The following is a 72,089-nucleotide window of genomic DNA, read 5'->3' on the forward strand; positions in this document are numbered from 1 at the left end:
TAGGAAATCCAGAATTTTTCTCTTAACTGTGTTAAGATCGTTAATACCCCAGCATGCATTAAGGATCTATGAATATGCAAAACCCAGTCTTTCTAGAAGAGGATGGTCTGGTAGAACTGTAGGACGCGTAGAGTTCTCTGGATCTTGACTTAGTCTTGTTTGAACTTTCAGGATGCCATTTTCTACGAAAACTATATCATATCTTTATACTTCTCACGTACTTCAGACATTCTGACTGCATGATTTTTATTAGTCTCCTCTGCCTTTTCAGTCTCTTCATATGAAAGTAAATTAACTAGGAGAGTTTTTCTTAATATTGTTGTGGAATCGAAGAACATAAGCCGTCATTCGCAGAATTTTCGTATAGCTTGAAAAGTATAAGAATCTATCTCCAAATCTCTCTTTCTTTCCCCCTGTAACTAAATTTGTCCCAACTATCTTATGCCGCTCTAGAAATGCTTCATCTGGAATCTCCGATACCTCAGAACATGGCCAAGATTTTTCGTCTTTATACAGCCAACTTGGACCCTAGATGGTTTGCCAACAGACTTGTGTTTAGAGATGAAGCCACTGCCATAATTTATGATTTTGGGGCATGGGAAATCCACTGGAACATGAGCATGATCCCCCAACATGCTAAAAGGATGGTTGTTTCTTCAGCTGGAAGAAGCATTCCCGGCTTCATTCTGCAGCAAGACATGCTCCACCACATTGGCATAAAACGCACGCCATTATCTGAACAATAGTCGATCCCATGGCTGCACTGGCCGTGCTAGATCAAATGATTTGCCCTCGCTTTGTTGGCCACCGACATCCCTAGATCAACCTCTCCTTAATCTTTCCCATGGGGTTTTAAAGACAAAGAATGCATGCCTCCATTTCCACACGACTTACAGCAATTGAAGCAGTGGATAACTGAAGTGCTCGAATCATTAATAAAGGAGTGCTTAAATTTTATTAAAATCTCTTCATTTATTTTTTTTTTAGAAATTTGACGTAACGTGCTGAAAATTCTCTTAATTTTAATTTAAGTCGCACTTTCGAGACATGAAAAATGCAATAGGAATTTCGTGAATCGGCCCAGTAGAACGGGAGATTATCCTCACTCTTATTATCTATTTGCTTAGGAGAAATGCCTTCATGGAGAACTTTCTGAGGGAAACTGGCTCATCACGCTGCACATGGGAATTATGCCTAAATATTAAATTTTGAAAATTTGGTATGAAATTTATGGAGAAATTCAAAAATTTATCTTGCCGTATTTTTTTCAGTTTGCACCATGAATAATTCACTTAGTGAACTTAATTTATGGCAACCTATTTTCTTTTCCCTTTTTATATTGTGCATGAGCAGAAAAAGGCATATCGTTCCTACTCTCAAATAATTTTAACAAAGTGCCTAAACCAGATTTGATGTTGTTATCATTTTCAACAAATATGCCAAATTTCAAAATGCACCATTAGGCAAATTCAGGTTTATCTTAGAAAATTTTGAATATTCTAATTTGTGGCGGGTATGCCTAGAAATACAGCTACTTTAAGATGATGTTAAAAACTTTGTGGATTAGAATACAAAAATGTTTTTGAAAAATTTGTAAAAAATATTTAAATACAAATTTTAAAAGTAAAACATAAAAAATGTACAAATTATATTTGAATTCATCTTAAATTTCTAATTCTAGAAGAAGGAATCAAATAAGTTTAATAAAAAGATATTAATAAACAGACATCAAATTCAAATCACAGAGGGGCTTTGAGTTGTAGAATTGAAATATGGAAAAAAATTGGCATGTCATTTAAAAAAAAAGTCCGATTTTGTGTCAAAGTACCTATATTAGAACAGTGCTCTACATAAATCTAATATGTATCCTAAGTCACGCTTTCAAAACATGAAAAATGCAATTTGAATTTTGTCAATCGGTCAAGTAGAACCGGAGATATAGTTTTTTTTTTTTTTTTTCACAGTTTACATGTCATCATAGGTTATTTGAATTTGAACTGCGAGGTCTGCTTGCTTAGGGAAAATGCCTTCATGGAGAGCTTTCTGATGGAACCTGGCTCGTCATGTTACACATGGGAATTATGCCTAAATATTAAATTTTGAAAATTTGGTGCGAAATTTATGGAGAATTTCAAAAATTTATCTTGCCATATTTTTTTTCAGTTTGCATTATGAATAATTAATTCACTTGGCGAACTTCTTAATTTATGGCATCCTATTTCCCTTTTTACATTGTGCATGAGAGGGAAATAAGTCACATCGTTCCTACTTTCAAATAATTTTAGTAAACCACATTACATGTATGGCACATTTCAAAACATGCCAATATATAAATTCACGCATATCTTCGGAAATTTTGAATAAAAAGCTCCAATTTTTTGCAGGTATTCTTAGAAATACATCTATTTCTACTTTAAAATGATGGTACAAATTTATAAAAATTATTTTAAAATAAATCATAAAAAATGGGTTAATTTTATTTGGAATGAACCTAAGTTGTGCTTACGAGACATGAAAAATGCAATTTGAATTTTGTCAATTGGCCCAGTAAAACAGGAGATTTAGAATTGTTATTATATGGGTATTAACATTCCATGCATCTGCCTATTTGTAATATAAGAATTATCAATAAAATTTCATTATATATTATAAAGACAGTACAATCGAATTTTAGTTAATGAACATTCCAGAAGACAATTCCTGAATCCCCCAGGCTTTTCTAGGTAAAAGACCAAATCACTCTCATTCATATATTGTCAGATAAAATCTTAGTTCCATGTATCTGTTAACAGAAAGTTTAATTGCATATCATTATCAAACTGATGACCGTTTTGGACTTTGTGAAGCAGATTCTATCTCAATCTTTGCATACTCTTAATGTTTCTAAATCAAAAGTTATCAAAAAGTAGAAATCTATGCCCCTATATATAAACCAAAAAAAAAAAAAGTTTTGTGACAATAAAGCCATAAGTATCATATTTCTGCTGATGAAAATATATTAATTAAAAGCATGAAAATTTTATTGGCTCTTATTTTACATATTAGCACACAAATGTTCATTTACAAAGTAAGACTGCTCTTATATCGTTATAATTGTAAAAAATCTATGTTCTACTACATTACATGCTCATTAGGCACAGGTGTCAAAACAAGTGCATCTGAATGTATCAGCACTGTCCAAGCAACATGCAGATATAAGTGATGGGTTTATCATTTAAAAATCTACACAGAAAAAATGAATCATTTATGAAAGAACATATTTACAACAAAATGCTGCATTTTTAAAATACATAATGTGTGATTTTAAATGATATAAACCCAACACTCATTGGCTCTAACTGACCCACAGAAGATATCAATAATTACATCTTTTTGCTTTAAAATAAGGACATATAAAAGCTTGGTTATAAGCACCAACTATTTAAGGACACTTGATCTTACAATTAATCACTAATTGGTATTCCATTTTTTTATTACGAGATTTTTAAAGAATTATAATGGACAAATAAGAGCATAAACTTGTAAATAACAATAAAAAAGATGACAAAAGTTGTCACAATTACTCATGCAAGAAGTATAACATTTGAATTTTTTATCACAATTAAACACTGAATCATTTAAATTTTGTGCTTCCTTTCATAGGAAAAATAAATACAACCTAAGCATTTGAAATAACATTTTTCCCCAGAAATACACGCATATGTATAAAAAGAAAGACAATGGGGAAATGGCTGGAAATGTCAGATGCATATTTCTGAAGCTTAACATGCAAAAAATATAAGGGAGACTTAAAGCAAGGTTCCTATATAAATAGCAATAATAATTTGAAATAAAATAATAAACAAAATAAAACTGAATAAATGTAACATTATCTGTAGAGCGTATAATAAATATGAAATTTAGCTTGTTTTAAACATATTTATGTAGCAATACAATTTGAGTGGCAAATTATGATTAAATAATACTGAGAGATCTTTCTATAGATGATACTTCCAGAGTGTTTTTAGAAATTCATATTTTTATATGGGTTTTTAATCACCGAACAAATGGCCAAAGGAGCTTCTTAAAATGTACTTTTAAGACTCCTGATTATATACAGAAAAACATATAGTAAACTTTTCAAGGCTATGAAAATTAATTTAATGTTTCTAACAATAAATAACAAGAAAATGATCTGTTGATTCAGACAGACAGAATGCAAATGCCAAATTATACCCCTGTTCTTTAACTAACTGATTCATAACAGGAAAAAAATCTTTATTTTATCTAACAGAAAATGAAAAAGCATCCACATTTAGACCACTTATCATACAATTGAATTAAACCAATAAGACACTGTTAAATCTGCTACAAAATTCACCCCTCTCAAAAATAATTTAATTACATGGATAGGAACATATTTAACTGCTGTTAAAATACATGATAAATTTTATAAAAAATATTCAATTTAAAGTAAAAATAAATTGCATTCCAGCACATGATGTAGGTCTGCTTCATTTTTTACCATCATATATCACAACAAAAGCACTATTTCAAGCACAACTAATTTTATGCGAATATTACGATATGCTTCTTGTTAGATGGGAAAATAGAGTAATAACAACAATAAAATTAACGGGCAGGATTACTATCTTTGTCTTTATCTTTTGAGGCTAATTTTTCTATTAATTCCTGCAGAGGTGCAAGCTCTCGTTTATCAATAAGACTGAATTCCTGGACGAAAAATATAAAATGTTTAAAACTTGTGTTTAGATGTGCTTCTTCTCCAAGTTGTACAATCTCTGAGAAGTGCTGGTGATAGATGTGGGCGTATACTCTAAATAATCGTTTCAAGATAGTCTTTGCAATGGATAGGAAATTCTTGGGAAAAGGTACACCTGAACCAAAAATAAAAGAAAATTGTTTAACAATAATCAAATATATATGCTCTATATACTATATAAAAACGTGGAAACATATATACCTAAATAAAATTTCAGATAATTTTATATAAGGATCTGCACTAATTTTCAGACTGAACTACACATAGCATTTAAAAGTGACAGAACTTCCTGAGCAACAGGTCACAGACATGTCAAGATATTAATCAAATGGTTCATTTTCAGATTGTGATAATTGTGGTCAAAAAACGAATTTTTATATAAATTAACAAAAAAAATCTGTGAATGAGAGAAATACAAACTAATAAGAAAAAAAAAAAAAAAAAACCTGTGTCCTAGTTGGTCAAAAATAAAAATAATTATTTAATTTTATAATAAAACAAAATTTTCAGCTTTATAAAATTAAATTATTAAAAACACTGTTATTGAACATTTTTTGTAGAAAATATATTACTATTGTTAAAAACACCTAATCCTTTTAAGTTTTCATATGAAAGTTTCTCTAAGGATCTTGAACTTCAGATTATCTGTGCTAATTATAACCGCATGGGTAATTATTCTTAACCTTGGAAGATTGTGATTATTGTAATGAACATTAATTAATGAGTTTTTCAGAGGTTTTAAATGAAAGACAAAAGCACACTGCTGGCCATTAAATTTGCAACACCATATGAAGGAAAGCAAATACAAGAAAGATATTTATCATACGTAAACAGTATGGCATGAAGACAAAATTATTAAATTTATAAGCAATTTGGAGGTTTACAGAGGTGAGAAGGGCTTGGATGACAGAAAAGGGCAACTCATTTCATGCTGTTTCTATTCTATGCCACACTTCATCAACCGTATTAGCTTTAGAGGGGTGGCAGGCGAGTCTCTCAGCAACCCATGACCAGATGTTTGCAATGGGTGACAAATCTAGAGATCCTGCAGGCCAGGAAAACAATTGAATACCCTGTGTATCAAGGAAGGTCAGAACACGATGTGCAACATGTGGTCTCGCATTATAGTGTTGGAAGATGGCAATTTGGCAGGCCTTGATGATAAGGCACAACCACTGGACGTAAGATGTCAGAAATGTACCGATCTGCATTCAAATTACCATCAGTCCAAACTAGATATTCATGTCCTGTATCCAGTGGCTGCCCAAACATTCATATCAGGTGCAGGGCCCCTTTGCCAATACTGAATACAAGCAGGCGATGTGCGGTTTGCTTGGTGCTCCAGACACGTATACGACCATCAGATTACTGCACACAGAACCGGGATTCAACAGAAAAGACGACGTTGTCCCACTCCCGCACACAGTTTTGCCATTCTGTGCACCAGAGTTGCCGTCTCTCTCAATGCTGCATTGTCAAAGGAAGCCAAAGTAATGGTCGGCATACTGATAGTCCACGCTGCTGCAAACCTCGATGTACCGTACAAGCCGGTACTAGGCGTGTTGCAAACATGCTCATTTCCTGACTAATGATCTGTCATGTGGTTGAATGGTTTTGCAAGTTTGACCTCACAATATGTCTGCCCTCTCGGGCGCATTAGTTGAGATCCTGCATGCCGTTCAGTATGACCCTCAACAACCCATTGTTTCCATATTCACATGAACATGACAGTGGTTGGATGTTGACCAGTGTGACGGATGATATCACGGAATGATAATCCACATTCTAGATAAGGAAAGATCCTGCTTCTATCGAATTCTGACATTTGCTGGTAAGCATTTCTTCTTCTTTTTTTTTTTCCGAGGCATAACAATAAATTTCCGAGGCCAACCAAGGTTAAGCTTGTGACGGTCGAACTATAATCATTCGCATATCACAACCTCTTCTTCCTTTTATGTGATTATGACATTCGTCAGATCATCCCTTCCTAGTGTTTTTCAATTTTAATATCCAGCAGTGTATAGTGTTTAAAATGGAGTTTCATTAAATTAATAGTCTTTCTTCTGGAAAATGACAGTGTTCTATAAATTTTGGACCCTTTTTTAAACTTCTGAAAGTCATGTTAACATTCTTACAGATAGATGTCAACATTGAAACTACTACATAAAATTATGATGCCAATAAATTCAAATTCTATTTAAGCCACCCACATAGTTTAATAATTTGTTTACAAACATCACGCTCCAGCTCCACTATGGCCATTTTACTCACTATTTTTTTTTATTCTTCTACCAGCTCCTCTTAAGATACTTCAAGAATATCTTTGATAAATACTGACTGTCCATCATTCTTACAAAAAGTCTTCCACCAACACTTCAAAGTTTCTCTTCTTATATTTTTTAAAACTTCGAACACCACAAATACTTTCAATGAGGCTTGATGCTGCTATCTTACTACCGAGAAAACTTCCCTACTTTATGTTTTAGTTAGGTAACTATAATTTTTTTTTTTTTTTTTTTTTTTTTTTTTTTTTTTTTTTTCAGTTATGGATTAGCTTCTGACTTCCAAGTGTCAGCATTGAGATTTGTGAAAAACTTCTAATCAAATATAGGCTCAGACCTCTTTTGGAGCATGCACTCACTTAGTGTAATTATTAGGAATTCAATATAGCTTTCATGTTGGAGAAATAACAAAATGGAAGCATAATTTTCTACTTCCAATTCATAAAAATGCTAACTAAAATAAAACATTTTGTATCTTAACAGCTAACAACTCCTAAAGTTAGTATTTTTATCATTCTTTTCTTCCGGTGAAAATGGTTCAAGTTCATGCAATTCTAACAATTTTCTCCCTGGGCAAATTTGCATTTTGCAAAATAATTTAATGTCTTTACATAAGGTATGTATAAAAATTTACATTTCATGTAATTAATGAATAATGCCATGGAATAAAAACTGCTATATCTGAAAGCTTAATCTATTTCATTATTTTTTAATGCCCAATTGAGTTATTTAGCCATGCAGTCTTTTTTTTTTTTAATCCTGCAAAATGCTGAGATGCAAATATTAATTGTTTGAAACGCATCCCATGGCTTATTTTTAGCATAAACATATGTGTATAGAAAAACACAGAACACAAATTACAAAAAATGACCGACTTTTAAATATGCAAAAAGCTGTAGTAACAAAGTTGTTAATATACTGGGTAATATAAAATGAATGCCTCATCAGACGGCAGTATATGTACAATAAAATTGATGGAATTGTGAAGACATTCACAACTTTCATTTCAGATACTACCCAAGATACTTTTCAAAACTTATGGCAATTTTATTTCAGCTACCCAATACATACATTCTTTCTTATATCACTGCCATATCTGAGTTTAGCTGAGTGCTACTACTATCTATTTAGTGCCATTATAAACAACTGCACTAAAAATGTACATACATTTATTTAAATTTAGTTTATATTTTAATGAATCCTTCAAATTAAACAAGAAAATGTACAGAAAATGTTGATAAATACCAAAACTTAAACTAGTTGTTTTTTCTGCTCATAAAATGAAAGGCTGGCTTCATTCTCCCCCCCCCTAAAACTATGACATTTATCCCTGGTTAAGAACCCCTGGTCTACACCAATATGGGATTCCCCTCCTGTAACATTTGCACCCAATAAAAGCAATACAGAAATAGTCACTGCTGATAGAACTTCCACCAGGGTGGTTTAGGAAAATCATGGCAGGTGCTTAATAAAGTGTGATGAACACAGACCCTTCGGCACATTTATAATTCTAAAGTTTATGAAAATTTTTTTTTATATGAAATGAGTTATTTGTTTTATGGAAATGAGTTGTTTTATTTTTGAAATTGTTTATATTACTGGTTTGTTGTATCATGGCCAATACAAAAAATCTGATGTTAGTGAAATTTGAGTCTGGCTTACAGAAAAGTATAAACATATACCCTAGAAATAATAATACACTAGTTATCATTAATCAAGGAAAAATCACAAAAATGATGAATACTCAAAAAGTTACAGATATAATTTAATGAAATTGAGCCACAGTATATATCACATTGTCAGGTATTAAAAAAAGCATGAAAAGAAATTACCAGACAATTATTGAGTTATAGAAATTAGCATATGTACAAAATGAATAAAAAGAGATGTGTCAGTTTGGTACAGAAAAATTACCTTCATTATGGTACACACATATCGTGATGCTGTCAATACAACACATACCGTCATGCTGTCAATTATGCAGTTTATCAGTTCCATAAGAAGTAAGAACCATAGCTTTTGCAAAGTAGTTGCAATTGCAGCAAGGGTATGAAGACGAGGATTGCGAGCAGCTTAGATGTCTTCTTAAAGCGTCCCAAACATGTTCAATAGGATTCAAGTCCAGTGAGTAAGCTGGCCACTCTATGCGCTTAATTGCTTGCTGCTAAAGATAATCCCCCACGATGCGAACCCTGTGTGCCTAGCATTGTCGACTTGTAACAGGAAATTAGCACCTATTGTCCTGACAAAAAGGAGCACATAAGCATCAAGAATGTCATTTCTGTATGCCTGAGCATTAATGGTTCCATGTGGAAAGACATGGACGACTGTGGATCCACCCAAAGAAATACCACTCCAAACACAAAAACTAGCGCCACTAATTTGCATACTGCAGTTTTATTCAGCAATTCTTATTTAACAACATATTCAAATTTTATATGGACTGGCTTATTTTTGAACGAGTTGTTGTTTTCCATTATACAGAATTTTTTCGCCATCATGAAATCTCAGAGTTTCTACAGATTTTTGCAATATGGTATATTAACCATAGCTGTGATGCATGTTTTATGTATTTCTGTGTACCATGAGCACATGCCACCCAGTACCATTCTGTAAAAAATATATCAGATTGCTTGATTTCCACATTCTCAAGATGACCTAGTCAGGCAAGTTAACTCATAATGATCTTTTATATATTATCTAATTACAGATTATTTTTTCCTCTCATCTGAAACAGATATAACCTACATATTGTTGAATACATGCAAATATGCTGAAGAGGATTTTTTACAGATATTAACATGTGCTTTTACATTATAAAATGTATTTTAACTGCTCAAAGATTTACATAATATCAAAAAGAAATTTCAGCCACCTAATGAAGTTAATAAAAAAATAGGGATTATAAACACTTCTATTTATAATTCTTTAATTTCTAATGAAGTTAATAAAAAAATTAAGCATTATGAAGAATTTAATAAATGGAAGACTTAAATACCGGTATAAAATGAGCATGAAAATATTAAGTTTTTAAATATGAAATATCATACCTAAGATTAGAAACATGCAATTTGAAATACTGTTTTAATAAATTTTCAATATATATCAACAATTAAAACCAATTAGATGCCACTCAAAATAATAAAAAAAACCTGAAAGGTTTCATATTCTAATGGTTGCCCAGAAGGGTTTGTTAAGGCTTTTTATGTTCTCGCTGTGCTCTCAGTCTACCAGTCGTCTGTTACACTCACTTCTCCTACGAGTAACCTTTTTTTGTGAGTGTTTGTGTGTTTTCAGCTTTATTATTATTAAGCATCATTTTCTTCGCACTTACAGTGTACAGAATTCAACAGCAAAATTACAAAAATTTTAACAACAGCACAGCAGTATACATTTAGAATTCCTGATGCAGCATTACGTGTTATTGTAACACTTAATGTTGGAGATAAAAAAACTTAGACACACTTTCCTGTTTTTTACAGTCTTTTCTCAGTTTACAATATCAACATTTAGTTTGATTACTAAGATGGATTTACAAAACTTTTTTTTTTTTTTTTTGTTAAATATCACACTTTTGGTGCTTACACCACATAAAGTTAGTTTCAGTAGCAAAATCACGAAATATTTAAAAACTCCTATCTTCAAAATTTGATGGCTCTAGGTAAAACTGTTTTTCCACAGTGCGAGAAATATGCGGACATTCATGCAGATTCTTCATTATTTAATTTCTTTAAACATAACACAGAGCAATAATATTTGTTGGTAATAATTTGAAAAGAGATATGTCATTTATAATGATTCAATGTAAAATTTGATGAATGTCATTATTACAGTAGGGGAAAAAGGGGGGATGGAACACAATAGCACCACAATTTCACATAATTGATAAAAACTAAAAACTTCCCAGACATTAATGGTATCTTATATTCTTTATTAGAAAAAAAATATATATATATATATATAAGCCTGTAGATATTCGTTAATCAAATACAGCAAAAACTTGCATAATCCAGTTTGAAAATTTCAAATTGTTGCTACTGCAAAAGACTGTATATCAAGAGAAGCAAATTTCTTGGAGATGGCAAAGGGAATAAATGCTATACGAACTAGCTACATTAAAGATACTTGTACACATTTATCCTCACTCCTCACTTTCTTGTTACATACTAGGTTTTACATGGAACTGACAGCTACTTTTTTTCTTCTATTAAATTCCATCTTAAATGGGCTAAAAACATGCAGTTTCATGTATGATAAAATGCAGAAAAATAACAATATATATTTTAAATATATAGGCTTTTCAATGCTGTTTTACATACAACAATCATAGCTAGCAAATTTAGTGGAAGAAAAGGAGAAAACTAATTCTTGTGCTTCATATTTATATTATTGTACTTACGGACGAATTTAGTATTATAGTGCTATTTAGTATTATAGTGCTATAGTATCATAGTGCTATGTTTTTTTAAACATAGCACTAAAATACTAATAATTTAAACATTTTCATTTTTTGCAGAATGCTACTAGCCTCTTTTGAATGATTCCAATAAGCTTTTTTAGTAATATGCAAATAAGCCCGTCATACAGGGTAATTCTTTATCGTGTATACAAATTCCCAGAAGGGGTAGATTACCCACGGACAAATTGGGATCAGATAGTAATGAATGGTCAGAAACACGACGGTAACACAATTGCAAGAGTTGTTCGGAATTGGTAAAATGCTCATGCAGAAAGCTGTCATTCATCAATTGCCTACAGAGATAGTAGGAAAGAATTCAGCAGATATTTGGAGTTAGCAATTATGTATTTAGCATATGAATCTGCTGAATGTAGTGAACGAGCTGCTGTACCCTCTGTACCACGAGCATTACCAATGAAAAGTATTCTGAAAAACCAGATGTTTGCATGACTACATCAAACATAATATGAAATGGGTTCCTTTGAAACATTCAACGTGAATCCAAAATGAATAAAAATCGAAGAGATGGTGCCTCTCTACACAGAAGGCATTGCATGTGCCAGTACATGAGCAATCACTATTCACTTCATTCTTCTTCAAACCACTGTCTGAAGAATTCTAAACTCTAACCAATTGCAGCCATGTCATAAACAGTATGTACACTTACAGCAGCCTCATTATTATCTGTTGATGATTGCTTCCTGGCTTCTATCTTATTCACAGAGAAAGTATAAATTGCAATGCACATAACTCATTCGTATGGCCAATGGGTAACTCCCATGTAACATAAAAGTGTAGCACAACACGGATTTGATATCCATGTCTGGTTTGGCATTGTGGGGGACCACTTAGAAAATCTATATTTTTCATTTGTTCGTTTGGACAATTGGTGTTACATCTTTCAAGCTATTTATTTTCAAATAAATTGTTTTTACTAAGTGCATCTCCTTTAGCAACTCCACAGGTATATAATTGTTAATTCTTTCCAATTTCTTCCCATCCTGGAAGAAAGACAACCCCAACAGTAATTTCTGAGTTAAGTAAGCATCAACTTCTGTAAAACTTTACACAATTTGAATTTGTGCAAGTCAACTTTGTAAAGTGATTAAATATAAATCCACGAGAAACTGCAATATTTATTATTATTTATAAGTATATATAACTACAGAACAAAAACAGATTGAAATAGCTACCCTGATCTATATGCTGGCTGCTGAATAATTGGGTCCGGTTTTGAATTCTGAAAGACTGGAATGTTTGTTAAAGTCCTTTGCATGAAGGCACTTAAAATATACATTGAGTCGAATCCTCTTGATGATCTGATGATAGGGGAGAGGGATGGGAGGCCCTTGGATCTGTCTCCCAGAGTTATTCTCCATCAAAATTGGGAGGAACTTTTCTGTTCTTGCAGGTGTACTTTTATAAAATTCTCAGTAATGAGAATGCTAAATAACTGATGGATATTCCATTCCCACTGCAAGCATTAAGTTGCAAGTGTCTGGTCATATAAAACAACAAAAACTAGAATAACACTTTTCAAATTAAAAAAAGTAGTGAAAGAACTGGAGGTGGATACTGCAAAGAAAATGCTTTTCTCTGGCAGCGTTAAGTTGCAAGTGTCTGGTTATAAGACACAACAAAAACTGAAATAACACTTTTCAAATAAAAAAAGTAGTGGAAGAATCATCAGCACTGGAGGTAAATACTGCTAAGAGAGATGCTATTTATTCTCTGGCAGCTTCTACCTCTTTTATTGTTGAAAATTAACCCGGCGGAAGTCGCAAGAAGAAAAGTTACTAGAGTGGGCGCGTGGGGTATCACATACCCCAATATTTAAAATACAATAAAAATAGTATTATTTAGTTTTAAAACTTTTTTTTTTTTGTGTGTGTGTGTGTGTGTGTTCTTGTGTATTATAAATAAGTGAATAATATTTGGGTTTCAAAAAATTAATTTCCGAAATAATCTTAGAGTTAAAATTAAGATAAATGAAAATAATAAACATAATGCCTCTAAGTTTCATTGCATCTCTAATACACCATGCTTATTTTATTTCTTCACACTTTGAGCGAAATACATTCATGTGTTCTTGGCATAGAATGTTTTCACATTTTAAACATTGCATTCACGTTCTTCTGTCCTTGGCGCAAGGACAAAAAATTTAACACATCTTTCATACTGAGTTGTTTCGAATTTCATGTATTCGTTTTAATTCTTCATCGAAACTTCTGCTTTTGTTTTGCATGCAGTACAATTTCTTGGAAAAGTATTAATCTCTGATCTTTGTTCAATACTTTTTTTCATTAATTGTAATGCTAAGTCCTTCAAAAACAGACTTCTATTTCATGTTGGTGGATTAGCAGTTGAATGTAACATAATCCAAGCATTTATTACAGCAACATTCAGTGCAGAAAAGAAAATTACCATTGGCCACCTTCTTGTTATTCTGGCAATTGAATAATTGGCTGACATTTCATCCCCCATATCCACTGCTCCTTTAGTCATATTATTAAAACATATAATTCCTGACGTTTTATTTTCTCCAATAGTATCATCTATAGTATGATCGTTATATAATGTTGAAAGCATATGAACAGTTTTTCCTTTTTTAGGAACATCAGGAATTAATGTTTTATCCTTTTCGAAATCAAAACATTGTAGAAAATATTCTTAGTTTCATCTTCAGTTTCCGAAATGCAATCTTCATTGCTTTCAAATATTTCTAATAAATCTCACATGCGTTGCATCTCCAGTTCATAGGGACTAATTCTTTTTACCATAATGCAGTTAGAAATTTTTAAGAATTTAATGTCAAGTACTTTAAAATCACTTACGAGTAGAAATATTTACTGTTACACTCTAGAAATAAATTTTTGAACTAAATATTCAGTCAGAAAAACACTTACACGAACAGGCGCGTGGGGTGTGTCATACCCCAGTTCCAACAAAATACCGATAAATCTTTTTCTGAAACACACAGGCAAAGAAAAAGCGGCTCTGAAAGTCAATTACAACTAGAAACTCAGCTACTGAAAGCAGCACAGAATTTCAGTTTCACAAGTTAGGAATATTCACTTTTATGTAGGGTTGGGGTATGATACACCCCAAGCGCCTTCCCGCGGGTTAAAGGGAATCAGGATTGTCCGAAATATTATTTTGACAATATTGTGATTGTCAACATATATATATAATAGGTTTTATGGTTACATGTGTATAATAGGTTTTATGGTTACATGTGTTTTACTTACAGCATCTGTATTTGCACTTGTTGCCTCACTTGTGATGTTGTTCTGCAGATATATATGCTTCTTGAATTGTTTAAAACATCCAGCACCAGCTCTAAATGCCTCCACCTTGCCCATGAAAGCTAGCCTTTATATAAAACTCTTTATGTGCAAGCTTTCTCCTGGATACCCAGAAAACTTAACAGTATCCACTTTCATAACAGATGCTCAATCTAAAGAGAGAGCAATTTCTCTACCTCTGAAATCAAGCTCAGTATCTTTTGTTGGTAATGTTTGAGCACTCCATTATTCCTGCACTTTTCATGCTTTCAAAAATGTGACATAACTACCATATTCATTATTTATATCTTAAATTAATGCTGATATAGTTTTCTCATCTACATACATATGGATTAATCCTAGCTTTTCTTCAAGTAACTGCAAGCTTTTGTTTTTAGATTTATTATCAGTGCATTCAATTTCATGTTTAAAATCCATTTGGATAAATACAACATTAATGGTAGTAAATAAGTTAATTACCTGCATGAATATTATTTGAATGTGTTGCTGAAAGAAAAAATTGTTTTTGAAGTTCTCATTTCTAACTAATATTTTAGTTTGAATGTTATGGCTTATATTTACTTAAGTAGGTGTGAATTTACTTGAGTTGAAAAGTGTAGGGATTACTATAGAAAGTAAATCAACACAGTCTAAGATTTATACCACATGCCAATAATGAGGGAAGAAGAATATAAAAAAGATTCAAAAGGTTGCTTTAAAAATAGAAGAGCATAATTCTTCCTGAAACAAATTTTCAAGTATTGTTGAGCGACAGACTATTACATTTATGTTAATACACATATACAGGGTTTGTACACATTTCTGCACACAGAAATTAAGTACTTTTAAGGACCATTAATGAAAAAAATTAAGGACCTATGAGCAAATGAGAACTGAATAAATTCAATTAAAAATATTATCTATGCCTGAATTTCACATTTGTAATACCATCCTAAATATAAAATAGATCACTAAGTAATATGCATTACTACTAAACATGAACTAAAATAATTATTAATAAGTTTGAGAAGAAATTTATCAAGCAGCATTAAATATTTTACACTTATAATAGTTTGAAATATTTGAAAGAAGATAAGTGACATTTACATTTTACTAACAGTTAGCTTTATAAGATACAATAACACACTGAACAAATATTAATTTAGAAGTCAAACAACAAAATCAGAGTTATATTTTCAAATTTTCACCGGACTACTTTCGATGGTTTTATCGAACCATCATCCTCAGCTGCAAAAACGCAAATGCTTTATGTTGATTTTTTTTTTTTTTAAATGTCTCATTTTGTCACATACTTGGTCAGTCTAGGGGTTTAATAAATAGAAGGTAGGTTTTTTGTCAAACAGCACAGGTTAAAATGAGAAGCAAGATCCTAATCAGCATGATTCATAACAAAAGACTGAATGTTGTCACCACTGCTGCTTGTCTAGAGAGAACTGCTGATTAGAACAAACCGGAAAGGTCTGATGTAGGCACGGTTGGCAAGAGTTAACAGTTAATCACTCTGTTTGATGCAGTTAGTGTCGTAGCTTCGTGCAGAGATCCAAGGCTTGTAACCCAATTAATATACTTTAAGGTTCCAACTAGCCATTAAAGCACCAGAGATGATAAGTTATTTTGTATTATTTTCATTAGATGCAAAGAATAAGTTTTACTTAAATTTTTACATTTTTGTGTTTTATCTTGCAACCACAGTGAGTATTAATGAAAGGCAGTAACTCGCTTTAATAGGTGAAGATAATTTAGGCAGTTAGTGATAAATAATTAAATTAGGTAGTTAGATAACCTTAGTCATTATGGATTTACATGGCCACTATTAAATTTTATTTTTTAAACCCCTATTAAAATCGAAAACTAATAAAATTTCACAGTTTAAAATACATGTTATTTATGACATCGATTCTTAAGCGATATAAGGATAATTACACATTAAAAGCTACAAAACATTTATGTTTTGTAACAACAACACTCAAACAAAATATTTATCTGTCATTTTAATTTGAAGCCTTCCCAAACATTTCAGCTAGTTTATATCGATTATTATTTCCTTCTCTTTAAGCATCTTTTCTAACAATTAGAGATTTGTCTCAATATGAAAACCAATGCTGTTGCTAGTTTTTGTGTGTTTTATCTCCTAACTCGTCAACCTCTCCACAATGTACCTATGGTGGTTTACTTGATCTGGTAAAAGTTAAACGGACCAAACCCCCCCAAAAGATGTGAAACAAATTATCGCTATGGCTGAAAGTAACTACAATATCAGACAAAAGGTTAAATAACCCTCTTATTTAAAAAGAACTTAGAACATAAGCATACTTGCCAACGTATGACACTCAAAAATCAGGAGATTTTTTTAAGAAATCGGGAGATTTTTCACAATGTTAAAAAGACTTTAAATGATGAAAATATAGTTTTTAATAATGAATTAATTTTAAATAGTAACTAATTCTTAAATGCAAGCAACACAAAAATACCTTACACATAAAAAACATTTTTATTACTTGCATCGTTTAAGAAAATGGAAAAAAAAAAACTTTAATCAGTTTTCGTACAAATATTATAAACAGTGGCAGATTTTGCTTTCTTTAAGAAAGAAACATCATAATTTTGTTCATAGCAATTGCCACGTAGGTCTGCTTTTGCTAATAAAAGTTTTTCTAATGTGTCATCACGAATATTAGATCTAAATTTAGTCCTCGTTTTTGCAACAACACTGAAAATCCTCTCGCACTCTGCATTACTATGGGGAACTGTCAAGATGGCCAACATAATTCTAGACAGTTCACTATATTTCAAAATTCCATCAGCATCTTTCAGTTTTCTAATTAAACTCCACTGGGTGTCAATCTTAGCTGATTTTATGACTTCATCCAAGTTCTCTAATTGTAAACTGCTGTTATGCAGCTGTTGGAACTGTTTCAATTTTTCCTTCTTTTTAGAACTCCTTTCAAGACAATAATAAATATCAACAATGTGTTCATCCACATTTATTGGTAAAGAAGCTGCCCTTTTTTCAGCTGCTAAATTTAAGGGGTGACAGGTGCACCTCATAATCTGCAAATCGGAATTTTCCTAAGATGCCTGCAACACCAGTATTCAAGCCTACCAATACTGGTGTATTATCAGCACCAAGTGCTAAGCAATTATCCAGAGGGACTACATTTTCTTTTAAAGTTCTAATAATTAGCTGTGGTATATTAAAGCCTGTCAAATGTCCTTCTAAAGTGGGGACAGAAAGTAAACTGAACTCAATTTCTGAAGACTCTGGATTATAAAAAGAAACAACAATTGGATACAGTTTTGAATTGGTATTATTGCTTCCATCCATAGAGAGGCAGAACGGAGCTGTTCTATTGCAATCAATAACTGATGATTTATTTTTCAAACCCATTTCTTTAACAATTGCACTTGTTTTGGTTCTTGCACTTGAATATTTCTTAGCGATCTCACTATCATCGGGAAACATTTTTCTAAATAAAGCTGCAGCGTGATCCGATGCATTCAGTGGCAGGTTGTACTCCTGCAAAAAGGCTGAGAACAGACATTCTGCATTAATAACTTTTTGGTCCTCTGTTTCTAAAGAAAAATTTAATTTGCCGTTTTTTTTTCTTCAAAACAACTCATGTTGTCCTTGTGTTTTTGTGTACGCAGATGTTTGAGAACATCTGCCCTTCCACCATGCGAAATAAAAAAAATCGCAAGGACAGGCAGTACACATCACAAATTTATTACATTTCCTTGAGGAAATAATGGAAGGAAAGTCAACTGTGTAGGATTTTTGAAACGTACACGAGTATTTCACCTTTCTCACAGACATAACAAAAGATGATAATTTCTAAAACTATTTCTCGAAGGCATGTGTACTCACACAACTCAGGACAAAATGACCGAAATAACTAAAGAACATCCAAATAACAGTTTGCGTTGTCCTCATTGGCTAACATATGCCAGATGACACGCAGTGGAGCACGATGCCCATTGGAGAACTGGAGAATGACCTTTCTGGATACATATATGCTCTCACTCACAAAGCAGAAGTTATCTAATTCGCAAGGTTTTGTTTTAGACATAAGCTAGAGAAAATTCAATTGCTTTCAGATGTTCAAAATCACTTTTTTTGTTTTGTTCATATAACAGCATTAAGCCAAGTTCCATAAAAATCGTGAGAAATTTTAAGAATAAGAAAAAGTCGGGAGAAATATATTGTAAATCGGGTTGGCGGGAGAGCGGTCGAAAATCGGGAGAATTGGCAACTCTGCATAAGGAACAAAGGGAAGATATACATATTAAGAAAAAGATTCTAGTATCAGAAGTAAAACATTCAAATATTATGTTTTCATTGTTCTTCCAGACGTTCTCCAAAAAATGAGAAATTCATCTCAAACTTTCTGTAAAATACATCCATTACGTGTTGATACCATGGAGACATTTTTCATTTTCAAATATATTTTGTCATATATTTCTTAAATCTTCTAGAATTGCATGTCTAATAATCTTGCCTTCAAATCCTACTAAACTTTCCAAACTGCCATGTATAAAATCATAAAGAAAAATTATCCCTACCAATTCTGTAGCAACAAAAAGCCAGAAATATTTTGAAAAAAAAAAAAAAAAAAAAGGTGGGGGGGGGAGAGAAAAGTGTAAAATTAATTTTATAGAGAAAACTGATGCATATTCTGAGAATTTTGAATATTCTGAGACAATTACATGGGAAAAACTCTTACTATGAAAAAATTAAAAAGACATTTTGATTAATTACTTAATTACATAGCTAATTTTGCTTTTGAATTTCATAAAGTGTGCTATATAGCATCATACCTTGTTTATTTTTCAGATTCAAAATATTGTATAATAAGTTGCAAAAATGAAACTTTAATAATAGAACAGCAAAAAATAAAAATGCTTCATTTTAATGTTATTTTTTAAATATAATTTCAATATATTACCATTATTTTAATGAAATTTATCAATGTTATGATGTTTCAAAAAATTCTCAGACCTCAGAATTAACAGTTTAATAAAAGAATTCACATCCCCAAAAGTGAAAAGTCATTTAAGAGCTTTTTATTAGAAAAAATGAATTCCAAAATGCTTATGTTTCACTTCTTGCTTAGAAACTCAAGTATCCCATAGAAACAAACTCTAACCCATGAACCCATTCAAAAGATAACCATATACATCAGTGAATTGCCAAAAATATTCCTCCAAAATGCTAACTCACACTTAAAATGGCAGTCGTAAAAACAGACAGAAATTTCAGATGATTAAAATTAAGGACCTTCTGCCGATTTTGCCCAAAATTAAGGACTTTTAAAGGACCAAAAATCGATTCCAAAAAATCTAAGGACTTTTAAGGACTCTTAAGGAACGTACGAACCCTGATTTAGTTTCTTTAGGAAAAGTAGAAATTGCTGATATAATGGCAGAAAACATAAAATTTAGAAAATAAATTATTCTCACCTATTTTTGAAGGAAATAAGGTTTCATCATCTAACTGATCTTGAACCCATGTCATAAGGTAATCAATATATTTTGGCGCAGAGCACTTTATTGGTTTTTTTACTGTCTGACCATCAGCCCAGTGATACTCATATTTTGGTCCCGCTGACATTACTGGGCAACTATCCTCTGTACAAAATTCTGTTATGGTGCCATATAACATGTTAATTTGGTTGAAAAAATCCACAGCTAAAATGCAAGAACAAAATTTGTAAAATAAGAAAAATACATTAAAATTTCAACATTTGAAGAAAATTTAAAAAGGGGGGAGTCAAGAAATCTGAACATGAAAATTTAATATTTCAATCATTTCACATCTAATAAAACTAAATGATGCACACTATTATATATAATATGCTTATCATTAATAAATTTTCTCAAAAATAATCAATATATATGTGGGAAGTCATCTTTCATGACCGACTGATGGTGCTGCATGCTGTTCAATAGAATTGTTTTATGGGGGGGGGCAAAGGCCTTCATGACAACATAAAACATGTACAACGTTATAAAGATGAAAAATCTTTTTATTTTTGTTTATGATAAATTTTCTGGAAATATCCATACTCCTGCCACCCATTTTCATAGTGTGTAAAAATTATTGATAATCTTCATTAAATATTCAAGTTAAAATGTCAATTGGACTAGTGTATCTATTTTCCCTAGACTTTAAAGTTCCAGCCATTTATGAAGTCTGCTCTCAGACTACAAGTTAAGAGTATCCCTACATATTTTGGAGTCTTGGTCCGAGATGAGCCTCAGATAAGGAATAAATCATGATGATGAATGAAAGATTACTACATTGGATCATTTAAATTTGTTCTGAACTACTTATTTGCATTTTGTTACTTGTAAGAATAGAGAAAATGACTATGCTAAATTCTATTTCTAGAATTTCTAATTCTTTAGGAACTGGTTACACAAAGTCTATTTAATTTTTGCATCAAATTATATTTGGAACTTTAGGTCAGCGGTTCTCAACTGGTGGTACGCAAAATATTTTTAACTACTAAATTCAAAAATCTCGTGAAGAAAAAGAACATTCCTATGATCGAACTCTAACTGAAGATTTCAAAAATTATGCACTCGTTAACTTTTGGCTGAACTGAAAAAAGAATTTAAAGGCATTTTAAGAAAAAGCTATGAAATTTTTATTGCCTTTTTTTGCACAACCTATTTGTGCTAACAAGGATTTTCTTCCATGTTATATTTGAAAAATAAGTGCAGAACAAAATTAAAAGTGGATCCTAACTTACGGTTAAAACTAAGTGAAATACGACCAGACACACATAAAAAATTGACCTCTCTTAAACAGGCCCAAATTTCACACTAAATTTTAGAATTAAATTATTATAACTTAAATTTTGATAATAAAAATGGTAATGAATTTTTAATCTAATAATTTTTATGTGTGCAAATTTAATATAAACAGAGAATAGGTTCTGCTAATGGTAAAATATTTTATTGAATATTTCTATTGAGAAAATGAAAAATAATCATTGCAAAATGTAGTAGTGGTTCTGAAGATTTTGTTTAGATGGTATACGTTAGTGAAATAGTTGAGAACCGCTGCTTTAGGTGACAGGAAAAAAACAGATCGAGATTTAGTAACTTTTATAGTTTTTCATCTAATTTTAATGTCATGGAAACAAAACAAAAATTACTTCAGACTTTCACTACACGTGATTTCATCTCTGTGTGCAATTTGTTACATTTTAATTATGAGTAAAATGCTAATAAAAATTGCGATTTAACATTGAACAGTCTTTGTGAGTTTAAGCTTTTACAATCCAAAACTGATAATGATGAAAGCAGAAGTGTTCATGATTCTGATAATGATATTAATGATACTTCTGTTAATCCAGAATCACTTCCCAAAAATAATTCAGTAGATCAAAACATTATGATGCCTAGTAATATTTAATTACCTTTTTGTGACATTTCAGAAATTGTTTCGGAATTTAATGGAATTGATACATATGGTTGAATAATTCATTTGCGATATAGTAGAATCTTTTAAATTACTTATGTTATCTGAATTACAAATGATTGTTTTTACTGAAAAACTGCTTATTCGTTAAGTACATATTCGGCTTTGGAAAAAGTATTATGTCATAAGACAAGTTAAAAGAAAATCTTTTATTTGAATTTGGTTTTAAAATAAATAGTGCACAACTTCATAATTTGGTAAAAATGACATTTGAAACCTGGTGAATCAATTTCTAGTATTTAATACAAATAATAAAATTTCTGAGTAGGAGTAGTCCAGAGTCATGGAATGACACTTCTTACCAGTCCCACAACATCCACTACACTTGTGTTAGCCCGCAATCCAGTCTCCCGATAATATGCCAAGCTATGGATTCGGGGAAGATCACATCGTCATGACACATTCCAGTACCTTTTCTCAAAACAGAAGCTGAAAGGTTGAATTTCACCACTGAGACAATGAAAACAGCAGCTTCTGCAAAATCCCAATTTCTGCACTTATAACCATTTTCTGGTTTTTGAAGTATGAACACTGATTTGCATAATTTCGTTAAAACCATGTGCTTCCCTAATTCTTTTTAGCAGTGTAGAAAATACACATACTCCCGTAACTCAATATGGACAATCTGAATTTTTGAAAATTGTCTTTGGTCTTACAAACAGCTCAAGCATTTTTCAAAGATACATCTACGATGTATTTTGTGATTTTTTAAAAGGATAATACCGTAGTAATATCTATATGGTTGATATCATTATTTTTTCCTTAAATGAAACTCAAGAAAACCGAAAATTGAAATGCATGTTATAGACAGCATCAGAATATGAATTAAAACTAAACCTTAAGAAATGTCGATTCCTAAAACATGAAATTGAATTTCTAAGTCACAAAATGAAAGATAGGAAATTATATCCTTCTTCTAAAACAAAAGCTGTAACTAACCTTTCAGAAACTAACTGTGAAAAGACGCTGAAAGTTGTTTAGATTTAAAGGGTTATTTCAGAAAATTCACACCTAATTATTCATTTATAGCAGAACTACTTAGTGATTTACTGAAGAAGGATTCTAAATTTAAATTCGATAGCAAGAACTTTATGCTTTTAATGAATTCAAACACATCTTATCATCTGAACTTACTTTGTATATTAATAATTCAAAAGTAGAGAAAGAAATACACACTGTTGCTTATGATTACAGTTTGGTTCTGCTACAGAAATACTTAACTGGTAATCACATGCATTCTTTTTATTATATGAAGACAAAGGATATTGGACATAAATATTTGAGCTATGAATTAGATGTTAAAGCAGTCATAGAAGCTCTGAAAAAGTTTATATGTATTAGGCATTCCATTAAAATTGTGACAGATAATAATGAATTCAAACAAACTACGAGCAAGAAAGACATTTGTACTAAAATATCTAGATAGATATTAATGTTACAAGGCTACACAATTGAACACAGATCTATTACTCGTATGCAACATATAAACGCTTTGAGTAGAAACACTGCACGTATGCAATTCAAGATGGTGTAACATTTAAGATAATTCAAGCTCAAGAAACTAATGAAAATATAAAAACTGTAAAATAAGTTTTGAAGTCTAAGCTGTATAAAGATTATTGCTTATGAAAGGATGTGCTTTACAAAATGGTGAAAGAAATGATGTTGTCAACGAAGAATTAGTGCAAGAGGAAACTCAAAACACATCACACTAAGATTTAAAGCCATTGAGTAGAAATGCCACCACAGAAAGAGATTTTGAAGGGAAGCAATTTCCTGAGGAAGAATCAGTTGCTAAAGATGATGAATCAATTGCTAACGTCGTCAGAATACCTTTAGTAACATCCCCTGCAAGAAGCAATCAAAAGAAGCTACTGAAAAAGAAGAAACTACAGGGACCATCAAAAAAGGGAAGGCCTAACAGCAGAAATCTGTGAGAAAATCTGATGACAAAGACGCTGATACAGAAAATTAAAGATGGAACAAAAGAAGGTAAGGAAAAAAAAAAAGGGAGGGGGGAAGAAAAACAAAAAACTGTGATAATGCAACACCAATTCTGATGATTCCTAAATTAAGAGTTTTTCCAACTTGACAGATTTCTCCCGATTTGATTAAAAGATCTGTTTTAAGACCTGAACTATTTTAAGAAGAATAAAGAAGATATCTCAGGATGAAATGTATTAAAAAAGATGGCTTAAGGAAGGCAATATTTAAGAAGACATATCCAAATGCAAGATGATTATACCAAAATCTTATATGATATCCAACTACAAAATGTATTTACACGACATATCAAGACAGTATTTAAGAAGACACATTCAGAAGCCATATCCAGACAGAGTTTAAGAAGAAGCATTTAAGAAGACAAATTCAGACAGACTTATCCAAGTGACACTGAAGAAGAGATTTCATGATAATGACATTCACTTTTCACTTGGTGAAATTTAAAATTCTCTTTTTCCATTTTACAGAACTCCATACAATGACCACTTTTCCAGCATGATAGGATGCATGCTGTCAGGATAGATGAGCATTTCCCAGTTTCACAAAGAAATTTTTTAATACCACCTCATATAAATGAGATATTACTACTACTTAAGTGATATACTGAAAAGTAATACATAAAACAAACATATATTTGCAAAGACATTTGGATATTAGTAAGATGTTTTGGGGCCCATTTCATAAAAATTTTGTTGCATTGAAATTTTTATGCAAAACAGTGTTAACATTTCTTTTGATCGGAGGCAACCTGTCTGCAATCTCTTAGCTGGTTATTTGACTACTGTTCTTCACTAGGAAGTCAACTGTAGCAACTGATGCTTCAGTAATGAATAACTGTGTTTAACCTGGTCGTAGCATATCACCTATACTCACATATTCACTATTAACACTTTTACAGCATCATGTAGACATGCCAGCACGAAGTGTGCTTGCTCACTTACCAGCTGGCATGCAGCTATGACAGAACGCTTTCTCATTAGCCTCAGCCTGTCATGTATTTGTGTCAAGAGTTTTAGAATGATTCAGAAACTAATATGGTTAATAATATGTTTTAGAAACAAGATAGCATTATATGCACTTTGGATTTGAAATACATGTAGATTTGACCTTTCATGCATATCTTCTATTCGAAATGAGACAAAATGGGTCACATGCATTTGGATTTTGATAATATAAACATAAGGCAAAAGGTATATTCACAACTAGCAGGCTTTCTAACAGCTCTTTAAATGTCCACATGGTATTAATTAATGAAGGGAGTTTATCTTTCTATTTTTTTCCTAGAGCATCAGGTGTTTGGGTTTGCAGTCCAGATCCTAATTGAGAATTTATTATACCTTAAATATATGAAACATTTCTCTTTTGAGCATTAAAATGTTGATACGTCGAAAACCTTTCACAAATTATGTGAATCTAAATTGGGTTATATCTATGCTCTGTTTGTTGCCACTCCTGCAAAAATCCTCCATAAAAGAAAATGAACTATATTGAATGCAAGGATTGTAGCGCAAGACTGAATTGTAAAGTAAAATGTTTGTTTCCAATTTTATAATGTCAAAAGTCACTAACAGGAAAGAAAGCACTAGGGAGGAAAAAAAAAATTTAGAGTGCAAAATAAAAATATTTAAACTCACCCCAAAAAACTTCATGAAGTACATAAATAAAAAAAATATACAAAGCACATACCACATATATAATCAACAGAACATTATTAAACAATGCATTCATTTTCCCATAATTTCATGGATTTATGGCTTAGTAGTGAAAACCCTCTGGCCCTGGAGAGATGTTTATGAAAAAGAGCAAGCTCAGTAACACAAGCACATTTGCACCTTTCGTTCTGAAAGGGTTAAAAATCACTGCTCTGTGTGACACACATTCTTCATTCGACAGTAAATGTTGGGTTGACTAACACCAATGAAAAAATTTTGTGTGCTGAGCAAAATTTAAAATAATCTATGGCACAACATTACTTATTATGCTGCTTATGTTTCACTTAATGACACAATGCCACAAACTAGATTTCAGTTCACATATCATTCATTATCTGCTGAAGAAATCTAAAAGTTCTATCAAGTAGAATAATACTGTTAGAACCACATTTCTACTTTCATGTGGAACACTCATATATTTCGAGAAGGAAATTCATTGCTTTTTAAAGTAATCTACTGACATATGACAAAGAAATTTCAGCACACTTCTTACAAATCTTCATCTTGCTAATTTTTAACAAAATATAACTATTACTACTGTTCCTTTCTTTTTTAAAAGGAAGAAAAAAAACATACATGCTTCTAACTACCTGCAATACTAAAATCACAAACCTAAATTGCATAGCTACTGATGATAGGAATAGTATTTTGTTAGCTGTGAAAGTTTGTTAACATCAGTCACAAAACATAATAATGCACCATTTACATTTACTCATTCAGCAAAAAAATTTTGCTCAAAAGACTTAAAATACCAACTTGGGTGATCTGCTTTGCTAGCGTCAGCCAATAAGGTTGCTTTAATGAGAAAGTACTAATTTCTAAATTAATCTAAAATAAGTTTAATTCATACTACAGATATGACTGTTCTTAATGCAAATAAACAATGAAATAACTCTCAAACTATGACAGATTAAATGCAGATGTGTCTCATGCGACTCAATAACTGTGATGTGCAGTAAAAATTTGTCCGAAGTGATTATTTTGTCAATTTGCTAATACATTTTAATCAAAGTTACAATACTTTTCAGACACCCGGTATTGTACTAATTATGGACAAAGCTATAATAGTCCTTGTTAGAAGTCACGTTCCAAAACACTGTCTCAAAAGATAATTTATTAAATTTGATTTTAAGTTTAAAATGACAGTGTAAATGATATTTCTAAAAATTTCAAAAGAAATATCGAAAAATTCAAGCAAAAAAATTTCATACTGGTTACTAAAAAAAGTTAACAAATAAAGAGAAATAATGGTTTACACAGAAAACTAATCAATATTCACATTATTATTAACACCATAAATAAGACACTATAAAAGTAACATACTATTAACTGCAACCCATTCATTTAGATCTTCCCCTTCTGGAAGCATCACTGCAAGGCGCAAATTTCCACTTCCTAAGGTAGCAGCAGCATGTTTCATGAGATCGTATTGATGAGTTCCTTCAGGAATATTCTTTTTTGGCTTAAATGTCTTTGATGAACGTCCTCCACTACAAAAGGTTGGATAAGTAAAATTTCTGAACATACTGATAAAATTACAGTATTTTCTGATTATCTGCACTCCCATGGGAAATTGCCCATTCGTTGGCAATTTTATGAATATAGGAAAAACCACTTATTAGGTTAATTATTATGGCTCAAAGATACTGTTCTGGTCATAATTAACAATAAAGAAAAGCATTTTATTAGAAACAAAAAAATGAGATGATGGAAATATTATATGGCTATATATATACATTTTATAAACTGATTAAATACAAAGCATGTACATTCATGTCTCTCAAACGTATGTGGGATTAAGTGCTTGAGTACGTTGACTACTGTTGCACATATGCTCAAAAATATGCAAAAAGAATGTCAATTTTACTGAATGTTAAAAGCTGGGATGTGGATAAATAGAAAGCACCAAATTTTATGTTGCTTAATGAAGCATTATGACATTAAAGGAAATCAAATTTCCCTCCCCCAACCCTCCTCAATATTTGTCTTTTTTATTAAACATTTCTTTCAATATCAATTATTTAAGCTATTTCCTTTCTCTTTACAGATACACATAATTTTTTGTTTGGTTTAGTTTCATTTTTCTAGTCCTTAACTGGAGTGCTGAGAATTCCTACTAAATTTTGAACTAAAATAGTTTCATGCTCAGCAGTCTCTCTCTCACTTTCTTCACAATTGGTAACAATATTTCCTGCATTTAGAACCCCACTACAGATTTTGCCATCCATTAATTGAATGATGGCTAGGAATGTCATTGCAAAAGAAAACTTCTATTATATCATCTTCATTTATTACCACTTCTTCACAAAGTCCTCTAACTAGAAAATTTCACTCTTTTTTGCAATATCTGAACCTTCAAATTTGAAGCTAACATCAAAAAGCTTAGCTAGTGGTCGTTCTCGGTAAAATATCACCAGACTTCACTAAGGTGGCTGCACTAATACATAAGTACCAAATTGATTTTTTTGATCATTTCATATTATTACATTTATATTTTATTCATACACAAACTACTACAGTACAAAGTCTGTAATCCGGACTCGTCGGGATTTCGGCAATTCCGGATTAGGGGGTTTTCCGAATGATAGATCATCAATTTAAATCTGGTAAGATGGCATGCAGAAATTATACAATTAAAAATATGAAATCGTAAGTTATGAAATAAAGAACAATTATGATCTAAAGGGTATCAAAATTTACAAAAAAGCTTAATATTTATTTGTTTACTTTATTAAACATTTCTTTCAATGTAAGTTGTTTAAGTTGCTTCATTTTATGTGATAATACTTTCTCTTTAATTCTATAAACAGACATAATTTCTTCTTCAGTTACAAAGTTCCGCTGTTGAAGTCCTATAATTGCTGTGTCGAGAATACCGACTAATTTGTCAATCAAAATTTTTTCGTTTTCAATAACCTCTGTGTCACTTTCTTTGCTATCAGAAGCGAATTATAATGACGAGGAATTTGATTTAAATCATATCAAAGACAGAGTACATCGAGATGAAATACTACATTTAGTAAGGAATTATAAGCCAAATAAAATAAAAACATCTTCCCTGAAGATAAGGATAGTGCTGACAGATCAACTTCCAATACATTGCACGCCGCGGCGATCCCCCCCTCCCGCCGCAGAGCAGCGTGAATTTGATAAACAGATTTCAGAATGGTTAGATAAAGGATTATGTTATCCATTTTTTTCAGCAATTCCACTTTTTGTTTAATGCACTTCGAAACATACTTTCGCTTTGTAGATCCTTTACATATTAGTAAATATATATCAGAAATTTTATTTGACATAATCGAAAGTTCAAGCTTACTTTTATAAAATTGCTCTAACAGTCTGCAAAAAATAATAAGCAGGATCCAATTCGAAGATTAAGGAACAACGCAATCTGCAACATTAACTGAATTAGATAATTTTAGCTTAGCTTATACTGTCCGTTATACATTAAACGCGCATGTGCACACACATATTCGCAGCCGTAAAGGTCTTACACACATGCATCAACGCGACGCATGCGCAGAAAGTTTGTAGCTTTGAGGTCCGGATTATAGATCATTCCGGATTATGGGTGTCCGAATTAACGACTTTTGACTGTGTGTATACTGGAGTTGCCACATAAATTTAAAAAAATATCCTCCGTAGTGTCGATATAATCTGAAGTTCGATCGTATACATTTCCTTCCTACAAACTGGAGACTTAATAATGGCTACTAAGTAAACCTTCATTTACACACCTGTCAATTAATACTTTTCCCCCTTCATTCCAAATTGTACAGAGACTTCAAATTAACCCGCAAAGGCACGCGCTACTTCTAGCTACACAAGGACGCCCGTCGGGTTCCGCAGGCCCGAAGCATTATTTCTTAACAAAAGAAAAATAAAATTGCTTGTGTAAGTAAAGAAAAACACTTAAATAATAAAAACAGAGTTTATAAAATGTAAAAAATATACTTTTAATTTAATAAGTCTAATAAAATTGTATTTTAAACAATTTTAAGACTGAAATTATTAATCATTAACAAAAATTAAACTGATTTCGAGTGGAAATGAAATTTAGTATACTAATTTATGCAATAGTATACTATTTTTACAGCAATAATTTCAAAATAAAACTTACATTTCACATTTTTTTGAAAATCATCGGGCTGTGTTTACCACAAACATTTTTCTCGCACATAGGGCAGCAAATTTGTGATTTTTGGTACAATACGCCAAGACTGTAAACTTTTTTGCAATTTTCAACGAACTTTCAAAGGCATATTTATCAAAACCATTTTATTTATTTCCCTTCTAGATAGGTGATCTTTTATGTCATCAAATCTCAACCATCTCATTAGAAATAAAAAATGTTTGTTAGACATTGTTCGATGAAAAATGACAAGCACCATTTCGTCAGTCACCCAAAGGTAGAGAATATTTACATGAGAAGCCTTGTGGAGTCCTCCAAAATAAAGAAGACACATAAATGCTTTGATTTCTGTAATATTTGTGGATTGAGCATCTCTCTATCTTCCAAATTTGACGGCAATGGATTCGATATAAATGTTCGCACAATCTACTAGAATGTTTACTATTATTTTATCCATTGGAAGTTGCCAAGAATTCATAGGGGAGGGCACAAATTTTGCTTCAAACATTTCTGAGCAATTTTCTCACAATGTTGTGAGCAAGAATTCTCACAGTAAGCTTGGTTCTTTTTTATTCCCTTTTGTCACATTGTATTTGCCAAGATAACAAACACATAATTTTTGACGGACACAAAATTACTTAATTCACTACTAGATTCATTGCTTGAGTCTAATGCCTCTTCAGAATTCGATTGGGGATCACTAAACTGTTCTTCACCAACTATTTCTTCATCCTATTCATTAATTATATCTTTATCAGTCGACACTTCGGTTAGCAGTTTCTGTAGTCTTTTCATTTCATCATCATAACTCAAATAGCAAGACTTTTTTGCAATTGCCTGATCTCTTTCGCAGTTTTAAATGACAATGCGAGCACGCGCCTCGGGCCTGGGAAGCCCGGTTACTCAGTTTCTGAGATAAGATGAAAGGTTAAATTCCAGAATGACTAGTACATGACCTTAAATGCAGCTACTGAGAAGGTAGAAAAATTTCACCAAAGGGAGAAATTTTTGTATTACGTTTTTGCAACGACCGAGCCTCGCAGGCCCGACGTGTGTTAATCTTACCACACTGAGCCATTTTACCGTGTAACTACAAAATATAAATGTACTTCTTATCCAAAAGCCGACACACACTTTCCAAATCTTTTCACAAAATTTCAATTGACCGCAATCACACAACCAATTATATCATAATAGGGTTTCCATAACATTTAACTACACGGTTTACCATAAATGAAACAACTTAGTGATAATCCAAGGGGCACACTTAAATCTATTTTAACCATTATAATTCTTTTATGTTTTACTGCATTACATTTTGGATGGCATTTTACTTGGGAGAGCACTAATAAAAAAAAAAAAAAAAAAAAAAAAAAAAAAAAAAAAAAAAAAAAAAAAACGCCAATATTCACCAAGGGGAACCCTAAAATATAATTTTCCCCCACCATTTAATCACTTCCCCCCTTCTGTTAATACTACCCAAACTTCAACTGGTAAATTTAAATTTCTTTATAACTAACTTTCGATATTAAATTTATTTAAAAAATGCTCAATTATTTGATGCCTTCTTTTATCCTTACAAATTTCGCTTACTAAATGGTATTCGGCATTTAAGATGCAGTTTTGTCATAGCTAACCTTTTCCAAGTGTATCACTTATTTTCCAAAAACATCTAAAAATTTCATATTATAAATTACTATTGGCTCTTTGAATTTCGCTTACTAAATGGTATTCGGCATTTAAGACGCAGTTTTGTCATAGCTAACCTTTTCCAAGTGTATCACTTGTTTTCCAAAAACACCTAAAAATTTCATGTTATAAATTACTATTGGCTCTTTTTTTCCTTACTTAAATGTTATTTGGTCTTTATGGTGCAATAACTCAGCAAGTATGTGGAACTGTATACCAATGGAGAAAGACTCATACCAGATTGAATTTTGGGATGCACATTGTTTTTTTTTCTATTTGTTTTTCATGCTAATCTAAGTTATAGCTTACTTCAATTTATGTATAATGTGATTGCTTAAATTTGATCTAATATTGATCAAATCCAGGTATCTTCACTGCCAAGAAATATTTGGAAGCTGAGTGAATGGGTATGGCAATGTGTACTGGGACAACAAATAAGATAATGTCTAAGGAACATTTTCCAGTTTAATTGTGTACGTATGTTCTACAATTCATATTCTACAATATGTAAATTTGAAATCAACAAGCACTACTTTTAACAACATGTATTTAAATGTCTTTGAACGAACATCTTCAAAACAAACATTTATAATACTAAATTTCATTTGAATTCTCTTCTATATTTTGTAGCCTATGTACATAATCCACTTAATTTGAGTAAAAAAAAAAAAAAATGTTTTCAATACAATATGGTATACAAATTAATTATAAATATACTGCATACAAAGTAAAAAGAATGATACTTCATACTTTTTTCTTAAAAATTTTCTTCAACCTCAGTTTTCTATGAGGTATTTTATGTTTTAATTATAATTAGTTTCCTTAAAAAAGTGTTGGTACATCCTTGTTAAAGTTAAGCATTTGAAAGCATGTAAAATATACATATTACAAATTAAAAAGTTTGCCAATTTCAGTGATTAGCTAGTATAAATATAATATGGGTCAATTTGATATTAATGACATTTTATTCATTTCTCAATAAGAGTAACTTTCATACAAATACACTTCTGGAAAAGATGAAAATAAACACAGGGTTGAATAAAACAAATTTTCTGAAAATTATTTAAAAATTAAAACATATTATCACTTTTAAAATTTATTAAAAATCAGCAAAAACACAGTACCTGGAAATTAATAGATGCATTCAGAAGGAATTTATGTTACTATATTGAGTCAAGATATACTTATATGAGGGCAATTTTTTTATAAGTAATTATATTTAAAAAATTCTGCATAAATGAATAAGGCTAATTAAATTTGCAGATAACATATATATAACAAATTAATAATTGCTTTAATTTAAATATTATAATCTCATTTATTCTTTATAAACAAATACATTTTATTTTTTAGTTTAAAAGAAGTAACTGATATTGCAATACTACTACATAATGATATGCCGCGTTTACTGCTCTTCATAATGTCGCTTATTCACCAGTGTACCGTATACTAAAATTAGACCAATGAATCATTATAGTTAGAAGCTATTTATTAGCAGTTTAGAAATATACTGAAAAATAATGAGGGGTAATACACAGTATGACTTTTCTCGCTGAAGCCGGATTCTCTTGAAACTATTTTATTTTCTACCCGGTGCACCTTTTTTTTTTTGCAATTATTTATATATTTTTAAATTTCACTCAATTTTTCTTTTCTTTAAATCGGAATTCCGTAAGCATTCTCGAACTTCTCGTGCTACGGAAGCTTGTTCTTTAGTAATAGCATACGTAAAGAAAAATTAGCACATATATCACTGTAACACAAGAAAGCAAAACTCAGAGATAAACATAAACACAGTAAGTGCGGAGAAACTTGTAACTGAAATCTTTATGCATTATTTTGTTTAAAATCTACATTAGGAATAATACAATAAATGCTCACTATTTTTTAGGTTTAAACTTTTATTAATTATAGACTGCATTCAGAATTCAGCTGTGCTTGCATAAAAGAATACAAATATGTTTCTGGACGGTCTATTTAAAGATGGAAAATATGAAATGTTGTATCGGTATAAATTTTCTTTCAGTTAAATTAAAGTATTTTAAATTCAGATAACGAATGATACTTACAACACTTAATGCTTTGACGATTTTTTGCAAATTTAAGGTAATCTAAAAACGACCATAGTATGCGGTGACAGATAACGATACGCAAAGTGGACTAATTCAAATAACAAAATGTAAAGAAACTTACAAAAAGAAGCTCATTATCGACGGAGTTCTGTCGGATATGTGCAGAACGGTGATTTTCGTATCTTTCAGTTCATGAACAGTGACACTAAAATGAGGAAATTGTTTAAATAAGAAAAAAAAAATAGTGTAAACATAAAAGCAAAAACATGGATGCTAACATTCACTGCATGAGAAATAGTATATGGAATTTAAAGTATTAGAAGAATCCCGTTGCCAGATTTTATCTGATTTGTTTCATTTTGCATGAAATTTCACGGCCCAAAGAGTGGCGCAGTAGCCGACCAATCTCAGCTTCTATGGATGAGATTGCAGTGGGCTAATGATAGCTCGTTGACAAAACTCAGACACGGCGCTGTTACAATGTTACTTGCTGTTACTAATATATTGTTATTTTCGCAGAAATTTGATTTAAATATCAGGTGAAATTTTTATGATGATAAATGACAAATTGAAAATATGTTGTTAACTCTACATTTGTCAATTTTTTTATCAGATATACACAAAGTATGAAATAATAAAGATAATATTTTTCACTTTTCTTAAATAGACTATTAAAAGTTAGCTTTTCTTCAATTCCTACTTCTCAGCGTTTATAGTGATGCAACATGGGTGCATTGTAGAAAAACGGATTTCTCAAATTTTCTTCGATTTTGGGGAAATGACATTTCACACATTCCGCATTTTTTTTTTTAATTTTCTTTAAACTCAGTCTTCTGTTAGGTATTTTATGTTTTAATTCCTGTTAATTTGATTATAAAATGTAGTGCTTCCTTGTTAAAGTTAAGCCATTGTCAACATTTCATATATGCGCGTTACAAATTGGAAAATTTTCCAGTTTAGATGCCAAAGCTAAAATAAATACGGAGTGGACACATTTTAATATTAAAAGCATTTTATTCATTTCCCATTAAGAATAACTTTCAAAAGAAAGCACTTTTGGAAAAGATGAAAATAAACACAAGGTTGAATAAATCAAATTTTTTGCAAGTTATTTAAAAATTAAAGCCTAATAAATTTTATTAAAACTGAGCAAAACATAGTAGTTGGAAATTAATTGATGAATTCAGAAGTAATTTATAATTTATGTTGTTATATCGGATCAACGATTCCTTATATGACACACACACACACACACACACACAGAAAAAAAAAAAAAAAAAAAAAAAAAAAAAAAAAAAAAAAAAACTCAAAAAGGCGTTAGCTCGAATTTGCTATTTGTTTCGAAACAAGATTTTGCATCATCCACTATAAAATGTGAATCACTTTCAAATTATTGCCACCATATATTATCCCCCTGTATTATTTTTTATAGAAGTTAAACAATGAAGAATCTACATGTGTGTATGATGTATGTGAAAAAACGACGGTACCTAGAGCCATCACATTTTGAATAACGTAGTCGTCCACCCGAAAATGTGTACCTGAAAGCCCTAGTATTGATAGGATTCTAAACAGAGCTACCAATAAAATCGGGGGGGGGGAAGTCGTAGAAATTGATGGAAGCCTTTTTACGAAGTGCAATAAAAAGCAGATCGAATACTCATTTATTAATAAATATTTGGCAGGATGTCCATCAACTGTGATGGTTTGATGGTAGCCAAATATTGCGGTCGTCGAGATAATACGTAAGTTGTCGAATTTTTAACAGAATTTTATGAGCTTGAATTTTTGTCTTTAGTCAAGGCTGGCGCCAGAACGTGTTCAATCTGCGCAGCAGCACCGGGCTGCTGAATTTAGTGGAGGCAAAATTTTTAGAATTTGGGATGGGTCTGGGTGTCAGAAAGGTTTTTTTTTTTTTTTTTTTTTTTTTTTTTTTTTTTTTTTCACCGGGAGGCAAAAAGTCTAGTTCCGGACCTGCCTCTAGTTCAACTAAAAGGGAAAAATATTCCGTTTTCCCAACTTTATGACAAATTTTAGTCACACCGGCGAGCTTTAGAATCCTTAGGCTTTACTAAGAAAAATATGCTGCGATATTTTTCTCGTTAGTCGAGTCAGTGGTTCTAGAAAACATCTTTAAGATCTGGAAAAGACAGCGGATAACTAAAAAAGCTTCAACTAAAAATACTGATAATTGTTTATGTGAGTTATTAGATTTTTTTTAAAAATAGAGGTAGAATGAGAGGAACGAGTTAAACTAAAAACTTTTTCTTGAATCCGACAAACATAAATCTAGTTCATGTGTTATGTATAAAAATAAGATGTCGAATACTTTACTCAGTGCTGCAGCATTAGTTTATTCACGCAATAATTATGCAAATAAAAAAGTACTGTGATTTTGTAATAAATAGGCACATTCTTCTCAGGACTGTGCAGATGTTTTTGATTCTTCTTTAACCCCGGTATTCACCAACAGCTAGTTAACTCATGTATAAAAGAATCCATGTATCATCAGATGTAACCCACAGAGTTCAATCCTAGCATACGGTACCCACGAGATTTGGCGAAATTCAGGAGATGGTTTTGGTGTTGGCGACAATTTTCAGAATCGCTCCAAAGCCTTAACATATACTAGTATTCTTCCACTCACAGTCTGAGCAATGGTTAACACATTCGGTAGTCTCCGTTGGTGAATTACAGATTCTGATGACACATGATACATTATTGTATGCAACGGGAGTTGTAACTGGCTATGAAAAATCATATGTCTTTAAAAGACGTATAGAGTAGGTTTGTTTACATTTAGAAGTTGGTTTTAGGTGTTATCATCCAGATCTACTGTGTTAAAAAATTTCCTTTTCATTTTATGTGTGATAAATATGTAACAAAACGTTATATAAAATCCGTGCTCACTTATACAACGCCAATTTCACGTAAATTCGTATTTACAGTGAAATGGAGTAATTTCGTAATAGTATTACTCTTTTATTCAAACTCAAACATAGAAGACAATAAATAGACTAATAATATGTTTTGTATTTTAGTTCATGTATTTTAGTACTTTGAAGACAATAAATAGACTAATAATATGCTTTGTATTTTAGTTCATGTATATATTAAATTCTCATGAAAAGATGCCTTTTAAAGTTGAAGATAAATTAATAAAAATATAAGCATTCTCCTATCTGCTAAAACTAAAAGTAATATTAAAATTTAAGTCACAAATGAAACGGTAAATTATAGGCTCTTAGTATCCATAAGATGAGATATTCAGATGAAATAACCTATATAATGATATTTTGGTACTTTTCCAATTTGCCAAGGCAGCGATAAAGTCTCCAATAGTGGTACAACTGATGTTAAACAGAATATCCTCTCTGGTAACATTTTACGCTTCATTTTCAAAACAAATCGCAGCCATTTTTTATCAGATTGGTTGTTTCTTTCAATACTGGCAGAAAATTACATAAAATTTTTACTAGATAGCTCAATTTTATACCCTAAGGCCATTCGCACAGGAAAAACGAAAACTACCTTTTTATCTAAGGAGCATGACTAATAACATACAACAAATATCCTAAATGCGCCATTTTTAGATTATATGTGATAATAAATGAGTTCCTTGATAAGGTCATCCATAAAAGTTTAAATTGTGTGCACATTGAAATGATCATTCTGATATCTGAAGCAAATTAAGAATTTCTCAAATCTGGCAAAATTTGTTCGTGAAAAACGAAAATAGAATAATAGATACTTTTCTAATAGGTTCTATGCACATAAAATTACATAGAATTTTCACCAAATAGCTCAATTTTATGCTCTAAGACCATTCGCGGTAATTAAGTCAACTGGGATGCATCACACCGCTCACCCGAAGGCGAAAATATGGAGAAGGCAAACTCAAGGGTTAAATTCCTCAATTCTAATGAGAATGCACTAGCGAAGTAAAGCACTTCGGTTTTACATAATTTCTGAGTAAGCTATTTTTAAGAATTGAAATAATTCTTGCATTTTAAACTTGTATTCCAAACTAAGATTTAACTTGAAATTAATGTAGATAATTACTGAGAGAATTGGATTTTTGTAGCACAGTTTACGTGAGTTGAGATCACTTGGGTTCACGTGATATGAACCGGCGAATCAGGATGTTGAACCATGAAAGCATAGTAAATTCTTAAATTAATGTCTTTTTACAAATTTATTGGCTTTTTATAAAATTTTAATCGATATTAAAATGTTTATGCTTTCAAAATAAAAAATTCTTAGAACTAACATTTGTTAACATTTTTTATGTGTATACTGTGTCGTGTCGTCAATAAAGTCTGCTTGGCGAGATTTGCGCCGGCGAAACGGAAAAGTGCCGATATTTTATTTTAAAATTGTTATTTTTCTACCTATTTTAAGATTGTTATTTTTCTATCTGTTTTAAGATTGTTATTTTTCTACCTCAAGCTTTTCCAAATGCTTTTACAGTATTTAAATCCTTGAGGATGAGACGGCTGTAGGGCAATTTTCAAGGTTTTCCCATGTGTGACATGGATATGAGCCAGATTATCTGAAAAAGGCCTTCTAAAAAGACATCTCTTTGTAGAGGGTCTTTTAGAGGTAGCCTTTGTGTGCTTTGCTGTAATGAAGACTTATCAAGTATTAAAGAACAGTTTCAATCATGTAAATGCACGTGATCCAAATTTTGTTCCGAACAATATGTTCATATTTTACTTTTTCTCCTGCGTTATCTCAGAACACTTACTTTCTTTTTAGAATTTAATAAAATTCCGTATGTTGATTTTTCTCAGTTATATAATCAGCTTGGAAGTAAATTATTCGAAAGTGATCCGGTTTACTGTAATAAAAATAAATTTTTATTTTTATTACAGTAAACCGGATATGTTACCTTATATGAAAACATAAGGGGCCGAGTTGATAAATGTATGCAAAATAAGTTTCTTTCATGAAATTTTGATGTAAAAGCCTACCATTTGTTCGTTATCATCTGAAGGTTTTGCTTGCACACCAGCGGTGCAGCAATAAATTTGCTGACGAATTAATGCTGACGAATGGGTTGGCTCCGTGAGTATTTTCGTGGGTTTTCCCATGTGTAATGATCTGAGTCAGTTTTCCTTTAGAAAGTCCTCCATGGAGGTATACCTCCCCTTAGGCGGATGTGTTGTCTTCTTACGTGCTTTTAATTTTCTTCGGTTAAATCGAAACCGTCAATGGTGTTATAAGCAGTACCTCCCAAAAAGGATTTCAAATAATTAAATTTGCTTATAGCGTCAAGCGTTTTATTTTGATGTATAGCTGATGAAAAAGTGTTCCAAAATGTCAGCCATTCGCAGCTCTCGCCATAAAACTTCGGAATCGTAAGTTTAGGAAGCTTCACATTATGACTTTCGATTTTAACGTTTTCTATAATACTTTCACTTAGCTGTTCAGTGCTTCGTAACACATTAAATTTTTGTTGTTTTATATTAATTTCTTTCAATTTTTTGTTAGCCTTGTATTTAAATGTAGTTATTCTTTCACGATATTCGTCAACACCGTTTAATTCCTGGTCAAGATAATTTATGTCTATTAATTTTTCTATATCGGCATCTATTTGTTTTAACTCGTTCGATTTTTCATTTAAGAGTTCTAAGGAAATTTCTAGTTCCTCTGCATTCACTTCTGTTTTTGGTAATTCAGTTTCGATTCGGCCAATTAATTTTGTAACGGCAGCCCTTATGTGGCCGCGTTTCCTTTTCAATGTATCGATGAATTCCATCATTGTTTAATATTCAACAATTCAACAACTATCAGCAATCACTAATTATTTATGCTTATGTATCCTCTATATAACTGATATCAATTTAGACAGTTTCAATAGTTAGGAAAACAGCAGTTACTGGCAGTCCCTGTTCGGGCGCCATGTTAAAAAATTTTATCAACTTTGTACTATTAAAATTTTTTGATCATTAAATAGATAAGTGAAAGTTCACTTACCTTCTAAATAGGGCTGCCCTGAACTGCCTGCTTTTCCTTCTTGTAGGTATCCGTCTCTATGATGAACTTCGATTCACTTCGAAACACAGCTATAAACTTTTTAAGAAATTTTAATTCGTATGAAAGATATCTACAAAATATTTACAAGTTATAATGATTACAAGCATAATTTATACGGAGATGGTCTATCGTTATACATCTGTTAGACGCGTCAGCCGTTCAACTGATTACTTTTAGTCTCTTTCGCCAGAGGGCGTTCGTGGAAGTAAAGTTCTAGTAAGCAAACGCGACACTCCCACCTTGAGGTCCAGTATCAGCAGAGGATGGACCTCAACTGACCTGTAGTTCAAGTCTTTTGAGTTTTCGTCATACGTCGAGTTCTGTACCTCACTAGCATATCCGACTCAGGTGTAAAGTTGAGTTCAAGAGGTATGAGGTTCTTAGTAGGTCTTATAATCTTCCCTTGTGCAGTTTTCAGTTTCACTAATCTAATGTGTCCGTCGTGGGATGGAAATATTTCCACGATTCTAGCTAAGGGCCAGTTTATCCTTTTTTCGTTGTTGGACACAATTACAAGATCACCAAATTTCACACAAGATGGTTCGCGGATGAATTTTGAGCTTTGTTTTAGTTGCCCTAAATATTCTGATCGAAATCTTTTTCGTAAATCTTTTCTCAATTTGGCTCTGTAAAGGTATCTTTTATTGATGGATTTAGAATCCAAAAGATCTAATTCAGGAACTCCAGTCTCTGTAATTTCTGTTAGAAACATTGCTGGGGTGAGAGCTCTTAAATCCTTTACGTCTTCGGACAAATACGTGAGAGGACGGTTGTTCATAATGCTCTCGCAGTCACAAATGATTGTCAACAGTTCTTCGTAGTTCAGAGAAGATTTTCCTAGTACCTTTCGAAGAATTCTCTTTAGTACTCCAATTAATCTTTCCCACCACCCTCCCCACCATGGCGAAGAAGGGGGAATAAATTTCCATTCAATTTTCTTAACTGTTGCATTTTCTAAGATAGAATTCCAATCTATGGTCTTAAACAAATTATTTGATCCAACAAAATTGGTTCCATTGTCGGAGTATACAGTGACAGGTCTACCCCTTCGAGCGATGAATCGCCTGAACGCGTGCAGGAAACTTTCGGTTGATAGAGATGAGACTAGCTCTAAGTGAACTGCTCTATATATTGCGCAAGTAAAAATGACGATCCATGTTTTTTGGCCTCCTTTTAAAATTAAGGGACCCGTCAGATCAACACCAATAATCTCAAAAATTAAAGCATCTCTTATTCTGTCTTCAGGTAGTGGCGCTTGAGGAATCTTATATGAATCAGAGTCGAACCTTCGACATCGTACACAGTTTTGGATAACCTTGCGTACGGTCTTCCTACTCTTTATGATCCAATATTTTTCACGCAAAGCGCACATAACGAATTGTACTCCAGCGTGACTTAGCCTTTCATGTTCAGATTTGATCAGTTTTAATACTAATGGATGTTCTGAGGGAAGTAAAACTGGGTAACGAAAGTCAGCATCATCGTCTCTCTGAAAGATACGTGTCTTCACTTTTATAAGGCCATTGGAGTCCATGATAGGTTCTAGAGCACGTATTCTTTTATCTTTCAATCCTTCGAAAGATTCTCGTTGGATGAGTCGGAAAACCACTGTTTCAGCTCCTTTTAGTTCTTCGACTGAAATTCTCCCATGAGTTCTTTCAGATGGTGGTGTTGTAGCATTTTTAATGAATCTAAAGATCCAAGATACGACCTTTATGATCTTTTCGAATTTTGAAATATTGTCAAAAAGTTTAAATTTATCTGTATTCGTGTTATTGCTGGCTGAAACCACAGTTCGTTTTCTCTCTCCATTTACTATATCGAAGTCAGGATGTTCTCCATCTGCAATAGGCCACTCTTCTGGAGGTCGATAAATCCAATCTTGTCCTTTCCACCATTCGGATTTCCTCAATTCTTTCGCAGAGCAACCGCGAGATGGCAAATCCGAAGGATTAAACTTTCCGGGAATGTGATGCCAGTGATCTGAGTTACTCAATTTTCGAATCTCATTTACTCGATTGGCTACAAAAGTGGACCAATTTTCTTTCTGTTTTATCCAAAAGAGAGTATTTGTGGAACCCGTCCAGTAAAAAACTGGAACCTCTTTTAATTTCAAGTCTTCTCTTATTGTATGAGAGAGCCTGGCTCCAATAGTGCAAGCGAGTATCTCTAGTCGAGGTATGGTAAGTGCTTTTAGCGGAGCAACTCTTGCTTTAGATTGTATCAATTGACAAGTGACTCCACTCTCACCGCTGTGTCTAAGGAAAATGCAGGTCGCATACGCGTCCTTGCTTGCGTCAGAAAATACATGCAGAGTGGTACTTTCGTCTATTTTGGGAAGCAATCTAGGAATTTTGATGTCTTTCAAATATTTTAACTGAGATGACCATGTGAAAAATTTCCTTGCTAGATTATTCGGCAAATTAGTATCCCAGTTAATTTTCTGTTTCCAGCACTCTTGCAGAATCAGTTTAGGCAAGAGAGTAACTGGACTAGTAAACCCAATTGGGTCAAAGATTTTACTCAATTCGGAAAGAACAGATCTTTTGCTCAATACAGGGTTTTCTTCATATTTTACGTGACAAGACAAAGTATCGTCAAACAAGTCCCATTTCAATCCCAATACTGACACAACATCTTCATAATCTTTATCAGAAAGGTTTAGAATTGAAGTTTCATTTTTAAGTCTATTATGTTTCCATCCTCTTAGGTCAAATTTTGCAGTAGCCATTATTTCTCTAGATCCTTTGATAAATGAGTTTAATTCTTCAATTGATTCCACGCTCGCTACGCAGTTATCCACATACATGGCTTTCTTTAGCTTTGAAGCTATTTCCTGATGATGTTTTGGTACATTTTCCAAATGGTAGTTAATTGTGGCAGCGAGTAAAAAGGGGCTGGCGTTTACGCCGAATACAACCCTTCGGTGCCGATATATAGTCAGTTTTTCAGGCTGTCCTTTCTCCCACCATAGGAACCGGAGAAAATCTCGATCCGCTGGATTCACACCTATCTGAAGAAATGCTCTTTTTATATCCGAAATTACTCCATACTTCCCCTCTCGAAATTTTATCAAAATTTTGGGGATCAGTTCAAGATAATTAGGACCCTTTTCCAGGCAGTCGTTCAGAGATACCGAATTTTTCTCCTTTGCAGATGCGTCGAACACTGGTCGAATTTTGGTAGTCGAATTTTCTCGAAACACTGCTCTATGTGGCAGATAATGCCCTTTGATCTTTTCTGCCTCCGAAATATCGATAGGTTCAATTATTCCCTCTTCTACCCAATCCTTTAAAACAGTTTCGTAGGCTTCTAAGGAATTCTTAGTCTGAAGGGTTTTCACGCAAGACTTCAGACGCTTTTCTGCAAGGATTCTATTATCCGGCAACTCAGGATGAATTTGAAGCCATGGCAGTGATACCTGATACCTTCCAGTGTCATCTCTTTCTAAAGTACGGATGAAATAATTTTCTGTAGCCTTTTCTATTTCTTGTTTTGTTTGAGAAAGAGCTGGTTCAGTTATTCCGATAGAATCAAGAGACCACAAGTCACAAATTTTTCTGTCACTAATGTGTAGTGATAAAAGAACTTCATTAAAATTCTTTCCCTTTACCTTCGTTTTCCCTAATATTGTCCAACCAAGGTGTGTATTCATCGCTACTAAACTCTCCGTTACGTGTATTATTTCCCCTGTAAAGAGTTTTCCGGCATAATCTGCTCCTACAAGCATGTGTATTTCGTTAGGGTGTTTTTCAAATAAACAAGAATTCTCATTAGTTACATCACTGGGAAAAATTTTGTAACCTCTTAGTTTCTTTAAGCATTCCCTATCCTCCAATTTTGGAATATGTGAGCATATGGTTTTTTGGCTCAAAACTTCCATTTCGCATGTGAATCCTGTTTCTGGATTATTTAACTTAATCAGATACTTGTTGTGATTTTCCCATGAGTCACACTTTCCTGACCTAAAGATTTTAGTTTTAATTTCTCCGCAAGAAATGTGCTGATATATGATCTGCTACTTCCGGTATCCAGAATTATTCGTGTAAAATTGCTTTCACCATCTCCGTAAACATTGGCAATTAAAGTTTGCAAGATTACACTTTCATAGGATGAATTATTCGTTAAGGCCTTATTTTCAATTTGTTCTTCCTTAACTTCTCCGTTTTCGTTTTTAAAACACATTATAGTGGCATGTCGTTGTTTACATAATTCACACCTTATTCTAGAAGTGCAAATAAAACTAAGATGCCGTGGGCGTAAACAGCGATAACAGATCCCTTTCGCTTTGCATTTCTCCCTTTTTTTCTCAGTAGACCATAAAGATGCTTGCTTACACGTTATAGATTCGTGATCAGAAGAGTCGCAGAAAACACATGGTGTTTGTCCCCCCCCGCAAACTTGCGTTCGTTAACTCCGAAGCTGTGTGTTTCGCAATAGGTCTGGGTTCACTCAGTTTGTTATGCTTTTGCGGCGCCGCCTTTGGCTGGACCGTCTGGAATGTACGTTCCCGCGCAACTAACTGTTCAGAAAGAAATTCCACTAGGTGACTCAAATCGTAATTTGATTTCCGAACTGTTTCATTATACTCCAAAACCAAATCTGCGGGCAATGTTTTAAGCAAAATAGGCGTTAATAAAGCTCCATATGTTTCTGAGGTCATATTTAATGATTCAAGACATCGAATATGTTTCTGTATATAATTGAATAACTTACGGAAATTTTGAATGTCATTAGAATCCTTTAGAGGTCTTATTTTCAGTAATTTATCTATATGGGCGTTTATCAGTACATCTTTATTTCCAAATCGTTCTGTGAGGAGTTTAACTGAAGTTTCGTAATTTTCTTCGGTTAAATCGAAACCGTCAATGGTGTTATAAGCAGTACCTCCCAAAAAGGATTTCAAATAATTAAATTTGCTTATAGCGTCAAGCGTTTTATTTTGATGTATGGCTGATGAAAAAGTGTTCCAAAATGTCAGCCATTCGCAGCTCTCGCCATAAAACTTCGGAATCGTAAGTTTAGGAAGCTTCACATTATGACTTTCGATTTTAACGTTTTCTATAATACTTTCACTTAGCTGTTCAGTGCTTCGTAACACATTAAATTTTTGTTGTTTTATATTAATTTCTTTCAATTTTTTGTTAGCCTTGTATTTAAATGTAGTTATTCTTTCACGATATTCGTCAACACCGTTTAATTCCTGGTCAAGATAATTTATGTCTATTAATTTTTCTATATCGGCATCTATTTGTTTTAACTCGTTCGATTTTTCATTTAAGAGTTCTAAGGAAATTTCTAGTTCCTCTGCATTCACTTCTGTTTTTGGTAATTCAGTTTCGATTCGGCCAATTAATTTTGTAACGGCAGCCCTTATGTGGCCGCGTTTCCTTTTCAATGTATCGATGAATTCCGTCATTGTTTAATATTCAACAATTCAACAACTATCAGCAATCACTAATTATTTATGCTTATGTATCCTCTATATAACTGATATCAATTTAGACAGTTTCAATAGTTAGGAAAACAGCAGTTACTGGCAGTCCCTGTTCGGGCGCCATGTTAAAAAATTTTATCAACTTTGTACTATTAAAATTTTTTGATCATTAAATAGATAAGTGAAAGTTCACTTACCTTCTAAATAGGGCTGCCCTGAACTGCCTGCTTTTCCTTCTTGTAGGTATCCGTCTCTATGATGAACTTCGATTCACTTCGAAACACAGCTATAAACTTTTTAAGAAATTTTAATTCGTATGAAAGATATCTACAAAATATTTACAAGTTATAATGATTACAAGCATAATTTATACGGAGACGGTCTATCGTTATACATCTGTTAGACGCGTCAGCCGTTCAACTGATTACTTTTAGTCTCTTTCGCCAGAGGGCGTTCGTGGAAGTAAAGTTCTAGTAAGCAAACGCGACAATAGCTTTTCAAATCAAATTAAAAAAGATGCCACTTAATTTCTGTATGCTTTTTTACGCTGTTTGAGTGATAGTTTATTTCTTGTCTTTAAATGATATAAATTATTCTTATTTTTGTTGCTGTTCCACAAATGCAAACAAAAAACCCGAAAACTTGTTCATGAATCTGACTAATAGAAATTATGCTTCCATTTGTAATTTTTAGACACAAAAAATCATTATGCTCTTTCCTTATTCTTTTAATAATTTTTCAAAGTGAAATGCAAAATTATAAGTACAAAATTACTTTTTTAACTATAAATAAGTAAAATGATATTCATTTAAGCATTTACATAGATCTTATTAATAATCAGCGATTGAGCGGTAAAGTCACTGGTTGTTTGACCTGGGTTTGACCTTTCCAGGCAAAGAGGCTAGATGCATGGGGTTTTTTATGATTTTCTCCATGTGTAATGTGGGTGCAAACCAATTTCCCTTAGATAGTTCCCCCGCAAAGGCATCCCACCTGTTAGACAGATAATTCTGGCTTGCTTTGTCATAATCAAATAAACCAAATCAAAACAAACCATAAACCTCTTCACTCTTAGTGTATATCTAGTGTGTCAGCACATTTTTAGAATGATTTCGAGGCCATTTAATTAACGTTAAAATGTAAAGAGTGTTTTTTAAATATTCCATCTGAGATGTTTTTCGGGACTATAAGTCTGCATCGTGGTTTCCAGAACAGAAGGGCCTTTTGTAAATTTCCAGGGGTATTGATTTCTATCCTTCTTCCCCTCTTTCCGCAGTCCTCAGCCGTGGCGTGTTTTGCGCTTAGAAACAGTTTTTTTTTTTTTTTTTTCAAAAGACACCAAGTCACAATAGTTCATAAATGAAGCATCAGAAGACTTTGCAAGATTACGTTGAAAAGGTATATATGCAATACCTGTATCAATATTCATTTTTTCAAGGAATGAGGTGGTCACTTTTCGAAGTATGACTTGTTGCTTTGCCTTGATGAAGTTTCCTTCTTTGAAAGTGACTGGAATAAAGGAATCGAATTTCTTCTGTAAATATTTTCAGTATAACTTTCTTTTGATACCACTACGAGTTGATTTAAACTTTTTTTTTAATATCTTGTTATTTATTTTCTCATTGTAAGGGGACCCTGCGACAATGATAAACCAATATTGAAACTTTCTTTGCAGTAACGGAACCAGGTTTGTACACATTTTGCTGTCAGTTTTCGATAAAAGGTAGACCTTTTTTGTTGGAGTCATTTAGGCAAACGCATGCTTTATCAAAGCTCTTAACGTATTTCCATTTATCTCCTGCTAAATAGTTTTCATATAGAGTTCTAGAAATCGTTCTGTATTGAGCCACATGCTTCGTCGAAAGTTGCTGAACATCACGTTTTTTAAGCTGTAAATCTTGGTTTCTTATTTTATTGTTGTTGCAGTTGTATTTAAAGATTTTGCAACTGATTTCTACGGTGGCGGATTTTCTGTTCTTACCAACGAGTTAATTCAGAAACACTACTTACTTTTTTCAGGTATTTGTTTGGATTCTTCTTTCTAGATAGAAGTAATGGCTGTGGTGTTTTCCTTTCTGATTAATAATATTGCTTATTTTGCGCTTTCTAATTTTAAAGCCCTTCATTTCACAAAGTTTTGAGTTAATAAACAGGAACATTTCTCTTCGGAAAGCCCAAAAACTTATCCTTTAATGCATAGCTTGTTCCCATGTGACATTTTGAAAGAAGAATAAAGTAGCAGACGATATTTCTCATTTCAAATAATAAGCTGTTGGCAGAAATGCCTTTTGTTCAATGGTTGTAGAGTCTTTTCCACATATATTGTCACAATAGAAATCGAATTCACCTACCGAATAATTTCGGAGGATGTGTTTCATTGCTGACCAAGTTGCTTCAATTAAATTGGTTTGTGCCTCTGATGCAAAATCTTTGAATGTCAAACTGTAATTGCATATGTAACACATGCATGTATCCTTCTCCCGAGAGACAGTTTTATGATATCCAGCACTCCGATATTATGGTGGTCCGATATCAGTGGCAGTAGCCAAGATACTCAGAAGGTTCTCTTTTATTCTTCTTTCAAATCTCTAAAAGCAATCTATTCGATTTCCTTTCAGTTCGAACAACAACGAAGTTTCTATCTACAGGCTTACCCCTTCCATATTTCATCCATTTGAACAATCACAGTTTTTTTTTCTGCCAAGAGGAACTTTTTCACTGATCACGGCTATCTGAAGTATCTGTCTGCAAAACATAAATCAGTCAATAACAGCATGTTCGTCAACATAAATCAGTCATAACAGCACGTAACCTCATTCATAGCAAAATCATTGGAATACCTTTCAAACCCAAATCTTGTAATCTACAAAATGTCATAAATGCTAAACTATGAATTTCTCCTCACTCTGCTCTACTGGATTCCCAAAATCTTGCTTTTGACAAAGCCATTTATATTCATCTATTTATCCGTTTCGTTCGCATAAATGCATACTATTCAAACATTTCAGACACTCATATTTAGAAAAATAAAATCCGCTTTCACGCACCAATCTAAAGCAGTTTTCTCTCCTTGCATTTCCAAAAATGATAAAACAATTGTAAAACTATAGTACAGCCACTCATCTCTTTCATAACCCAAATCTTTTCGATAATGTAATTTCAAATCTAAAGAATATAGAGCAGTGCTTCTTAACCTTTCTAGCGAGTCGCACCCGATTGAATCTGAAAACATATCTCCGCACCCCATTGAAAAATGTGTTTTAATTTTTTTAGTCTAGAAAAATACATTTTTTTGCGAAACTTATTGTTTATTGAAAAACATTGTACATTTTATATAAATACAAAACAATATTATTTTTATCAATGACTAGTCTGTTGTTGTTTGTTCATTATTATACTGGCGAAGCGAGGTTCCTTTTTTGAAAGACATACGCGTAAGTCATCATTTGCATTTAAGCGATTTCTCCCTTTAGTTTTTATATGCAAAAGCGGTGAAAATCCCATTTCGCACAAGTAGGTGGTAGCAAAGAGTAAGAGTAACTGCAGTGCTCCGTTCGCCAATTCTGGATAACGTTGTAACTGTGAACACCAGAATTGTTGCAATTCTAATTGTTCGAATTCCATTTGAACATGTCTACTTGCTCGCATTTCAATAAGTTGATCTTTTTTCAGATCACTATCATCCATCAAATTCAAGTCAAATAGAAATGGACCCAGTATCCATCTCTGAGTTTTGGTAATATTTCAGGTAGAAAAATATCCTTTGAATGATTCTCTCAATCGTCTCAAATGTATTAGAATGTCGGGTATTCTTTTCATTTTTCGCAATAACAGAATCAAGCAAGGGAAAATTTGCAAAATTCCCCTTTTCTACTCGACGTATAAACATTTCTAATTTTGCGATACATGAAGATAATTTTTCACTAGATATTATTATATTTATACCAAATCCTTGCATTGATAGATTCAATTCATTTAAATGGCTAAATATGTCTGCTAAGTAGGCCAGCCTCAGCATTGCATCATTACTCTCAAAATATTTTACTAAATAACAGTTTTGACTAGTCAGTAATTGAATAATTTCCTCACGCAATTCAAAAACTCTGTTAAGCATGCGACCCTTAGATAACCATCGTATTTCGGTGCGGTATAGGAGCACGGTATGATCAGCACCGATTTCTTCGCAAAATGCACGAAAAATGCGATGATTAAGCGCTCGCCCTCGGATGTATTTTACTACATTTACTGCTGTAGCTAGATGTTGTTTTAAACTTTCTCGCAATGCTTTCGACGCAAGTGCATGATGATGCAACATGCAATGTGTTATTATAACTTTCGGTAATTCTCTTTTCATGTATGAAAAAAAATCCTGAATTTTTGCCTAACATTGCTGGGGCTCCATCAGTGCATATTGAGCCAATCACATTCATTGGTAGATTGAAAACATCAATTCTCCTCGTATTCACCTCCGGTGGCTCACAAAATAGAAATTCTTCTATCACCTCTTTTTCCTTCACATACCTGACAAATACCAAAAGATGGCTACAATTATCAACATCAGTTGACTCATCCAGTTGCATGCTTATTTTTAGTGGGCTGACTTTTATGTCTTCAATTATTTGCATTAAAATATCTTCAATGAGATCTTGTATTCGCGATCGTATAATATCATTCGATAATGGAATCTGTTGGATTTTTTATGTGCTTCCAAATCTAAAACTGTTTTAGCAATAATTAAAGCAAAAGGTTTAATCAACTCTTCAGCGATCGTTGTGAGGTTTCTTTTTTTCTTTTCTTTTCTTTTCTTTTCTTTTTTTTTTTTTTTTTTGCACATAAATATGCCACTTGATATGACGCTTCTCATAAAGGTTTTTGAATTACTGGTCCGCACAATTTTAGGATAGTTCCACTGGTATCAAACCAAGCCTTCTTTGACTTCAAGCTGTTCATGTTATGCGCATTTTCGCCACCATGCAGATTGTTGAAATGTTCTGATAACTTTGATGGTTTGAGATTGTTGTTTGAAAATATCTTGGAACACAAGATGCATTGCGGTCGTTGCGTGCCATCTTTTTCGGTTGTGCAGGTAAATCCATAACCGGCATACTTATAGTTCCATTGTCGTTTTTTTGACATAGTGGGGTTCACTATAATCGATTTAATTATTTAGAAATAATGTGATATAATATATATAATGTTCTTACGTTTGTAATATCACTGAATGCTATTCGGCTTGAACGGGCAATTAAGAATGTATTAGTCTCAAGAGGTTTATGGACAAGTCAGAATACACAATACACATGTCGTAGACACGATAGTTGACTCAACTTGTCTCAACCTAACACAGGCGCAGTAGATGCAGATACAAATCCGTGAATCCGTAGATTCCATTGGAGTAGAACATACTGAACTCAGCGCATGCGCAAGCTGGGATAACGTTCTCCGCTTGTATTCCCACAAAGTTTTTTTCTTTTCTCCGTCCGTTCTTTCGTGTTCGTTTGTAGCGTTTCATGCCTTTTCGTAGCATAGTATATACGCCCATCGACACAGGCTCTTTCCTGTGTCTTTTGCCGATAAGTGAGCTAGGTGCTACCAATTTTTATGAGCTTCAATATTGGGGACACTATAGCAGATTTCAAATATTTTATTATAAGAAATTTAATAAATGATATTTAATAATTTTTATGGTTAAGTAGGGGCTTCTTCCACACCCCCAAAAATACATTCCCGCACCCCCGGTTAAAAAACCACTGATCTAGAGAATAGAAAGAATGCTAATGATAATTGGCCAAACTCTAATCAAACCACTATGCCGCTTAAACATGTACACTGCTCAAGGACCCCCCCCCCGAAAAAAAAAAAAGGAGACAATTCTATATTTTTCATTCTACAGGGCCGATTGACGAAATTCAAATTGCTTTTTTCATGTCTCGAAAGCGCAACTTAAGGTTATCAGGTTCAGTGTTCCTCCTTACTTGCTTGGGGAACATTAAATGACCTGACTCGGAACAGGGAGCTTACTAAAGCTATGTTCAATAAATGCGGGAAGCAGACAAGATACACAGGAAGGGTATACGAAACCTTTTATTTTTCTCTCTTTACAATGATTTCCGGATTTCGGAATACAGAGACCAACCACTTGTGGTCTGAACGTAAGAATATAAAAATATTAACTAAATTCTAACTAAACTAACTTTGGATTAATAAACAAGTGTCTACTTGAAGATTGGCCGTATATTAACAGAAAGGCCGTATGTAGTACAGAGAACTGTGAACACTACGATACGTTTAAAATTATCAAGAGGATTAAACCTCTGGCCTTGAAGGCAACCAGCAACCGAGTAAAACTGCTATGGCAAGCGGCCTGCTCCTAATCACTCCTTCCTCTCTCTTGCTTGGCAAAAAGCCACAACTTAAGTACTTCGCGTTCGCAAGACAAATTTGCATAAATAAGCTTTTAATTCTGGCCGGAAGTAGAAAATAAGATGTGATAGTAAAGATTTAAAAATAAAATAAACGTTAGTAAAACTTAAGATCCTTACATACTTCCCGCCAGAGTTAATTAGTTTGAAACTGAGGTCTAAAACGACCTTGTTGAAAACTTTTAGCTCTAGAATCTAACGCGAGGCTAATCTTTTACAAACAATTCTCACTAGAAACTAGAAATTTAAAAAAAATCATTTTTTACATTATCAACTCCATGGACAATTACTTTTCATCTGTACTGCATCTAAACAGGAGCTTTTAGTTGAAATCTGGTTCCTTCCAGAGATCTGGAAGGAAAACTAGTTTAATGAAATATTACACAATTAAATGGCAAGTAACATGAATACTTATATTTCTCTTAATATTCTTTTTTCATTCGTGACTTTATTTAATTATCTCCCCGTGCTCTCTGACATGTGTTGTAAAAGAAAACACCAAACACGAACGTGTTTATGTATAAGTGTTCAACACTACCGCCTGCAATCAAAACACTAACGTGTTAAAATTCAACATAACAAGACCTCATAACACACCTTATATTCATCTCTAAATCCTGAGGTACTATTCTGAAAGTGGCTAACTCTGAAATAGAGCGTCAAAGAGCCTAACTACATTCATTCAACCTTTAACACATATTCACAATAATTTTCTCTTTTTACAGTCACACGAATAAAATATTTTTGGCATAACTTTCACTTTTAACATATCAGTATTTCTTAACGTTTAAAATAACAGTTCACATTGTATATAAGAACATATTAACATGCCGTTAATTTTACGCATTTTAAAACATACATTAGTAGTACATTGTAAACTTCTATTCTTTTCCAAGCAAGTGCCAATTCTTCTACATTGAAATACTACATTTCAAAAGTCTTTCAGACTAAAACTTCTTTCTTGCCAGAATCTTTTAAAGAAAATTTTATACAATAACTTTTACAATATTCAAGTATTTACACATTCCTATTATATATTAATTTTAGTTTTACTCGCGAGTAATTGAGAAACATAATACCAAAATAGGTAACAACTCATTTCTCGCCTTTTTGGCGATAAAGGTAGACCTCACATGAGGTAAAGCGTCTTGAATTCTGCCACTTGCAGTTGATCGCAGCTGGTCTTGGCGGAACCGAGACACTTCTCTCTCGTTCCTGCTTGGATCTCGTTGCTGGCCGTTCAAATTTTCCTTGTTTCTTTGACTCCGAAGCTGGCATCCTTCCGCAATTCGTCGACATTTGCTGCGTAGACTCCTGTCCGATGGGTAGATCTTCCGTTTGGGAGCCGGGTTATAGTTGCCGTTATTTCTCCTGGCTCTCTTTGCATTGGTCGTACTTCTCCCTTCTTCATTCTGGGGGTGGTCGTGCGCTCTCTTTTCTGGTCGGTGGAACGGCTTCTTTTTCTTGTTACGTTCAATTTTCCAACGGGGAAACTTTCTTTTCCATTGCTCCTGCCTCCTAATGGCTTGCCCTTGTGATTGTCGTTGTTCCACCTCTGGAGCTTGTGCCTGCAGTGCCTGCCGTGCCGGATCCTGCAAAAGATCTTTAAATATTTGCATTTTATTACGGTCATATAATGGTTTTATCTGGTCAATGTTTGCGGAGCATGTTTCACCATTCCTGGCTTTTAACACCACTACAACCTGAGTTATTTTTTCTATGACATATGGTCCTTCAAATCGTGGAAACAATTTGGCGGTTTTATCTTCTGGTGCTGAAGAAAGTGAATGCTTAATTTTTAATACTTCATCTCCTACTTTATAAGTTACTCCCCGTCGTTTCAAATCGTAATAAAGTTTCTGTTTTCTCTGTGCTACTTCAGTGTTCTTTTTTGCTTCTTTAATTAATTTTTCTATATCACCCATTTTAAATTCTGGGGCTCTTTGTTGAACATAAAATAATTTATCTAACGGCGTTATAATCTTTCTGCCTAAAAATAACTCAGCAGGAGTTTTGCCCGTTGCATCATGTTTTGCGGTCCTAAGGGCGAAAGCTAATTCATTGACATAGTTATCCCAGCTTTTATAAAAATTTTTAACATAACTACGGATAATTTTCACTATATTTCTATTGACCCGTTCCGCTATATTTGATTGCGGCCGATACGGGACCATTTTTAAATGACGTATGCCCAGTATTTGGCACATGTCTTCAAATATATTACTTACAAATTGAGGACCATTATCCGATATAACTTTTAGGGGCGCCCCGTATTTTAAAATATATTTATTTTAAATAGAATCAGTAACTAATTTCGCGGAGGCTCGTTTTAAGGGAACAATTTCGGTCCACTTACTAAAATGATCAACCATAACAAGGAGATACCGACTTTTATTTAACTGACTTTTTGGGAAAGGGCCCAATAAATCGATGCCAATTATTTCATTTGGAAATTCGGATTTAATGCTATTTAGAAACCCGGCCGGGCGGAAATTAATATAATTAACTGCTTGACATGTTGTCAGGACTGGACATACGCCCTTGTTAACTTTTGCAGTTCAGGAAAATAGACTGCTTCGCGTACGCGTTGGATAGTTTTTCGAATACCAGCATGAGAAGCTAAAGGGCAGTCGTGTAACTCCTGCAGGATATTTAATCTAAGACTAGCTGGGATAACAGGTCGAAATTCGTTGTTGGAATTTGTATTTTTTGTATAAAATAATAGACCATCTATTAGTTCGTAATGGGCCGCCCTATTTCTTATCGCCACAATATCTTGGTGGCTAAAATTTTCAGGATCCTTTAAATACTCATAAATGTTTCTAAACTCAGGATCCTTACCCAGTTCGGTTCTTACAGTTTCTCGGGAATTTATTGTACATGCTGTGAGCATTGCCACCTTTACAGTATTACCTTCTTCATCTATTTTTATTCTGGATAGGGCATCTGCTACGATATTTTCCTTTCCGGGGGTGTGCTTGATTACCAGATTATACTCTTGTAACTTGAGTGCCCATCTTATTAACCTTGGGGATAAGTTTTTCCCTGAGTACAATCTAGTTACCGCCGCATGACCAGAATACACTGTTATTGCGCCCTTCCAAAATAGACTCGGAACTTTTGCACTGCTAACGGAACTGCAAGTGCCTCTCTCTCGGTCGCGGAATAATTTCTTTGTGTTTGATTTAAAGTTCGACTAAAAAATGCCACGGGCTGCTGATTTTGCGAAAGTACCGCTCCTACCGCATAATCCGAAGCATCCGCTGAAATTTCTAAATTCTCATCCTTTTCAGGAAATTTCAAAACAGGGGCTTGCGTTAATGCTTGCTTTAATTTTTCGAAAGCACTATTCGCTTCGGCCGTCCACGAGAATCTTGCCTTTTTCCTTTTTAATTTTAACAATGGTTCAGCAATAGCTGCAAAATCTTTTATAAAGGACCTATAATATGAACAAAGTCCTAGAAAAGAAGAGAGCTTCTTCGCCGTATTTGGCGGCGGATACTTTTGCACAGCGATTATTTTTGATTCGTCTGTCTCGATTCCTTTCTGAGATATTTTGTAACCTAAGTATTTTAATTCAGGGGCTGCAAATTTGCACTTTTCGACATTAACTTTTAGACCGGCCTCATTTAATAATGAAAACACCTGTCTTAAATCCTGTACATGTTGGTCCAGATTATCCCTAGTAATAATGATATCGTCTAAATAGATAAATGTGGACTTTCCAAGAACACAATGTCCATACATCGCTGCAATGTTGCCGGTGCCCCTGAAAGGCCAAACGGCATACGCAGGAATGCATAAGTGCCAGACTTGGTTATAAAAGCAGTCTTAGGCACGTCTTCCGGTCTAACCCCTATTTGAAAATAACCAGTCGTTAAGTCTAAAGTCGTCATGTATTTGGTAGAAGTTATATTCCTTAGAATTTCTTCAATAATAGGTAACGGATATACCGGATATTTAGTCATGCAGTTTAATTTACGATAGTCAATCGCAAAACGCCACCTTTTTGGATGTGTTACTGGATAGTCATTGTTTTTCTTACATAAAACAACCGGGCTAGCATAACTACTTGAGATGGGCGTTATGATCTTTTTACGTAACATATCTCTAATGTGCCACTCTATAATTTTTTCTTTATTCTTATCATATCGGTATGGTTTGTGGCGAACTGGCAGTGAATCTCCGGTGTCGATACTATAGTTAGTAACTTGAGTAAATCCTGGAATATCACTGAATAACGAAGCAAATTAGCTTACCACTTGTCGGATTTTTTGTTGCTCTTCCTTAGGCAGGTGGTCAAGGTTTAACATTGGTGGTTCTGTTTTCTCTTCTCGAACTGGTTTCATCGTCAGCTTAAGGGACGCTTCGTTAAAATCCAGTGTTGCTTCTGCCTCTGAAAGAAAATCTATCCCTAAGATGATATGTGCTTGCAGATTCTTTACTTGTTCGTCCTTGATACGAACGTATAGCGGTAATTTACCTATGCACTTGCATCTTTCTCCCTGCGCAGCTAACACTGTCGTATTATCCGAATTATATATGCGGTATTTACGAAAATACTTCCTAAAAAAATCGTCTGCTACACAGGAACACTGCGCGCCTGTATCCAGGAGTGCGGTGGCTGGGATGTTATTCACCAACACTTCAATCTTTGGGAGAGTCAAATTTTTCACCATCACTGTATTTAACTTGAAGGAAGAGGGGTTTTCTTGGCCTTCAGATTTCCGCACCCTCCCGTCAGCAGAAATCCGTTTTAGTTTAAATCTTGTTTTTTCCTTTCCATGCTTTCCTTCTTTTTCCACTGGCCTTCAGACTTTTTTTCTGGATTGCTATTGAACTGTCGACGTTCGCCGGCTGTTTTTGGATACTCGGGTTTCCTTGCCCACTGATTCGCTTTGCTTCCGTAGCCGTGTTCTTGACTTTGCTGTGGTCTTGGCGCACCAAATTGGTTTCGTTGTTCATACTGGCGTCTTCTTTCAATGTCCGCCGTTCTTCTACTTTCAAACTGGATTGCTAGCTCAAATAACTTTTCCAGTGTAGTCGGATTCCTTAATTCAATAAAGTCTTGTACTTGGGGAAGTAACCTCGGCAAAATCACTTGAATTATCTCAGGATCCGGACGGTTTCCATACAGGAGTTTGAAGACGTGAATTTTTCTTAAAATAAAGCTTGAGAGATTTTCAATTCGTTTCTGGTATATGCTGAAAAGTTCCGTTTCTAATTTTGCACGATCCTTTACGACAGGCAAGGCTTTTACTAAGGCAGTCTTGAAATTTTCGTAAGTATAGGTGGGACTTCCCGCTTGACCCAAGAGACTTCTGCCTATACATTTGAACCAATTAAGCGCTTGGCCCCTCAAAGCGCTGGTAGCTAAGGTGACTTTCTGGAACTCATGCACAGGATACATCATTAAGTGGTCCTCCAATTTTTCCAAAAAACTGGTTACCGGTGAGTTTCCATTAAATGTTGCTTCTGGTTTCATCGATGCGCGCATGGTCTGGACGATGTAACCAAATCCTTCCAGGGCGGCAGCTGGTATTTCTGGATTCTGAGCCGCTTCTGCAGGCAGCACAGGTTCTTCTTGAAACTCGGCCATGGTTATTCTTCTTCGTCGGGCGCCACTATCAGGTTCAGTGTTCCTCCTTACTTGCTTGGGGAACATTAAATGACCTGACTCGGAACAGGGAGCTTACTAAAGCTATGTTCAATAAATGTGGGAAGTAGACAAGATACACAGGAAGGGTATACGAAACCTTTTATTTTTCTCTCTTTACAATGATTTCCGGACTTCGGAATACAGAGACCAACCACTTGTGGTCTGAACGTAAGAATATAAAAATATTAACTAAATTCTAACTAAACTAACTTTGGATTAATAAACAAGTGTCTACTTGAAGATTGGCCATATATTAACAGAAAGGCCGTATGTAGTACAGAGAACTGTTAACACTACGATACGTTTAAAATTATCAAGAGGATTAAACCTCTGGCCTTGAAGGCAACCAGCAACCGAGTAAAACTGCTATGGCAAGCGGCCTGCTCCTAATCACTCCTTCCTCTCTCTTGCTTGGCAAAAAGCCACAACTTAAGTACTTGGTGTTCGCAAGACAAATTTGCATAAATAAGTTAAAGCTTTTAATTCTGGCCGGAAGTAGAAAATAAGAAGTGATAGTAAAGATTTAAAAATAAAATAAACGTTAGTAAAACTTAAGATTCTTACAAGGTATGTATTAGATTTATATATAGCATTGTTCTAATATAGGTATTTTAACATAAAATCCAACTTTTTCTGAAATGACATGCCAATTTTTTTCCATATTTCCATTCTAGATCTCAAATTATGCCAAAGTACCAAGTTTTGAAAAAGTCGCACGAGTACAGTTTTGAAAATAAGCTTTCAAAATTTTAGCTCCTCAATGTTAATTGAATTTCGGTATATATTTATTAATATCTCTGTTTTTTTATTAAACTTATTTGATTCTTCCTTTCACATTTCGAAATTTAGGTTCATTCCAAATAAAATTCGCCCATTTTTTATGATTTATTTTTAAAATTTATTTTTTAAATAATTTTTATAAATTTTTCCAAAAACATTTTGAATTACGTAGCGTATTCGGAAACTACCGTTTCCTTCTAGCGCCGTCGCAGCGCTGTGGTAGGCGTCCCGCGCATGCGCACTAGTCTTTCTTGTTCACTGACTTTCAATTGTCGCCATTTTGGTTGCTCTATGTTGTGTTTTCAGTTTGCTGTGCACATTCAAAATGTTTAAGACAATTAGTTCTCCCGCTGACTGTGAGATTCGTGTCGTGATTAAATTTTTGAACACGAGGAATGTTAAACCGGCCGAAGTTTATCGTCAAGTGACAGAAGTTTACGGTGAATACGCGATAAGTGATGGAATGGTGAGAAAGTGGGTAAAAATGTTTAATGCAGGTCGAACAAATGTCCACGCCGAGGCTCGGAGTGGTCGGCCTTCTGTTGTCACCGATGATTTGGTAAGGAAAGTTGATGAAGCAATTCATGAGAACAGACGCTTCACAATGACAACTCTTTCAGAGGCATTTCCAGAAATTTCACGTAAACTGTGTCTGACCGCTTGAATTATCGTAAACTGTGTTCCCGATGGGTTCCAAAAATGCTCACTGTTGTTCACAAAACAAAGCGACTTGGTAGTGCCCTGACATTTCTCACGCGGTACAGTGATGAGGGAGAAAACTTTTTAAACCAAATTGTGACAGGTGATGAAACTTGGGTGTGTCATTTCACACCAGAATCGAAACAACAATCGATGGAGTGGAGACACACTCATTTTCCGAAAAAACAAAAGTTCAAAGGGACAATGTCATCACAAAAAATCATATGCACTGTCTTCTGGGATAGGAAAGGCGTTTTGCTTACTGAATTTCTTCGCAGAGGTGAAACCATTAATGCGGCACGATATTGTGAGACTTTAACAAAACTAAGGCGTGCCATTCAAAACAAACGAAGAGGAATGCTCAGTAAAGGAATTGTGTTGCTCCATGACAATGCTCGGCCCCATACTGCTGGTGTCACTAAATCGTTAAGTCGACAGTTTCATTGGGAGCAGTTCGATCACCCGCCGTACAGCCCGGACTTGGCACCGTCCGACTATCACTTGTTCCTGCACATGAAGCGCGAGCTTGGTGGCAAGCGCTTTGGATCTGATGATGACACGAAAAATGCTGTGGAGTCGTGGTTATCGAAACTGGCGGGAAGTTTCTTTGACGATGGTATACAAAAACTGGTCACCCGCTATGACAAGTGTTTGATCATTGGCGGAAACTATGTTGAAAAATAGTTTAAGACATGTATTTTCATGTAAAAATAAAATTGGATTCGAAAAAATTGTTTTACTATTTTTTTTTTCAAAACGGTACTTAGTTTCCAAATACGCCTCGTGTAATCTATAAAATGTTTACTATCATCTTAAAGTAGATACATTTCTAAGCATGCCTGGAAAAATTAGAGTTTTTTTATTCAAAATTTCCTAAGACATTCGCGAATTTACATTTTGGCGCGTTTAGAAATTTGGCATGTTTAATTTAAGCGATAATAACGAAAATGTGGTTTACGCACTTTGTTAAAATTATTTGGAAAAAAAAAAAAAAAATGAAAGTAGGTTACCAAAAACAAAGAATTCCGCCAAGCGAATAATTTTTGGCACGAACTGAAAAAAATGCGCCAGGGTAAACTTAAATTTCTCACCGAAAATTACAGAATTTAATATTTAATTCACCCATTTTTTATAACTTATTTTTAAAATTTGTATTTTTAAATATTTTTAATAATTTTTTCGACAAAAAATTTGAATTATAGCCTATAAAATTTTTATTCTCATCTTAAATTAGATGTATTTCTAAGCATACCTGCAAAAAATTTGAGTTTTTTATTCACAATTTCCTAGGTGGTATGTGAATTTACATATTGGCGCGTTTTGAAATTATGCATGTTTGTTATAAGCGATAATAACACCAAATGTGGTTTATGCACTTTGTTAATATTATTAGAAATAATGAACGATGACTTTTTCCCCTCCTGTTTACAATGAAAAAAGGAAAGGAAAATGGGTTGCTACAGATTAAGAAGTTCGCATTTTTTCACTTTGCGCCAAGATAAATTTTTGAATTTCTCCGTAAATTTCGCACCAAATTTTACAAAATTTAATATCTGGGCATAATTTGAGTCGTAGAACCGAAATATGGAAAAAAAAATGGCATGTCATTTCAGAAAAAGTGTGATTTTGTTTCAAAATACCTGTATTAGAAAAATGCTATATATAAATCTAATCCAAATATATATAAATCTAATCCAAATCCTAAATCGCGCTTTCGAGAAATGAAAAACGCAATTTGAATTTCGTCAATCGGCCCAGTAAAACGGGAGATATAGAAGTGTCCCTTCCCCCCACCGCAGTGTGCATGCGCTGTGCAGATGAGTGCGACAAATTAAAATTTTTTAATCCTCAGTAAAATTCAAATCAAACTGCTGTACAGTTTGGAATAATAATAACAGTTAGCGCTGCACTAACAGTTAGTCGCGTTTCTCAAATAAACATAAAACTCGAAACATAAAAGATGCCAACATAGGTGTGCTTTTTGAACACACCTATAATGTGCTTAAATACGTATATTCCTACATACAGGATATGAAAAATAATAAAAGTAAATATAAAAAGTGGTAAATTTTGTTTAGTTGCACTGAAAGCTATATGTGAATGTTAAGAAAAGAAATATGTAAGTAATTTGCTGTTATTGACATATTTTTACTGATCATAACGGTAATCAATTTATGCATATATTATCACATTTGATCTCCTGTGAGCGCATATATCGTCTTCAAAATTTTGATTTTCTCAAACTTCAAACAGATACTTGGTTTCTTTTAGTTACATAACTTGGTATTCTAAATTTGCGAAGATAATTGAAATAAAACTAGTTTCGAATTTGCTAAACTCATGAAGTGAAATTTTCTCCTTTGATGCTTGGTCGATATACTGGCCCGCAGCAGCTGACAGTAATCCCTACTCTTGCCAGTTATTGAAAGAGTCCCATTAGACTTGCAATACAATTTTCTTCTTCCCGTCAATATAGCATATTTATAACTCCCAAGTGATAGCGACCACTAACTAAAAATGTTATAGATTAGAAGCTTGACGGGGGCTTTGAGCTCTGTTCACACCACAAATTTCTCTATATTTACATTATAAGGTATTTCTCCCACTTCCCTAGCGTGCTTTCGTGGTGTGGTGGTTCTGCACGCTGGGCCAGTATTCCAGAGGTCAGTGGTTCGATTCTCGGCGAAGGCGGTTGCATATCTTTCATCTTTTCTGCTTCCAATTAACCTAATGACTCTACAACATTATCTGCATAGATGCTTGGTTGTGTAAGGAGTTTTAAAAGATATTTTTACTTAGATTATTCGAATGTATCCGCCACACATATTTGTTGACTTGTAATTAGAATTTATCATCTGGAACGCGGAGCTAGGAGTGTTGCAGCTGAACCAGATGCCAAATTTTTTAGAATTTAGGGAGGTTTGGTATGTTTGATTATGCCAAAGCAGGTGAAGGCTATCTGCCTCAGGTAAGGCATGCCTTCCTGGAGGACTTTCTAACGGAAACTTACTCTTATACATATTACACATTTGGAAAACCACGAAATCGCTCATGCAGCCAGCTCGTTCACCGGGCTTGAACCCGTGTCGAACTACCAGTGTTCGGCGACAATAGCGCTCGCCCGCTAGAATTTGTGGAGGAATAGATTTAGGTTAGGTTATTTCAATATAGCAAAGCCATTAGGGTTACCTGCTTAAGATGGCAGATGCCTTTGTGGAGGAAGTTTCTGAAGGTTTTTAGCTGAATTTATTATTACAAAGCACACTATGGCTATCTGCCTAAGAGAAGGGATGTCTTCAGGGAGAGCTTTCTAAAATAAACTGGCTCATATAAATGTTACACATGGGGTAAACCACGAAAATGCATATACAAAACTACAAAAACTGCTAACTACATACTAAGTACAACCTACATACTACTACAAACTACGAAAACTACATATTTCAGATTCCTGCGAATTAGAAACCTTAGACCGGAATAAAAGTACCAAAAAGTGAAAGAGATGATGAAGTTTATAAATTTTTTGAACAAATTGTAAAATGAGATAATACAGCGTGATATATTTTAAAATTACTCTGGATCAAAGGTTAACCACCTTTAAAAAAGCATGGAAGCAGCAAAGAGAAGGCTACATACTACAACCCGAAAACTGAATCAGCTTGGTAAATATGAAGGTTTTGATTTAATCATACAAGACTGATAGAAAAAGGGTATAACTGAAACCAGCTGAAGATGGAGATCACTGGAAACATTTTATTTACTTCATCGAGCTGTACTAAAAGGAAATCAAGGATTTTTTTCAACGAAATTTTAGAAAAGAGTCCCATCTTAATTGAAGAAATACCGCTCATTCTTTTCAATTTCTGACAATATCGCATTGGGTTTGTAGAGCCATTAAAGTTTGTTTGAAGTAGGAGAAGTGAAAAATGTGCAATGCCCTCGTCGGGGAACTGAACGCTGGACCTCTCGAATACGCGTCGACTGTGCTTTCAATTTCAACACGAAGGCATGTGAAAAGGAGGGAGAAAATACCTTATAAGTTATCTATTGACATATAAAAATCACGAAGCTGTGTGTCTTAAGGATAGTTACAAAAACATATGATTCAGCTGAATTCATTTCTGCCTTTCATATTCGGACTGAAATTTTATCGCGGGAAATTTGGGAACTTGATATTGACTGCTATACGAAATTACCTGCTGCGTTAAAAATAAATTTAGTCAATGGTGTAGTGAATGCAGAAATTCATTAAAAAATTAATGAATTTCTGCATTCCGTAAACATACGATGTGGATATGAATTACTTTGCAAAAGAAAACATTATTTGGAATTTTACCCCGCGTTTTGGGAAGGTGGCGTGAAGCTAATGAAATCACACCTTAAACTGTTAGTACACAGGGTTGTTAACTTATGAAAAGTTCGTTACTATAATAGCGCAAGTAGAATCGTATTTAAATTCAATATCTTATGTAGCGCACTCCAATGATTGATTCCAGTGATCCATCTAACAACTTGAATACTCTTCCGCTGGTCATTTAATTACATGCGATGCTTTGAAGATTATGATCCAGCAGTTTCTAAAATTTCTCTTACGAGCGGTGGACTTGAAAACGGCTGTGACCGAAATTTTAGTTATAAGGATTTGGGAAACAAAGAAATCTGTTTCTTTAACATGGCGAAGTTTTATTTAGTATCGAAGTGAAAATTAAGATCAAGAACACTGCACAGTCTATATAAAATTGTACGTACCTTACTTAAAGGCGAACCATATACATTCCTCCATCCTAAATGTATTACAAATATTTTTCTGATAAAAATATCTTGCGTAGGAGTTTTGTTCTTCTATAACCCACCATGAAGCTTCTCACAGTTTTGTATCACAATTCAGAATAAATTTTAATCTTTCATTGCTTAATCTGGATTTTTCTTCTTGTCGTATCCTCTTCGTAATAGAAAATAATCTTTCAACCTTTCAGAAACATTTTCACATTAGTACCCTAGTGCATTTCCAAAAATTTTTGTACTATCAGCTACAGGAATATTCTTTACATTCTATACATTCAGTACCCTCACAACGTTTATAAGTATTTAAACTCTGCAGATATCAATATTGACCGGGAAATTCGAACAATCCATTTCTCTAAATATCCTAGCATTTCTGATATTAATATATGATCCTATGAGTTAAGGGCTCGTGTAGATTTCTTCAGATTCAACATATACTACAATTTTTTAAATTTTGCTTTTTGAACGCAATATAGTATTTACATACATACATCTAGCCGCATGCTGAGAGACAGAGGCACAATATTTTTGCTCTCTCTCTCACACTATTCAACTGTGCACCCTCTACTGGTGTCCTTTTAAACAGTGGCAGATTACAAAGATTCTGAAAAATAATTTATAAAAACATATTCATAGATTTTATTAAGAAAAAGACAATTTCTCACCTTCAGCAAACTGACGGGACGATCGGGGGTAACGGCGAGAAAACATTATCATGTTCTAAATGGTGTGTTATCAGCCTATGCAGCATCCATTTTTACGCTTTTCTCTCGGTGGTCAAGGGAGTATGTTGTCTTTTGAAATGCTCTCCAGACAGTTTGAACTATGAATGTTGCTTCCTTTTCCCCCGCTCGCAAGACATCGCAGACATACTTTATTCAGGTTTTAATAATTGTAAATGGATATTCCCATAATGATTTGTGAGCGCAAGATGGAAAGAAGGATAATTTTACTTTCATATTTTTTATTAATCAATAAATTTTTGCTGAGAAAATAAAGAAACTTAAGCATAGAAAATTAATGCAACTTATAGCACTTAATAGAATTTTAAACCGACATAGTTAACTAACAAATGCCATTAATAAATCATTTTTTCTAAAGTTTTTACTGGTAATTTTTCATGAAAGGTATAATCTATAAGTTGCATTTAATTTTCTATGCTTAAGTTTCCTTCTTACTTTTTCAGCAAAAATTTATTAGTTAATAAAAAAGTGTGAAAGTAAAAATTATCCTTCTTTCCATCTTGCGCTCACAAATCATTATGGGAATATCCATTTACAATTATTAAAACCTGAAAAAAGTATGTCTGCGATGTTATCGTCATGCGATGATTTGTAGATACTTTATTTTTTACCACGATATTTTCGACGACGATGTTTTTAAACTGCGAAGTTTTTGAACCGCTTTATTTTCGACGACGATATTTTGTACCGCGATGTTTTAGAACTGCGATGTTGTCTCTTTGCGATGTTTTCACCCACGATGTTTTGTAGCACGACGTTTTCGCCTTGCGTTGTTTTCTCCGCGACGTTTTCGTCCGCGATGTTTTTGCCGCGATGTTATCGGCGGACACCGTTATCCGCGATAGTGCCCGTGATATCGACATCCTTTTGAATGTAGGAATGGCCAGGATAATCAAACTTTTGAACAAAGTTGTTTTTAATGGTTTCGATTTTACCAAACGGGTATGAATGTCGGTATACTTAGAAACGAAGGGAGCAGCTGTCTGTTTTCTTCTACTCAGCCAGGGGTTAGTAACTGTAATGTGATCAACACTAGAAATTCTAGTGGTGGAACGGAAATATTAAAGCCGAAACTAGTAGGAAAGGATAATATCTTAACTGCATGCATTCGAGAGCATTTGAAACAGACTATACGGTTTCCTTATAAAATATTGTAAATAGTGTTACTCAACAGACGCAGAAACAGCCATAATGATTTCCGTTGAAGCGCTTCCGGCGTTTGAAGTATTTGACACCCTAGAAATCATCGCTCTCATAAAACAAGAGAACAATTATTTTATACTATCAGCGTACTGCCCACTATCTAAGAACACTTGATTCAATTCTTGCAATCTCAAAAAAGATCACAAAGAAGCTCAATATAGGGCTCATACAACGCCTACCCGTGAGTTTTAAAAATCTGCGAATTCCTATGGAATAAATAAAATCAGTGACATTCCAAATTTTGTCATATCTAGAGGAAATAACTGGATCGACCTGACTACAACACAGATTCAAAATTGACATATAGCAGATGAAGAAAACTTCAGTGGTGAAAATAATGTTTCATATCCTAAATATGTCTTACCTAAAAACCGATAAAGAAAAAAATTAATATCCAGCATACAGACTAGCAAAGGTTGAAACTCCTAGTGCATAGAAAGCATATACATCTCAATAGAATAACAACAAAAGAAGAAGTAGGTTCCGAAATAACCAAAATTAAAGATGCCATGCACAAAATTTAAGAAGAAATCCCTAAAAACCGTGAACGAAACTCCAGAGACTAAAATGCGTTCATGGTAGATGCAAGGACTAAAGCCAATGAGGAAAAAATAACAGCTGTTAGGAAAAGGTACCAAAGGACAATGAAAGAAGGAAGAAAAACAAGATAACATATAATATAGAAGCCGCAAAATATAAGAAACAAGTACTGAAAGAGAAAAGGAAGTCCTGGGAAGCTCTATGCGAGATAGCAATAGTTCACCGTCTTTTTTTCTTCTCACTGGCTTGGATCTAGTAAAATGGAAAAATTTGGGACTCTTACAACTAAGCATAATCGCAAAACCTGATGATACAAAAACAAAAGCAGTAGAGGAAGCGATAACCGAAATTATCAATCATAACTTTCCCTAAGATGATGGGCAAGAAGTTACAAACCAACTGGCAGAAAAACACGAGAAAGCTTTCGAATTCCTTTTGAGACAGTGAATAACATTCGCTTTTCCAACTCAGAAATTAGAAGAAGCATAGAGTCAACAAAAAGGGAAAACACCCCAGGACCAGAAAATCTCACAGCAGAAGTAACAGAATAGGTAGAACTTGAGAATGAAGATCTCTTGGTTCAAATTCAAAATAAATGCCTCAAGCTTGCATACTTTTCAAACTTACGGTAGAACGTGGAGTTAGTTCTGTTTCAAAAAGATGGGAAAAATGTAATAAAAGGTTCGTATAGGTAAGGGAATATTTAGACAAAATGATTACTCAACGATTGTCCTATCGTCTCGAAAAGAACAACCTTCTAAGCTTACTACGCTAAACCTAGTACTCTTAAGCCTAGTTCAGCTTCACTAAAAGCACCGTAGATGACCTTAACAATGTTCAAGAAACCATCCTCCAGCACAGAAGAGAAATGTCGATAAACGTAGCATTATCCTTTGGTCAATTAGGATGTGGTCGGCTTTGAGAGTAAGGCTAAATAACTTAAATGGCGTGTCTAAATCTCTATAAACTAATAAGGAGTTACCCAGAAGAAAGGAAAATATCATACAAAATGACGCAGTAAAAATCACAACAAAATATCATAAAGGAGTTCCTAGGGTTCGAAAAAAGGACCTTGGAACCTCTGGAACATAATAACAGAGACAATTTAAAGGTGGACTGTGAAGAAAATGTGTAAATGCAAGCATACACTGCCGATTTTATCTTGATAATTAGCGGAGGAAATCGAATCGCAGTAGAGAAGCAAACAGGAAAAAACGCTTAATATCCTAATGCGCTAAAATGCAATATGTAACTTGAATTTAGTGTAAAAAAGGCTCACATGATCATGTTTCTGAAAGGGTAGAAATTAGCTGCTAATAACAAATTGCAAGGGATCTTTTTAAAAGACAAGGTACTGTGACTTACGTAGGCTTTGCACTGGATAAGAAATAAAGTAGTCCTCCACTGAAGGTCAAGTCAAACAGAGTAATAAATAAACTGAACAGAATAGTGATAAACACACATGGAATAAAAATGAAGAGCTATTAAAATTGTACTTAAAGGTCATAGAACGAATGATTCGATGCATCAGCCCAGTGTGAATGAACAACGCAGGAATGGTGTACCAAAAGCTACCACTGATCCAGCGAATAGCTCTGCTCAAATTCACTTCAGCCTTTAAAACAATATCAACAGCAGCACTGCAGGTTCTTGCAGGGACGCTGCCTCTGGACACAAAAGCTCAGATGGAACGTACAGCTACAGGCTTTTTCCCTATGGGAGATGTAAAGTGCCAACAGTATATAATATGGCATAGGGAAAGTTTCTAGCATTCAAAACGTCTGTCCCCAGGAAGATAAAGAGAAATCTTTACGGATAGGTTGAAGACAGAAAATCACACAGGAGCAGCCTGCATAGTACTTTAAGACAACACTGAAGTTCACCACCAAAATTTTAGGGTTAGCAATCTTGCTTAGGGTTTCAGAGCGGAGTCCTATGGTTTTCTCAAAGCAGCCATAGAAAAGCACTTTCTCAAAGCAGCCGTATACTGTATTTTATTCAGGCAGCGTGAGCGTGCTACAAGGAATTAACAAAAGAAACTCACACCCATTGTGCATAGATGCACTACAAGAATGTCAGCAAAGCCAAACAACACCCACCTCGCTACCCTAAATTAAGTTCAAGGCCATATCGGGTTCAGGGGCAAATAGGGTTCAGGCGAGTTATCAAAGCTAGCCTCGATGAAAGACGAGACAGATGTGAATGTTCCGGTCTCAGAAAAGGAGGAAAAAAATGCATTAACTCGGCATTCTTAGAAGAATGGCAGTAGAGATGGAACGACGAAGAGACAGAAGATTTTTCTATGCAGTCTTTCCCGAAAATCCTCTCAAGAGTTTAAAGTCTGACTATTATTATCTGGAAACATAACTATGCAAGATTCCCTTCATACTACATTCCTTTCTTAAGAAAGAATATAAACTGTGCCTGGAGCACCAGAGGAGAAGCTGACTCCTTTCACTATGTGCTAGACTGTCACAGAACTGTTCAGAACTATGGGGCAAACACCCCCAACCAGTTACCGTAATATTTCTCTTACAACTCTCTTCGCAGACTACTATAGTGCCAAAGGAATTAGAGACATCATGGCTAAAGCGAACACTAAACACTTCATCATAGAAGTAAAAGCATAGTGTAATAAGCGAGAATCTGGCAAAGGTGGGGTACGCTGCGCTCGACTATAGGTATATAATTTGTAAATAACTACTAAAAAATGTTATAAGTTCTACTAGCATCTTACTCTATTAGTAGAGATAATTTCAAGTCGTGCCTATGGGATGGGTGACGTCGGGTGGTGCAGTTTATATTATATTCTGGATCTATATAAGTCCGCTTTTCAGACCTTTACATATGTGCATATCCGATGTTTTCTAATATCTGCATTCCCGTGAAAATCGCCGGCTCACTGACGAATTTGTGAATTAGCAAAAAAATTTCCTTCTCTAAATTTACGGCTGATAAATACTTTTTTATCCGTAAACAATAATTAAAAAAGCATAAAAAAGAACTTTTACGATAAAAATATATATGGCTCATATTTACATTCTAACAATGATATATATAAGTTATGTTTATACCATGTGAATCATAAGTATGATATAATTATGTATTATCCCTAAAACAAAAAGTGTACATTTTTCAATGTCTATGCTCATCAATTATTTTTCAACTATGTATTCCGTTATGAGGATGATATGCAAAGAACTGATGAATACAGTTACTGTCAATTACATGATCATTATATGAATTAGAAATGACTTCAAATAAACTTTATGGAAATTTTCATTTTTATCTTCATACATACAAATAAATACAAATCTAATAAGTCATATATTTACATATAAATAGAGAAAGATACGATGGTTTAGAAGTTGGTGAATAATAAATATGATATATTATGCATATGCAAATGTTTTCATCATGCATAATAATAAATCTATAAATTTGAAATGTATCAGTATGTAGCATTTAGAATATAGTTTCTCATGTATTTATAATCTAAAAAGTATCTCATTAATAACTTAAAAATTATAGTATACATTTAATGAGTATTTTCATGATTACATAACCAATGCTTTCCTTTTTAATTACCTCTGATGCTGTTCACAATGCTACTTATTATGCAATAAACAATTTAAAAGATAAGTAATTAGTAGAACGGTAATGTCGTGCAGTATTCTCATGTTTACACAAGCAGTGCTTTCCTTTTTAATTCGCCTCTGATGCTGTTTACAGTGTTGCTGATTATGCAATAAACACTTTAAAGATAAGTAATTAGTAGAATGCTAATGTCGTGCATGTATAAACATATTAAAAATATTCACCTTACTTTTAATAAAAATTATATTATATAACAATTATAATATTTTTACGCGTAACGTTGTGGGTCAGTACGAAATATAAAAAAATTGGCGAACTTTCGGCAACACAAAATTCTTAAACAAATCGTGAAAAGTACAAGAATGTCATAAAATACTGTCTACACTGAAATTTCTACGATTATAAATTTAATTAATATGTAAACATTTTTAAAATGACTTAGACGGTTATGTTATAAAAACATATAGATATGGTTTTTTTTTCGTATTTCTTCGACAAAATCTGATTTTATTTCTATCGTCCACGGCCTCAAACTACAGCCATCACTATACTTGAAATTTCCCGCGATCCACCAGAAGCAGAAGTTCCATCTAATTGGTTGACGTCTACGCGGGACACAACTGCAAGCGAAATATTTTCGGAAAGTTTCTAAATATTCTGCGTAGCCAGGACATTGCTTCCATAGCTAGGCGGGACATAGTTTCCAGTGGAGTTGATTTCTCTAGTAACCCTCTTGTTTAAACCAATCCTACCAGAATCTCATTTCTCGAAAAATCTCGTCTAGCCTCGCTAGATGTGACAAGTGACGGAGGACGCGAGCACCACCCCTCTACCATAGCGGTTGATTGGTATAGCGCCGCGCCCCCTTGTTTAGAGCAGTCCGTGATGGTATGGTGAAGGGTGAGGGGCCATATGAACCTCTGACAGCAGTCGCCGATTTAAAAATACAGTGCCATACAAGGGCCTTGGCAGATAGCACATTGCCATACAATAATATTTTGGTTCATACAACATGTTACAATTGAGGTACATATTACATATGATGGCATATCACAATTAAGGTACATAGTACATAATCTTATATATAAAGACAAATACATTTAAAATATGCATATTACATTACATTCATTTGATTATGCGCATGGGAATAGTTTAGATATAGGAAATTATATCAAGATTTACATATGATCCAAGGGCAATATCGTACTATATTTGTTCGTATGTCTTGCATCAGAACTAATGACATGTAAATTATGCATACATTATACATTATATACACCATATTGATACATTATACACTATATTGATACATTATGCACTATGCTGCTATATACATTATACTGATATATTATATACACTATACACCATACTGATATATACATATAACCCCTTTAGCATGCATGAAAGAAATCCCACTGTTAGCTAGGGAAGGTTTAGGGTGATCCTCGACAGCAGTCTTTCATGGCCCCCAACACATATTCCAATTATTTAAAATTTCTGGGCGCATAAATCCAAACTGTACGCCTTAATTGACTAGAATAGTGTTTTACAAGTTACTCATACACAAAACCGTCTTGCCAACACTTTACTCATATACAAAATCTCTAACAAACTACTGTGCACAAAACCGTGTTACGTCTCATGTCCCTGCTCATTTTGGGCATATTCTTGCCGCATCAATCGCAAATAGTTATGAAAGGCTCAGAACAGCACATGAGACAAAAATAGGGCTACACACGGTAAGTAAGAAATGATGAAATTCACCAGGAACTGGGTATTTCCCAGTTACGTGCTTATAATCATTTTATGACACACAATTTTCATTTAAGCCTCATGAAAAATAACAATAACATTATCCAATATATAAATATAACCACTGCTCTTCAGAAAATGTCAAGGGATCTGTGACCATTCTTTATAACCTAATGTAGATGTCGTGCCATTTATGTAACTGTTTGAAGTTTATCTTTTTATATTAATGTACTTTTGTGTTGCCTGTTCTAATTCCAATAACCTTATGTGCTCATACTTTATGTATCCTGTTATTACTTCTTAAAGGGCTTCCCATACAAGTATGTTTTTATAACGAACCCGTGTGTATCTCTCCAGCATTTTAACTCTTACTATAGAACTACAGAACAGAAATACCACAGAAAACTTTGGTACTATTGAAGCGTATCTATATTTTCTCGCCAATTAGTTCAGCATATCATTTCTTTGCATCCTGTCAAGTGATATATTGGTGGATTATCAAAGTAGTAAACTTATAAGGTATTTCT

At 33.5% G+C, this 72,089-nt stretch overlaps 1 protein-coding gene across 1 annotated transcript; it reads right to left on the minus strand.

The window, feature by feature from the left end:
- Nucleotides 1-3,002: 3,002 nt before the first annotated feature.
- mats (MOB kinase activator-like 1) lies at nucleotides 3,003-34,222 on the minus strand. Its single transcript, XM_035370285.2, has 4 exons — nucleotides 34,028-34,222; nucleotides 27,334-27,500; nucleotides 20,266-20,493; nucleotides 3,003-4,877 (listed from the first exon to the last, which is right to left on the minus strand). Exons 1-4 carry the CDS (start codon nucleotides 34,039-34,041, stop codon nucleotides 4,612-4,614), a joined length of 675 nt encoding a protein of 224 aa, XP_035226176.1. The 5' UTR covers nucleotides 34,042-34,222; the 3' UTR covers nucleotides 3,003-4,611.
- Between the last annotated feature and the right edge of the window lie 37,867 nt (nucleotides 34,223-72,089).

Source organism: Stegodyphus dumicola, chromosome 1 (genome assembly GCF_044657685.1).
Source record: "Stegodyphus dumicola isolate Sdum_Otavi_A_Nest chromosome 1, ASM4465768v1".
NCBI lineage: Eukaryota > Metazoa > Arthropoda > Arachnida > Araneae > Eresidae > Stegodyphus > Stegodyphus dumicola.

What these genes read in the sequence shown, in the direction of transcription:
- mats (XM_035370285.2), bottom strand. An exon ending in TGAATGGGTTGCAGTTAATA is followed by an intron (nt 20,494 to 27,333) that starts GTATGTTACTTT and finishes CTTGCATTTTAG; the next exon opens with CTGTGGATTTTTTCAACCAA. An exon ending in CTTATTTCCTTCAAAAATAG is followed by an intron (nt 4,878 to 20,265) that starts GTGAGAATAATT and finishes TTTTTGGTTCAG; the next exon opens with GTGTACCTTTTCCCAAGAAT.